The sequence below is a fragment of the Cetorhinus maximus genome, chromosome 15 (genome assembly GCF_964194155.1).
Source record: "Cetorhinus maximus chromosome 15, sCetMax3.hap1.1, whole genome shotgun sequence".
In the NCBI taxonomy this organism is placed as follows: Eukaryota; Metazoa; Chordata; class Chondrichthyes; order Lamniformes; family Cetorhinidae; genus Cetorhinus; species Cetorhinus maximus.
The window spans coordinates 53,219,088-53,291,176 of NC_135893.1; positions in this window are offsets into that span (position 1 = coordinate 53,219,088).

Sequence of the window (72,089 nt, forward strand, 5' to 3'; positions counted from 1 at the left end):
TGCCTGCCATTCGGAAAAAGACCCATTTATTCCTACTCTTTGTTTCCTGTCTGCCAACCAGTTTTCTATCCATCTCAATACATTACCCTCAATCCCATGTGCTTTAATTTTACACGCCAATCTCTTATGTGGGACTTTGTTGAAAACCTTCTGAAAGTCCAAATAAACCACATCCACTACAGCCCACTTGATTGGCACCCCATCCACCACCTTCAACATTCACTCCCTCCACCTCCGACACACCATGGCAGCAGTGTGTACCATCTACAAGATGCACTGCAGTAACTCACCAAGCCTACTTAGACAACACCTTCCAAACCCGTGACCTCTACCACCAAGAAGGACAAGGGTAGCAGATGCATGGGAACACCACCACCTGCGGTTCCCCTCCAAACTGCATACCATCCCGACATGGAAATATATCGCTGTTCCTTCACTGTCACTGGATCAAAATCCTGGAACTCCCTTCCTAACAGCACGGTGGCTGTACCTACACCACATGGACTGCAGTGGCTCAAGAAGGAAGCTCACCACCGCCTTCTCAAGGGCAGCTAGGGATGGGCAATAAATGCTGGCCTAGCCAGTGACGCCCACATCCTATGAAAGAATATGTTTTTTTTAAAAAAAGGGGAATATCAGCCAAATAGCCAATTTTATTAAAATTAGTTAATTAGCATGTGATCAAAGGGTAACTACATCAGATATTTACAGATTATGGCTGGGAATTTGCACAGAGCCACCCACTCTATCTTTACCAAAATTGTGGAGAAATCTTGTTTACACCCATAAATGGGGTTTCCACCATATCTCAGGTAAAATAAATAAGATGGAGTGAAGCAGCTCCACTGATGCTGTGTATATATAAAGAATAAAATATGTGAATGAGAGAAGAACGTTAGAAATTTACAGCATAGGAGGACATTTGACACATTGTGTCGTGCTGACTCTTTGCTAAATTAATGCCCTGTGGCAAAGTATTCCAGGCTATAACAACCCTCAATTTAAGACTTTTCTCCTAATTCCTGCTCTCAGTCTTGTCTATTATTTTAAATTGGCAACTCCTCTTCACCACATCAAAATAATTCATAATTTCAATAACTTCCATCCGCCTTCTCTACTCCAACGAAACAATACTTTCCCATCCCCAGTATTGTCCTTAAGAATTAACTCTTTCTCTGTGACTTTAATGTCCTTTTTATAGCGTAGTGGCCAAAACTGCATTCAATAGTTTAACTGAGGCCTAAGCAACGACTTGTATAAATTATCCTTTTTTAACTTTTTGACTCTATTCTACGATTTATAAAACCCAAAATTCTTTCTTTAGCTTTATCTGTTGTAATATGCCTTTAAAGGATAGCCGCATGACATCAATAGAAGGGAAGTGTGTCATGTGATCTAGTAGTGTGCCATGTGATCCAGTCTCAGTTTCACTTTGGCCGTGAGCAGAATACAGCACATACAGCTCTGCTGCTCATGATGTCAAGGTTTCTACCTTTGTATAAATGCTCTTATGTGCCGAGTCTAAATAAGTGAACCCATAACATGTTTACCCAATTCTTTATGAGTGGTTGGTGCTTTTATATCATTATAAAAACATGACATGCTGTTCAGCAGTGGTCAAACAGCGTGGCAGCAAGATTAAGTCCAGGTCCGACATGGTGAACAGGATTAGATCATGCTACATGGCATGAGACAACTCTTGACACTTTGGTCAGGCCTCAATGAGTTCCAGTGGCGGAGAGAGTTGAAATCACAGCATGGTGACTGCACAGAAAATCTTTGAAGACACAGGCTGGGATAATGCTCAAGTAAAGAACTGGTAAGCAGGCAGATCCCTTGTGCTGAGATTGCAGCGCATAGCCTGTCAGTTTTTAGTGAGTGGGACGGCGTATCAAGAGGAACAGCACCAGGTTAGCTCAGTCGGGATGGGTGAGTGACCAGGGTGCGGAGAGAATCGATAGCGAGTGAGGAAGAGTCCATCATAACAAAAAAAAACAGTCATAACAATCGGGCCAAAGAGGGTTGTGATTATAATAGGCCGAGTTTCAGAAAAGCGTGCAAAAGCAGCTACAGCAACACTTATCCCAGGCACTCGAAGAGAAGGAAAGTCAAAAGGGTATTGTCAAAATGTCCACAAAACTCCCCAGTTTGAATTAGGATGCAGCTGACCTACTATTCAAATTCAAAAGTTTTAAACAGCGTACAGAGCTATGGTTTCTTGATTCAGATGTATCTGAACCAGAGAAGCAAGCCATAAAATTTTGCCTAGCAATTGGGGATAAAGGTTGACACAGGCTGAACATGTAAGGATTAACAGCAGAAGAGCTAAACAATCCCCAAAAATCTTCTGGACTACTTTGGAAGACCAGTTCAGAATCAGGTTAAACTTTTATATTCATCGGCTAGAATTCATGTCATTTTGACAACAGCCTACAGAATCCAAAGACCACTTGATCAGCAGATGCAGAGAAAAGGGTACATACTGTGATATCAGATACAGAGCTAGCAGACAGAATTGCTGAGTTGGTGAGCATACCCCTCCCATGGAAGCTTTCCAGAAAGATCAGCTAGCTAAGCCCAAAATGTATAGCATCAAGGAGCTAAGCAAGGATGGACGTAAATATGAAGCAATCCTTGCAGGTCGATGAAGTTTACAGGCCTTAAGCACAACCTCAATTGTTGACGCGCTCATGAGAACACCCAATCCTAGCAAGACATGTGGAAGGTGTAGCCTTCTGCACGCACCAAGGAAATGCCCAGCTTTCCCTCAATTCTGCAAAGCATGGGGCAGTCATGACCATTGGCAGTGGCAGTGGCAGTGCACTAGAGCAAAGGCTGATGCAGCTACAAAGAACTGCGCATTGATACATACGAACATACAAACTAGGAGCAGGAGAAGGCCACTCGGCCCCTTGAGCCTGCTCTGCCATTCAATAAGACAATGGCTAATCTGATTGTAACTTCAACTATGCATTCCCACCTACCCCGATAACCTTTTCACCCCCTTGCTTATCAAGAATCTATCTAGCTCTGCCTTAGAAATATTCAAAGACTCTGCTTCCACCACCTTTCGAGAGAGTGCCAAAGACTTATGACCTCTGAGAGAAAAATATTCCCCTCATCTCTGTCTTAAATGGGCAACCCCTTGTTTTTAAACAATGACCCATTAGTTCTAGATTCCCCCACAAGAGGAAACATCTTTTCCACATCCATCCTGTCAAGACCCCTTAGGATCTTTTGGGCCTGAACATCCTCAGAGTGGCAATCAGATTGTCACTCCTTGCCCAATTACTTACATGAAATTTCTTTCACACCTATCTCGCCTGACCTTCCGACTCAGGCCAGGCGAGATCCAGGCAATGCAGTGCGTCCTCAAGGCCTAGCGTCAAAATTCCAGAGAGTCAAAGGGAAGGAGGCCACAGCCCCTTTTTTTACAGCACTAGCTGCCATAAACCTGGTAAGTTTAGAGGTCCATTGAAATTTAAAGGTCCTTGACAGGCCAGGGTGAAGGTAAGTGTCTGAGTTAAGTGGATTGGATTTGGGGGTTGCGGGGATCGGAGGTGGGGGAGGATCGGAGGCCGGGTGGGGTCTGGAGGTCAAGGAGGTTGGAGATTAGGGGTTCAGCAATTGGAGGTCGGAGGTTGGGGTCAGAGGTTGGGGAGCCGGAGGTTGAGGTTTGATGTTGTAGGTAGGGGTGACGGAGATCAGGGATGTCAGAGGTCAGGGTTAGGGCATCGAGCCTCGGGGGGGCTTTTTGGGCCTCAGGAGGGGGGTGTTTGGGCCTCAGGGGATGGGCCGAGCCTTGGGGTGGGGGTGGGGGTTGTCCCCTGGAGTGTTGGGGCAGTGTTCCATGGGGGCTCGGTTTGGGTCTGTACAATAGTTACCCAGAAGTTAGAAGTGATTTTAATTCTTCGAACATTTTCTGGGTAACTATTTGTGTAACCCAGTCAGAACCATCCAAAGTTTGCGATTTAAATCACATTTTCGGATGGTTCCAAGTGCAAGGCAATTGCCCAGAGAAAGTTTACACTTTGGAGCAACTGCTATGTAAACCTTATCTGTGAACCTCCGAAGCGGATTCCTGAGCGCATCTTTGGAGTACCCCCGCTCCCACCAACCCCAATATGATGCTGGGGAGTTCAGAAGTTACGGCCTATATGTTTCAATCAAGTCACCTCTTACTCTCCTAAATCTAGTGGATACAAGCCCAGCCTCATAAGGCAGCCCGCTCATTCCTGGTATTAGTCAAGTAAACCTTCTCTGAATTGCTTGCAATGCATTTACACCCTTCCTTAAATAAGGAGACTGATACTTTACACAGTACTCCAGATATGGTCTTACCAATGCCCTGTATATCTGAAGCATAACCTCTCTCCTTTTGTATTCAATTCCCCTCACAATAAATCATAACATTCTATTAGCTTTCCCAATTACTTGCTGTACCTGCATACTAACTTTTGTGTGATTTATGCACTAGAACACCCAGATCTCTCTGCATGTCAGAGCTCCACAATCTCTCACCATTTAGATAATAATCTTCTTTTATTCTTCTTGCCAAAATGGACAATTTCACATTTTCCCACATTATACTCCATTTGCCAGATCTGTTCCCACTCACTTAACCTATCTATAACCTTTTGTAGCCTCCTTTTGTCCTCTTCACAAATTACTTTCCTACCTTTGTATCATCAGCAAACTTAGCAACCATACCTTCAGTCCCTTCATTTAAGTCATTTATATAAATTATAAAAAGTTGAGGCCCCAGCACTGATCCCTGTGACACACCACAGATTACATCTTGCCAACTAGAAAATGACCCATTAATGCCTACTCTCTGTTTCCTGTTCACTAGTCAATCTTCTATCCATGCCAATATGTTACCCCTATACCATGAGCTTTTATTTTCTGCAATAACCTTTATTGTGGCAGCATATCAAATGCCTACTGGAAATCTAAATACAGTACATCCATCGGTTCCCCTTTATCCACAGCACATGTTACTTCTTCAAAGAACTCCAATAATTGGTTAAACATGATTTCCCTCTCACAAAACCATGTTGACCCTGCCTGATTACCTTCAATTTATCTAAGTGCCCCGTTATAATGTCTTTAATAATAGCTTCAAACATTTCCCTATGACAGATGTTAAGCTAACTGGCCTGTAGTTTCCTGCTTTCTGTCTCACTCCCTTTTTCAATAAAGGAGTTACATTAGCTGTTTTCCAATCTAATGGAACCATCCCCAAAACTAGGAAACTTTGGAAATTGAAACCAATGCATCGACTCTCTCCCTAGCCACTTCTTTTAAGACCCTAGGATGAAGTCCATCAAACCCGAGGATTTGTCACCCCACAGTTCCAACAATTTGCTCAGTACTACTTCCCTGTTGATTTTAATTTTCTTGAGCTCTTCCCTTCCTTCCACTTCCTGAGTTACAGCTATTTCTTGGATGTTACTTGTATCTTCAGGAGTGAAGACCAATGCAAAATACCTGTTCAGTTCATCCACCATCTGTAAACAGACCAGACACAACGGGTACCTACAAGTAATAAGAACGACCATCCGGTATCCAGTCAGAAACATATACATGAGATGATTGACAAACTAGAAAATAACGATGATGTGCACGATGAGACAAACATAGGTTTCACACCATCATCACATGGAAAATGTAGATGCTTACACACCATCTGCAGTGTTTGTTGAGATTCAAGTTGTCTGCCCTAAGAAAGTTGGTAATTACTTGTTATTGGCCAAGATTAACACAAGGGCAAGTGCCAACATACTACCCCTGTGAATTCTAAAAGACATGTATCCACAGACATGGAAGGCTGTGGCAAAAACTACTGCTGTGAAACTTTCAGAGTGCAGCAGTTCACGAATTTCATGCACAGGATCCATAGTCTTGGTGTGCAAGTACAATCAATCCTTCTGGGTGCCACAGATGTTCTACATTGTGGAGATTAAAGGCCCAATGATCTCAGGTCTACCGGCATGCCATGACCTCAGTCTAGTGACAATCCATGGAATCAGTCAGTCCACATCCTATCACCTCAGTTCATGACCCAACAATTAAATATCCAGAATGGTTTGACAAAGATGTGCGTTTCAAGGGAGCTGCAAAATTACACTTGCAGGAGAATGCAAGTCCATCAGTTGATCCACCATGTAAGTGCAGCATCCACTTACAAGATGCATTAAAGATTGAGCTAGACAAAATAGAGAAAGAAAGAATCATCAGAGGAGTGGAAGAGAACACAGATTGGTGAGGCTCAATTATGTGTGTTATAAAGAAGGACGGATCATTGAGCATATGCCTTGATCCACAAAATTTAAACGCAGCTTAGAAATGTTTTCCTTATAAAATACCCACATTAGAAGAGTTAAATCTGAGATTTGCAGATGCAAAATTCTTATTGAAGCTCAATGCCAAGCATGGTTATTGGACAGTGCATCTCACGGAGAAGTCCCAAGAGTTTACCAAGTTTCATACCCCATTCGGACGATACTGTTTTCAATGATTTACTTTCAAATTATCTGTTAGTCAGGATCTCTTTCAAGCTCCCATAGACAGTATTACATACACTGTGCCAGGATACATCTGTATCACTGATGGCATTGCTGCTGTGGAAAGAACAAAGTAAGATCGTGACCATAATCTGTATTTATTGATGCAAGCAGCGTCACAAGGTGCAACAGATGAATTTCTTCAGTTCTATTTATTCCAGTGCTGGCATATGTCCCAATCCAAGTAAAATAGAGGATATTAAAGCCATGCCAACTCCTCAAGGTAAGGACAATCTTGGACAATGTCTAGGTCTCTTAATTTCTAAATTCATATATTCCCAATTTTGCTCAAAATTCTTCATCACTAAGGAAATTGTTGAGAGAGATGTGCTTTTCCTGGAGCATGAAGACCGCCAATACCTCCTCAAAGCTCTGAAACAGTCATTATCAGAAGCATCGATATTGCAATTTTACAATCCTATGGAGACAACTATCCTGGATATAGATGCCTCACAGAATGGTCTGGGAGCATGCATACTACAAAATGGCAGACCGAATGCATTTGCTTCAAAATCTCTGTCTGTAATGCAATCCAACTACTCCCAACATTGAGCAGAAAACATTAGCTTTAGTGTTTGGAATCATGCGTATTCATACCTATTTATTTGGCAAAAGATTTGTGATAGAGACTCTGAGTGCTATTTTCAGTTTATTTGGTGTGCCTAGGGGGATCATTATGGATAACAGTTCACAATTTATTGGTAAACCATTTCAGGATACTTGTGAGAAATAGAATATCGATCACGCTACTTCTTCTCTCCATTACCCTAGATCTAATGACCTAGCTGAATGAATGATTCACACAATGAAATCCTTAATTCTCAAGTGTAGCCAGACCAAGCAAGATCTACACATTCCAAAGTTACATTTGAGAGCAACATCTTTAAGTGCAACTATTCCATCACTGGCAGAGCTCATGTTTGGCAGGCCAGTGTGTACCAATTTACCTACTCATATCCATTCTACACTCTCAGAAACTAGAGAGAAACTTTTAAAACTGCAAGAGAAGATGGCCAACGTGCACGATAAGAAACACAAACAGAAAATGCTGGAAAAACTCAGCAGGTCTAACAGCATCTGTGGAGAGAAAGACAGAGCTAATGTTTCAAGTCCATATGACTTTTCTTCAGAGTGAAGAATAGTCATATGGACTTGAAACATTAACTCTGTCTTTCTCTCCACAGATGCTGTTAGACCTGCTGAGTTTTTCCAGCATTTTCTGTTTTTGTTTCAGATTTCCAGCATCCGCAGTGTTTTGCTTTTATCTTAGTGCACGATCAGAATGCGAGTGCAGAATCTTTCAGGGATTATGTATTATGTATTTGAACTCCTAAATGTCTAGTTCATTCACTCTCTTCAGTGTCTTTCCATTACATTCTACCATTCCTTTTATTTTCTCCAAAAATATATTATCTCATATTATCCCACATTAAATTCCTTCTGCCACCTGCCTTTTCTTTCCGCTAACCTGTATTTTTACAATTCCCCTTCCTGTTTGCCAAAGCTCATACGTTTTTACAGCAAATTTCAAGATTCTGGTTCTGATAGTCAAGTCATCAAAATTGAATTTTTCAAGGTCACTAACAAGATGGAGAAAGGAATGCCTATGAATTTTGCCTATATGGAATTGCAGAAGGCATTTGATATGATTCTGCACTGGAGATTGTTACTAAAATATACAGAATTTAAGGCAATCTTGCGACATGGATTGTTAACTGGTTGGAATGAAAAGGACAGAGATATCAGGGTTTAAAGGGTTAAATTATGAGGATACACTGTATAAGGTTAGCTTTTATTCCCATCAGTTTAGAAGATTAAGCTAAACAAAGTATTTCAAATAGTTAAGGAATTTGATAGAGCCGATACAGAAATGTAGCTATTTCCTCCGGTGAAGGAATCCAGAACAAGAGAATGTAATCCTAAAATTAAAGCTCGGACCTATAGAAATGAAATCAGTAAACACTTATGCGTGTGATGGATATTGTGAATTTGGAAATCATGCCCCCATGAAAGCTGTGGATGTTAAATCAATTGAAATTTTCAAGATTGCGACCGATAGGTTTTTGTTAGGTGAAGGGTATCAGGGGAAATGGAGCAACATAAAAAGTGGCTGAACAAAGAAGTCAAGATGGCAGATGAGTGATTAAAATTAAGCTTTTATATCTGAGGCAAAATGTTCTTTTATGACTACTGAATGACATGTACAAAAATTACAGTTTTCTCCTCAGTGAAGTTGAATATAGTGGCTTGGGCTCTCGTTTGCACAGCCAGTCTGCAGACACCATTTTTAAATCCTTGCTAACAGATTGTGTTAACTGGGTTGTGTTGAATTAATGAGATCTCAATTAATAGGACTTGTATTTCCTGTAAAGAGTTGCTATGTGTATTCCACACACAAAGCATAATTTCAGGAACATGGTGGCATCAAAATTGCTTTGCCCAAATCTAAAACCCGACTTCAAAACTCCTCAGGGACTTGGGGGAGAATTTTCTCCCCATTGGGGGGGGGCTGAGCGGGAGTGGGCGCGGACAGGCGTGTAACCGATCGCCGCCCGTGATTGGCTGCATGCTGCCATTTTATGTGGGCGGACCAATTAAGGCCCGCCCAGCGTGACGCGCACCCAGAAGCGCTGAGCGCTCCCCAGTGCGGACGGAGGCAGGAGGCTAAGTCGGGGCCTGTGCTCTTTCGCACATGTGCGCAGAAATCTCCAAGAGGCATAGAGCTGCCTCAGGGAGATTAGTTTGATTGTCAAAAATTTTAATAAAGAGAGAAAAAAAATTTTAAGACATGTCCCCTCACGTGACAGCGTCACATTAGCTGGGACATGTCAATGAACTTTAATAAAAAGTTTTATTCAATTTATAAACACTTCATGAAACCTCATCCCGCCCGTGGATGAGGTTTCAGAATAAATGCGACGGCCGCCTGGGCTCTTCACCTGCCCGCCAACCTTAAGGTTGGACAGGCAGCTCAGTTAATTACTTTAATTAGTTTTTCAATGGCCTTAACAGGCCTTTGACAGCTCAGCGGGCACACAGCTGACTCGGGTGAAGACCTGAATGACGCGCGGTGATGTCGGGATGCACGCCCGACGTCACCACGCATCATTTTACGTGTCAGCAAGCGGGGCCCGCCCCCACATGCCGACCCGGAGATTCTGGCCTTGGGCCCAGATTTTTGTCCCTAGAGGAGATTTCCGTGCGTGGCAAGCCTGACCTTTAAAAATTTCCGCCGCAGGTCGAATTTTCGTTTGGGGGGTGCAGGCTGAAAAATGGGTCAGGGCAGGTGACCCCGGAATGAATGCGCAGGCCGTCGGTTGTCGTGTTAGGCTGGGCGCAAGGCCTGTCTCTGTGCACCAGGAGCATGTTAAAATAAAAAATTAGAATAAAACAAAAAACTTTCCACCATCCTCCACCCCTAACCCCCTCCCTCACCCTGCCACACACTCCCTATGTCAAACAATGCCATGCCATGCCCCCCACCCACTCCAATGACCCCATACCCTCTTTGCCAACCCATGCCTCTCTACACACCCCCATTGACCCCCATACTCTCAATTCTAATTTAGCATCTCTCTATCCCTATTGGCCCTTTTGCCACTATGCCAATTTAATGCCCCTCTACCCACTCCCCATTGCACCCATGCCAACATGGTGCCCCTATACCCCATTGCCCCATACCCACCATGCCAACTTAATGCCACTCTATCCACTCCTCATTGCCTCATACTCCCAATGCCAACTTGGTGGCTCTCTACCCACTCCTCAATGCCCCATACCCACTATGCCAACTTATTGTCCCTCTACATACTCCCATACCCCCTGTGCCAAACTAGTACCCCTCCACCTATCCCCATCACACCCATACCCCCTATGCAAACTTAGTGTCCCTCTCCTACCCCATTGCCCCATATCCCTATGCCAGGTTAGTGCCCCTCAACCCATCCTCCATTGCCTCATTAACCCTATGCCACTTAGTGCCCCTCTACCCACCTCTTTGGCCCCATTCCCTCTTCCAACCTAGTGCCAACTTATGCCAACCCACCTACCACCCTTTGCCCTTACCCCCTCCATGCCAACTCACCTAGGACTATTGGACAGTTCCTTGACAGCTTCAACACTTCCTGGACAGGTTTGACAGCTTTGAAAGCTGCACAGTTCTTTTACAGTTCCTTGACAGCTGGACAGTTCTTTGACAGATCAACAGTTTCAATGAGCTTATGCATAAAAAGTGCATAATAATTTTCACTTTTATCAATCCCAAAGGGTGTCTTACCAATCCAAAGGAAGTCCAAACTATCCCAACAAATCGACCAAGTTCAGACCTTATCTTTCCTGTTTTAATCTGCACACTCCAGATCCTACACTCCTCGCCTTCAAAAATTCTACTTTCGTAGAGGCAACTGGTGTTTTAAGTGGCCATGGCCTGACTCCAGTCCTGCCCCCGCGAAGATAGGAAATGCAAGGTTCGAGGGTGGGACTTAGAATTTTCGGCCATTTCTGGGATTTTGGCCATGATGACAAACCTCTCCATCGTGCCCAAAATCCGGGCCTTAAGAACTGATCACTGTGTCCCACTATAATTGTATTAAAATCAACTTAATGAAGCCTCCACTTCCAATCCAATTCACACATCACAAAACTTAGCCCTATCTCCTGATTACATTGCTATTTCGTGGGATAGGACAGTCATTTTTCTGCCACGCTGAACAGGTTATAACCTATAGGCAAACAATGACTATTTGAAAAAAATGAAAGATGTCCAGACTCAGAGTAGTGGTGATCTTCATTTCTAAAAGCAGGTGACCAATGTCTTAACTGCAGATCATCTCCCAGTGAGCTTCGGTATGTAATCACAAAAGTGGTTGCACATCACGTTTACTAAAACCAATTACCCATGGGATACAATCTGCTCAGGTTAATGGTTCTATCTGATGATATGCATAGAGCTATATAACCATGGGGTAGGGCAGTTCTGCAGTAATAAATTCACAACGCTTTGTTCCAACTTCAATGTTTTGAATACCTCAGCGCAGAAACATTGGTACAGATAGAATATACAATACATTCTGATAGGATGCGCTGCTATTAATTCTTTTTAAATAATATAATCATAACAAATGTCTTACAATTTCAGCACTTATAAATTATTAGATACTTGTTAACTGCTGTGGATAAATGTTAAGCCATATTACAACTATAGTATTCAAAAAGAGCTCTACTTTGTTCCAATTTATTTCATACTTGTGATTGAATCTGTAGTTTCAAAGCTTTTATTTTTGATTTGAGTCAGAGCCTAATTGAAAGGCAAACTAAAACCGAAATAATAACTTCAGGTTACTGGGGATACTGAAGCTGGTTGCAATCAGATAAAAAAACACAGAGCCATCTAAGCGCACACCTCAGTGGTGTAGTTGGAAAAAGTTGAAAATGAAGGCTGGATACAGGAGCAGAGATAAAGAAAAATAAAGTTAATGCTTCAGTTATTTTAAAGGAACTGAATGACCAACACTGGCTATTTGGTGCAAACAGTGGATCCCCGCCATAAAGACTGTGTTGAGCAGAGCTAAGGAGGTTCCGGAGGAGTGCGCCATTTTGGTGAAGACTGTGCCTGTGGAACTTGGGTTGATTGAGAGTTGCTGTTAGATGAGAATCGGTGGCTAAATCCTTGAAAAAAATGAATTAGAATTTTATCTGAGGAGGTCCTGTGCATAGAAGGACTTTATAGTTGAAATTGGTACCATATTTGTTGAGTGGACAGCCTAGTAAATTCATTAGATCTATCTTTGTTGTATTGGTTATTTGATGTGTAATTCATAGCTTAAATTGACCACAATTTACCTATTAACTCATGTTTCTTTAATCTTAGTTTGAATGTTCAAATAAAAGTTATAAAAAGTGAAATCTTGTCCATTGGTTTTCTCATTAAGGTCGGTTCTTTTGGTTTATTGGTCTCTACGGGAATTTTAACATACTTCCGAAGTAAAATCTCTATTGAAGGCACCACATCTACCATCTACATTAACAAAAATTACAGCCATTATTGAGCTATAACGCTTCAATCTCTCATGTGACAGGACCTCACTTTCAGTATCGTACATATGTTTCCACTTCTCTCTCTCATTCACAGGCCTCAGATTAATTTTTTGTCAGTTTTACAAATAGCATGTTTTGGTTTCGGAATATAATCTGATTAAATAATTGACCGATGCGGGACCAGCACTACACTAGAACGCAGTATCCTCTGGTCGTCTGGCAGCCATAATTGTGTCTGCGCTTCCTAACTGAGGATGAGAACCCGAGAGGGAGGGGGGACGGTGTTTGAGCTTTACTTGTCAGAGGATGGCCATATCTTTCAGTTCATTCTGTCAAACAGAGATGTTTGTATCTACTAAAAAGAACACTAGGTCAGGAGAGCAACAGGGCCCCTGGGATTTCACAAACAGGCCATTGTGAAACACTTTTGTGCATGAAACAGCTATGGATTTACTTTCAATAGAATCAAAACAATGAAAAGTTAAAATCTAATTTCTGGATATTTTTAAACAGTCTTGAAAGCAGGAGGAATGCAGTCCCGACCATGAAAAATAAACATTTCAATTACGCTACAGGAAAAGAAATGCTCAGGAATAACAGCGGAAAATCTATGTTGAGAATGCATCCAACATATTATATTACATCAAGAATCTTACATATGGGTGCCCTTCCAGCCTGTGCCAATTCCTATTGCCATGTTTTTATCACACTTCTTCTAATATAACTTGCAAAGTTAACGATAGGCATCTATGGGCAGAATCTTCCAGCCGGCATGAGGGGGTGAGCCCGACATGCCAACACATAAAATGATGCGCGATGATGTTGGGTGTACGCCCTAATGTCATCGCGCGCCATCGTGATATTTCGTTTGGCGGGCACGGGCAGGAGACAGCTGCGCGCTCGCCAAAATCTCAACAGCCTATTAAGGCCATTAAGAAGTTAATTAAAATATTTAAGGACACTGCCCGTCCAACCTTAAGGTTGTCGGGCAGGCGAAAAGCCCAAGCGGCCTTCGCGTTTTTCAGGAAACCTCATCCACAGGCAGGATGGGGTTTCCTTAAGCTTTTATAAAATAAATAAATACATTTTCCAACCTTTACAAACATGTCTGAGGGGACATGTTTAAATAAATTTTTACATCGCTTATTAAACTCTTATTATCTATTCAATCTCCCCGAGGCAGCTCCATGCCTCAGGCAGATTGCTGGGCGCGAAAGAGCGCAGGCCCTGACTCTCCATCCTCCCCCGGCCTGCACAGGTAGCACTGAGCGCTACCGGTTGCTCATTACGCTGGGCAGGCCTTAATTGGCCCACCCATGACCGACTGCGGGAGACGATCGTCTCCGCGCCCGCCCCCGCCTACTCCTGCACACCATAGGAAAAATCCAGGCCTATGTCACATTGTCATTCTTATTGTGCATTCTAACCACCAGGATCCTACAGTTCCCTCAGAATAATGTTCAATTTTTTCTTTCATCCGTTTTCTTTACTGAAATTTCCTAAATAAGCGTTTGTAATGTCTTCTGGTTCCCAGAAGTAATCACACTTTTAGACCCAAACATTGGAGCTTGATTGGATGTCTTTCCAGATCACACCATTTTCTATGAACTGATACATTATTGCTGACTGTAGTGCAGTAGTGAGTGATGTGACATTCTGGCTATATGTGGCTCTACATCATCCAGGACAAAGCAGCCCGCTTGATTGGCATCCCTTCCACAAACATTTATTTCTTCCACCACCGACAAACAGTAATGTGGCAGCAGTGTGTACCATCTACAAGATGCACTGCAGAATCAAGACTCCTTAGGCAGCACCTTCCAAACCCACGATCACTACCATCTAGAAGGACAAGGGCAGCAGATACATCTGAACACCACCACCTGGAAGTTCCCCTCCAAGCTACTCACCATCCTGACTTGGAAATATATCGCCGTTCCTTCACGGTTACTGGGTCAAAATCCTGGAACTCCCTCCCTAACAGCTAACATCCTAACAGCTACCCACACCACAGGGACTGCAGCAGTTCAAGAAGGCAGCTCACCACCACCTTCTCGAGGGCAATTAGGGATGGGCAATAAATGCTGACCCAGCCAGCGATGCCCCACATCCCATGAATGAATAAAAAAACAAATATAATAATGCCTCTATATATTGATATAACTGTTCTAATCATTAACCTTTTTATTTTATGTCTATACTAAAGATTAAAATTGACTTTTATAAATACTTTTTAACACCTTAAGAGTATTTTATAGTTTGCTTTGTTTTCTCAAAACTTAATTGACAGTATCGCTTAGATGGTAAATTGTTGTGCCTCTTTTGCTACATGGAAGCAGCACACTGCAGTTAACCTTTGACCTGGTGCAAAGGAGATTCACCAGGACGTTGCCTGGGATGAAACATTTAAGTTATGAAGAGAGGTTGGATAGACTTGGGTTGTTTTTGTTGGAGCAGAGAAGACTGAGGGGCGACCTGATCGAGGTGTACAAGATTATGAGGGGCATGGACAGGGTGGATAGGGAGCAGCTGTTCCCCTTAGTTGAAGGGTCAGTCACGAGGGGACACAAGTTCAAGGTGAGGGGCAGGAGGTTTAGGGGGGATGTGAGGAAAAACTTTTTTACCCAGAGGGTGGTGACGGTCTGGAATGCACTGCCTGGGAGGGTGGTGGAGGCGGGTTGCCTCACATCCTTTAAAAAGTACCTGGATGAGCGATTGGCACGTCATAACATTCAAGGCTATGGGCCAAGTGCTGGTAAATGGGATTAGGTAGGGAGGTCAGGTGTTTCTCACGGTGCAGACTCGATGGGCCAAAGGGCCTCTTCTGCACTGTGATTCTGGTAGCACTTCTCCTCAAGCTCTGTGTTATGATTCTGCAGCTTATGTTTCTCTTCCAAACACTCTCCGCTCCTGTCTCCCACCAGCTTCTTGCTGTGCCCACTCTACTTGGCTTTTTCCACTTCGCATTTCCTCATTTACAGGCTCTAGCATTTCTCACAGTTTGGTACGAGTCTCCAGTAAATGATTTTGTGACTGTGATAGTGTTAGATTGCATCTTCACTTCACTAATTTGCTGTCTGAACTCAGCACCGTCATTCTCTTCTTTTTCAAGTTTTACTACCTGAAGCGCGTGCCGTTGAAGTTTTGACCTGAAGTTCAGGATATCCCTCTTGGATACCTGATGCCTTGCCCACCCTACCCTCCTCACCCATCTGCCACCTCGCCCACCCTGCCCACCTCACCCACCCTACCCTCCTCACCCACCCTCCAAACCTTCGCCACCCTACCCACCTCACTCACCCGCCCTCCTCACCCACCCTCCCAACCTCACCCACCCTGCCCACCTCACCCACCCTAACCTCCTCACCCACCCTCCCAACCTCACCCACCCTACCCTCCTCCCCCACCCTACCCTCATCACCCACCCTCCCAACCTCACCCACCCTGCCCACTTCACCCACCCTACCCTCCTCACCCACCCTCCCAACCTCACCCACCCTACCCACCTCGCCCACCCTACCCTCCTCGCCCACCCTCCCCACCTCACCCACACTACCCACCTCGCCCACCCTACCCTCCTCGCCCACCCCACCCTCCTCGCCCACCTTACCCACCTCACCCACCCTACCCTCCTCGCCCACCCTACCCACCTCGCCTACTCTACCCACCTCACCCACCCTACCCACCTCACCCACCCTACCCACATTGCCTACCCTCCCCACCTCACCCACCCTACCCTCCTCGCCCACCCTACCCACCTCGCCTACCCTACCCTCCTCGCCCACCCTACCCACCTCGCCCACCCTACCCACATTGCCTACCCTACCCACTTCAACCACCCTACCCACATGGCCCACCCTACCCACATCGCCCACCCTACCCACCTCACCCACCCTACCCACATCACCCATCCTACCCACCTTGCCCACCTATCACTGGCGCAAGGGAAGAGAGAGCAGTGAGAAACCTTAAAAGACCATGAGGGGGGAGAGAGCACATTCTAAGTTGCAAGCCCACCACATGTTCAATACATTGTCCTGCATTGGGTGTTCTTTGTTCATGGCATGTGGGCAACACTGGAAAGCCAGTATTTCTTGTTCATCTTTTGCCCAGGGTCAACCAAATTGCGTGGGAATGAAATCACAGGTAGAGAGCTGGAGATAACAGTTTCTTCCCTGAAGGGTAATCGTTTTGCAATCCAGAAGCGTTTGTAGTTCTTCATCCAGTGCTAGCTCACAGGTTACTAGATTAATTGAACTCGGTTTTACAATATGCCATGGTGGATGCTAAATTCACAATCTCTATATGGTTGTTTTGCTAAAATTAGTATTACCAGGTGACCAAACCCATTGGCCCGGGCTGTATTGGCCCAATAGCAGTGAGCACCGACACGCTTGCTGCCATTCAAAGCCGCAATGGCACCGCAACTTCCGGGGAGCCCACTTATGCTCGAATCAGGAAGCTGTGGTTTGCCAGAAATGGCTCAGGGGGAGGCCACGCTCATGACCCAGCTGGGAACTGCCAGCTTGGAAACTTGGGCTGATTACTCTGTACTTATCGCAATATTTACACTGATTTATTTAGGACTGCTCCCAGCAGCTGTAGAGCCTGGTCAGGAATACAACCCTTAAACTCAGGAGGAAAGTCAAATCGCACCATCCACCCCAGCACCCCGAAAGCCCCCCTCCCTGGCAGCTGTGCGCCCCACCCCTGCATAAACCGCACCCCCCTCCCCCCACCAACCCCTGGCACCTGTCCCCTCATCAACCCAGGTCCTGCTCACCTTCTTCCCCCCACCAGCAACTCTAGTATTGCTAACCTCCCCCTTCCCCCTACCCTTGCAACACCAGCTCCTCAGTCCTGCTGCTCAGTCGGACAGGGGCTGGGGGTGCAGCAGGGTGTGGCTTGGGGGTGAGCGGGGCTCAGGGGTGCCTCGGGTGGGGAGGAGTTGGGTGGAGAGGGTGAGCAGAGCTAGGGGGTGCTGGAGGAGGTGGTGGGCGGTAGGCAGAGCCGGGAGAATTGGACAGGGGGTATCAGCAGAACAGAGGCGGGGTAAGGTGTCAAGCAGAACCGGGGGTGCCAGGATGATACCCGGAGTGCCAGGATGGGACTGGGGGTGCTGCGGCGGGTGAGGTGGTGGTGGGGTGGTGGGTGGTGGGGGTGGGGGAGTTGGGGGGGTGCTAAAATTAAATGTAAAATAAAGGAAATATTTAAAATGATTAAAAACACTGAAGTGTCACTGAGCTGAAGATTGACCTTAAGGCACGTGCGCCTCACCGCTCAGCCTTCCTGTATCACTTTGCCTATGGATCCTGCTCCAGCTTCAGAAAAAGGTAAGAATGTAATTTTAAATGCAGTCAGCAGCGTCCACCTCAACATCATCACTGACCACAAGATCGGGGCCATCATTCAGTCATTTGTCTCACTTATTACAACATGCCCTAAATAAAAATATGCTGCCCTAAGATTCCAAACACAGTCATTCCTAGTTGTTTGTATTCGGGTTGTTTGGTTATTATTACCATGATTAGTCACTGGTCATATTAATGACTTAAAAGAACTAGTTTGGCAGTTACCGCTATTCATTAAAAATCACGCTGTAGTGAAAAGGCATTGGGAAATTAGATTTAGTAGGCATGATTAATTTTAGAATATTCGCCAATAGCTGAATATACTTTTTGAAATAGGGAGACCAAACCTGCGCATAGTACTCCAGGCCTGGGGCATCATTTTCCATGCCCGCTGGGAGCGGGCATGATAGGTGGTGTGTGCAGACAATACAGCATGATCTGGTTAATGAAGGCGGGAAGGCAGGTCGCAATCATACGCTCAGTCCACTGATTGAGGGGGGGGCCACATTTCCAGCCAACAGTCGGCGGGGAGCTCATTGTACCACATCATCATCTCATTAAAAGGCCATCGCGCCAGGCTCTGGACCCCGACCGGCAGTCGGCGGGAAAGTACGTCGACGTGTTTCACAACAGCACACAGGCAACGTGGCCTTGGCAGCCTTCACTTTGGGGGAACTGAGGTGAGTGAACAGCAGCGTTCTCCACAGCTCAACAGTGTCGCCTGTTGCTTTGCAGGCTTCGGGGGCTCCGAGGGGCCTGAGTGTAGTGCCGCCCTGCCCAGGAGGTGACTGTTTTCGGGGGGGTTGGGGTCGAGAGGCAACTGCTGCCTGGCCCCGGAGGCGATTGTACTCAGGCTGGGGTGTCCAGGGGCAACTGCTGCCTGGCCCCGGCGGCGATTGTACTCAGGCTGGGGTGTCCAGAGGCAACTGCTGCCTGGCCCTGGAAGCAACTGTTTTCGGGGTTGTGGGGTGGGGGGGGCGCAGTGGCAGTGTCCGGGGGCATCTGCTGCCCTGCCATTGGATCCTGCACACAAGCGATCGAGGTGGGGAGTAGGGTAGGTGAGGGAAGTGCCCACGTAGTAGGGACACCTGTATAAACTGACCATCCCTCTGCAACTGAGACAGTTCAGGCGCAGCCACAGTGATATGATTGGGATCAAGGCCTAGCCTGCCCGCCCATGCAAGCAACGCGGAGGCACCAAAGGGTTCACCATGCCCTCCAAACCTTGACCCCCACCACCCCGGCACAGACTGCGAGTCTGAGACCACTTTACTGCACCGTGGAGCAGTTGAACTGCACACGTTGTACAATCTCCTCGCCAATGCTGGCCATGTAGTGGTCACTGCTGGAGGTGCTCACAGCCCTTTGCAATCTCAGCATCCCAGTTTGGACCAGTGTTCCCCATGTCACAGATTGACAGGGCAGCCATGCAGCGACCTCAGCTCTGGCCATCCGAGGGGTAACCAGCACTCTCTGGGAAGCATTAAGAGGCGGTCACATAGGGGCAGGAAGGGACGCTAAGTACACCCATGATAACCACGTCTCTCTCTCTTTCATGCTGCAGGAGGACCACGTCATGACCATGGATCCTGGTGACCTAGCTATATGCCTGATGGCCTACAGAGAGTGAAGAAGATGGAGGAGAGAGCGACCGAGGTTCCTGGCTGTGTAAAGGCAGGAGCAGCAACCTCAGGAAGAAGGGGCAGCAGGAGATCCCACACATGCTGCCCAGGAGCCACAGTGAGCCGTGGCTGGACAACACCTTGCAACACCCAGGGTCTACAGACACCGCCTGTCATTCCTGCGGATGACCGAGAACAAGTGTCATCCACGAATGCCCACACCTAGGGATCTGGTCGCTCATATCTGCCACTTACTACAGGACTTGGCACCAAGGGGACATGGAGGGCATCCACTGCCAGTGGCTGTAAAAGTGACCACGGCACTCAATTTCTATGCCAGTGGCTCCTTTCAGGGCTCCACAGATGACTCCTGTGGGATTTTACAATCCGCCACCCAGAAATACATCCATGAGGCTACAGATGCCATCTTCTCCATGGCACGCAACTTTGTGCATTTCACCCGGGACCGGGACAGCCAGGGTGAAATGGCCCTTGGTTTCACCCAGATCTTGGGATACCCACAGGCGCAGGGTGCGATTGACTGTGCCCATGTGGTCCTCAGGTCTCCATCGCTACACTCGGTGGACTTCATCAACCGCAAGGGCTTCCACTCACTGTACGTGCAGCTGGTATGCGACCACCAGGAACGCATCCTGCAGGTATGTGCACTGTTTCCAGGGAGTGTGCACAACGCCTACATCCTCAGTCACTTGCAGATTCCTGCCATCTTCCAGGGTCCACAAAGGCTGCAGGGTTGGCTCCTCAGGGACAAGGGCTACCCACAGAGGCCGTGGCTGATGACACCTGTGCGGCAGAGCGATGCTATAATGAGGCTCATGCTGCAGCTCGCAACATGGTGGAGCAGACCATCGAGACGCTGAAGATGCAAGTCCGGTGCCTGGACTGGTCTGGCAATGCCATACAATATAGTCCACAGAGGGTGTCACGCATCATCATTGTCTGCTGCACCCTTTACAATCTGGCACTCCAACGGGGAGACGAGCTGGCTGAGGAGGAGATGGAGGAGCTGGAGGTCTCCTCGGATGAGGAGGACGGCAGCAGGGATGAGTGTGAGGGGGGGGTCCTCAGTGGTGACAATGACGGGGATGAGGTTCTCGCACTGGCTAGATGAGGCAGGTGTGCTTGGGAGACCCTCATAGCTGCCAAATTTGTGGAGGATGATGACGACATGCGGTGAGGTGTCCCCATAGATCCTCACATCGCAGTTGTGAACATTTGACTCCAGTGTGGTTTATAGCAGCGCCAATACCCTCTGTGAGAATGCTCCTGTCATGGAGATGCAGCGGAGGCTCTAATAGTCACTCAATCACAGGAGGATGATGACAACATGCAGTGAGGACACTCCATGAATCTTCGCATAGCCTCTGAGAATGTCTGACTCCTGTCTAGCCCAAGGGCAGCTCGCTTGCATTCCATAATCAGGGCCATCTCAGAGACGCAGCCATGAAACCTAAGACAGATCTGATGCTGGGTCTGCCTTCACCACCTGAGCCCTTCAGATGCTGGTGCACAGCATCACTGGTCACAGATGTTGGTGCGATGGGGGCCAGCCCCACCTTAAAGGTGCTGAAAGCACACAGAGAGAATGCGAGAACTACGTGGCACCTGCCCGCTACATTCTGGCAGCAATGACCAGCACCACCAAGGTATCAGTAATGTTTCCAGGGAGTGTGAGGCTGGACCATCACTGTGGTCTGAAGGTTGCACAGAGCACAGGGAAGAGGCCCTGGCTGAGACACCTGCCTTTTATCTTGTACAGAAAGGTTTCACATCTGAGTGACATGAACACTGCTCATCAGAACAAGGAGCCATAGGCAGGAGGACATTCTTAGGAGTTTATTGACAATAGTGAACAGTATGTACAAGTGACCAACACCCCTACCCAGGCTGTGCATCTACTTTTCCTTAGCTGCCCTAACCCTACCAAACATCCCCGGACATCCACAGCGGAGGTGGAGGCAGCCTGCTGACTGCGCTGCCCTTTCCGTGATGACTTTGGCGGGCATCCTCTGGGGGCTCCGGCCTGCTCTCGGGGTCCTGCTGTGTGGCAGTGGCACCCTTCTCAGCCTGTGAAGCTGGAGCTGTTGAGGTCACAGGAAGAAGGGATTCGGGTGGGCCGAACACTCCCAGAGTCACCCGGGCAGATGACCCTGGAATGCGCACATGCTGATCCTCCTCCCTATGGGTGCCCGAGGGCCCCTGGCTGTCTCCATGAGGGAATGGGTAGCTGGAGTGAGATCGAGCTGCCTGGCACCCCTCTCACACACACACTGTTGGAGGCCAATTATGGCATCAACGATGGAGTTAAGCCCAAGCAGCAGTTCAAGGGTGATGCCCTGGACCAAGGTCTCCGTGGCAACCGCCATCCCACCAGTATTGACCTCAGTGCGTTGCAATGCCGGCGCTATCACCTCAGCCTGAAGATGGACAGACTCCTCCATCGTGCCTTGCAACCTAAGGAGTGCAGGGACATCCCTTCCTGATGTTCCCGAGCTTGTCTTTGCAGCTCCAGCAACTGAGGTATGACCGAGTCCAGAGGCTCATCATCTGACTCGGGCTCAGCAAATTTCTGACCTCCAGCAGCCCTCTGGATGCTGGGGACCTGGGAAGTCCCTGCCACCACCTGCTGTGGATCAGACTGTGCACTATGCTCACCAGTATGTGTTCCCGTGTCTATTCTAGAGCTAGGTCCCACCGAGGCGTGTGTCTCTGCACTGGTGGAGGGTGTGGTTGAGCGCTGTGACGGAATTTCGAGGAGGGTGCCTTCAGATTCCCCTTCGGAGGTTTCTTGGGGCTTGATTGGAGACCCTGGGTCATGGACTCTGTCGGCTGTTTGGCAGATGTGCCTGTGAAAGCAAAGGGAGATAACTAGTGCATAGCACTGGCCTGTGAAAGAGGACACATCACTCACAGCATGGTTGTCTGATGGATGTCGCACTGCTGGATCCTCACTTGGTAGAGCAGCGGTGATCTCATCGTCAGCACAGGAACAGTCCCGGTCATCACCGGCCAGCTGGATGGCTCTGTTTTCAAAGTCTGTGAGGGCCTTGATTTCGGGAATTCTGCCACCGATCTGTGACCTCCCTTGCTTATTCTGTGCCAGCTTATCCTACATGGATAGAGATGGAGAAAGTGCAAGCAGGACGCCTGCTGGGCCAGATGATGATAGATGCGCCAGGCCCATACAATTGGTGAGTGGTCCCATGGACAGGCTGAGGACAATGTGTACGAGAGAGTGAATGGTGACGTCCCTTGAACCGGCTGTGAGTGAGGGTCCTGTGGATGTGTGATGGGTTTGTGAGTGTGTGAGTGATAAAAAGAGTGACTTACCCTGATGGAACAGAGGAGATCATTCATCCTCTTCCGGCACTGGGTGGCTGTCCTCTTCTGAAGGGCACTGGTGCTGACCACCGTTGCCACTGCTTCCCAAGCCGGATTGGTCACGTTGCTGCTCATCCTGCGGCCAGCAGAGGTGCAAGACATCCCGGTGGGCCTCCACGGTATCCAGCAGTCGCTCGAGGGGCCCATCATTAAACCGGGGGTGGGTGGGGGGGCGGTGGGGGGGGGGGGGGGGGGGGGGGGGGGGGGGGGAGGGAAGTCTCTTGGACAGCGGTGGTGAGCTAGTAGCAATGAACGGTGTGCTGGCGGCTGCCTTTTAAACATGGCGGGCGGTGTGATTCAACGCCGGGGTGATGGCGGGAGGGCGAATGAGATCCCACCCGCCATGGAAGCAGCGAGTTTCCCGGGAACACAAAAATAATGAGACGGGTTAGGGACAATACGGCGTGAAAACCCTCCATCACGGCCGGCGGGTAAAACATCGTTTCGCCTGTCCGCCACAACACTTACTGCAAATGTGGGAAAATTCTGCCCCTGGTCTCACCAGGGCCAAATACAGTTTTAAAGTAAACTCTCTAGATTATACTATACCACTTGTTATGCATCCAGACATTTGTTTCAATAGGACTATGGTTGCACAGGTGAAAAATGGATGAGCTTCACTCTGAGAGTCTCTGAGTATCATAAATGAAGTTCTGCCATCCTCCTCTTCACACTGATGTGGGCAGGCAGTGAAAACATGGCTCTCACTCACTGCATTTTGAACATAGAGCCATTATGTGTTATCATTTGCATTATAATCGTGGCACTGATAGAATACAAAAGAAATGGCAGGGGCAACTTAATGTACATAGAGATGTGTTTTTTTTAATCTGCAGGAAAGAAGACAAAAGATTGCTCTCTCTCAAGTCTTCCACTGAATCTCCAGGAATTGATAGTTCTCTCAGCCTCTGCTCAAAGTGTACATCAATGGATGCCTTGTGTGAACAATTGGTCTTGGCTTCCTGCAGTTAGCCTACCAATGTCCTGTGCTTAACATTACACATGAAGAATGGCCATCTGGACAAGGCAACAAAGCAACATTGTCACCTGTGGATCCACAGCCCAGCCAAAACCACTACTTTCTTGATAGAATGGGTGAAATTAAAAGAAGGTACTGTTAACTTCTGTCACCTTCAGAAGATTAGGAATAAAGGGGGATAATCAGAAATATAAAGATTTGGATGGGATCAGAATAAAGTGTTTGGATTCAGATTTCCCTATGAACTCAATATTTCCAGGATGTTAAACAGGCAAACCGAATGTCTGGATGCATATCAAGGATAGCATAATCTAGAGAGTTCAGTTTAAAACTGTATTTGGCCCCGGTGAGACCAGATCGCAGGTGCTATGTGCAGGTTTGATCTCCCTATTTCAAAAAGTATATTCAGCTATTGGTGTGCCTAATAATTTTAATTTTTTTAATTTTGTAAAATTAACCACATCTACTGAATCTTATTTCCTAATGCCTTTTTAACTACAGAAGCTTGCTTTATAGCTTTGATGGTGCAGTGACTGGAAGCCATATCCATAACTGCTTACCATTTTCACCCACACGACGGAATGCTGTTGGGCCTCACTGCAGCCAATGCTTGGAGGGAACCTGGCCCCAAGGCAACCGAACTTCTCACCATGGCGATTGTGGTGGGTGTCCAGATTTGTGTGCAGATTTATTCAATGTCAGGACGAGCATTGTTGCTAAGTCACTGACCACAAAATCCAGACCAATATGTAAGCCTTGATAGTGAGCACACTAACACAGTTCTTTGCCCAACATCCAGGTGCGCCCTTCGTTTCCAGCAATGATTGCTGGACACCAAGCAGGAGTAGAAAGTTTGTCCATTTCACTCCCTAAGCTGTACATCCCTTACTACTTATTGTTTATTTTTCATGGCATTAGTCAATCAACAATATGGAAAACAAATCTGCTCATTATCACATTGCCGTTTGCAGGAGCTTGCTGTGTGCAAATTGGTTGCCAAGTTTCTTACATTACAATAGTTACTACACTTCAAAAGTACTTCATTGGTTGTAAAATTGCTTTAGGGCATCCTGAGGTAATGAGGCGCTATACGTGTGCAAAACTTTCTTTTTGAGGCCTTTCAGGTTCCACGGCTCGGATAGTCACTGGGTAAATTTGCCACCATTGGGTGAGTTCCACTTAATTATAATTTCAGTGAAATAACTTCAGGGAAGTCATAAAGCTATAAGGTAACTTCATGCACTATTTTTTAGTAGTTGAACAGTTTAAAAATTAGTAAAATTGGGAAAACGTAACATCCTGATGATTAAACACACACAAAGCATATCAAATTCAATTAAAATTTGAACAAAGCTACATTAAAAAAAATCAAGGCAGAACACAAGGGAACTTAACAACTTCAAACATCTCTGCTGCAGCCACAACGTAATGCCATAATGAGATTTTTATTTTTAATTAAAACTTTAATGGGTTTTTAGAAAGAATTAAAGTTCATTCATTGTACAGCTGATTTAGAGCTGCAGTTTTCACATAATCTGAAGTAGAAGTTTCTTAAAATGTTAAACAGTGAAGTACAAATGCTCAAAGTTATGAGGAATGCATTGCCTGATGCTGCAGACAGGAGGAAAGCAACTTTCAAAAGAGAATAGGATAAATTTTTGAAGGAGAAAAATGTTGCAGGGATATGGGGAAAGAGCGGGGGGAATGGGACAAACTGGATTGCTCTGTGAAAGAGCAGACATACCGAGCTGAATGGCCTCCTTCTGTTTTGCACTGTTCTATGATTCTATAAAATAGAAAGGAAGTTTGTCTTGTTTCATTTGGACAAGACAGAACTTAATCAAAATTTTCAAGATAATGAAAGAAATTGGCAAAACTAATCCAGGTAAATTGTTCACTGCAGCAAAAGTATAACTGGGTCCAAGGGAGAGCTTAGCGAGGTTTTCTTTCTTGAAAGAAGAGATTAACAAATGTAAGAGGCAATTCCATGAGTCTACACTGCCAGTATGGAGCTGCATTTCTTGATGATAACACCTCAATTTTCCAATCCACATTCTTTCCGAGTGTGGCACCCCAACAAAAAGTGTGGGACAAGGTAGGTAGACAGGTGTTCACGCATCTCAAAGAATAGGTCAAATGGCTTTTCCTAAAAATGTTTAGGTTCATATTATCCTGAATGACGTGCTATCCTCAACTGATTTGCTCAGTTAGGTTAACTGGCTGCAAGTAATTATATCCAAAAAGACGAGGGGAATAAAAGACCTTGAAAAAAGGTATTAATTGACTGGATGATTTTGGCTGTGCACAATAAATGTCCTCCATTGATATAATTACAGTGAGAACAACTGTCACTAAAATTCATCAATGTTACTAGGACTACTTGAGGCAATTTTTTCTTTTGATTATTATGGGTCTATAAGTATTCAGCATTTAATTTGTATTTGTTGCTTGTTCACAGATCACCAATATATACCTGCTATGTCATGATGCTAAATAGAATCATTAATTCTGAATTATGTTTTAAAACTTGCTAATATATTGACTTAATTGATTCTTAATTAATATGTTAAAGAATATGCTCACAATTAGAACAGAATGCATTCATAATTTTCCCTTTATTAAATTCCTTTATAAATAATACCTCATTAAAAAAGTGTAGTTCTATTTTACATTTTTTCATTTTTTGCAGTTCTCTCGCTATTCAGCATCAGTTTTCTAGATTATTTTTGAAAATATTTACACAATTGGCTTGTAGAAACATTATTAATCTTTCAAATATTACACTGCTACAAATAAGTAATGCAATTTACAGTGGGGTGTGTGGATCTAGAGATCTTTTTGAGTTAGAAAATGATTCTGCACACTTTTACAAGTTGAGCTCCTGAAAAGTACATTGATATATATATGGGTTAAGTCAATGTCATTTAGAGGTTGAAGCCTTTTTATAGTGACAGGTTTTATATTAGCAAGTTAAGATAAACAACCTGGAGAGGTTGTAGGTCTCTGCTTTCACACTGCATCCTCTGTGCAACAATGACAATATAAAACTCACTCTAAACAGTTTTCTGAAAGTGCTTCCGATGAACCTTAAAGAAGCACTTGCAGAAAATATATCATCATGCACTAAAGTTGTTATCTCAAGCACATTGGCTGTGATAGTGCCGTGATAGTAGAACAAACCACTGACACCTCAACGTCCAAGATAAAATTAGAAGAGAGGTCCAGAAAGATGGCTATCCTTGTAGCCAGACCCAGCACCGGTTGTCACTCAAAGGAGATGTATGGGGAGAAATCAGAGCAGCAACAAAAAAAAAAGCAAAAATATTTTACCTTTACTGTGGTGACTGTTGTCCTGAACAGAAATCACAAAGCACATCATCAGATCTGCCAGAGGAGTGCTGCAGAAAGAACAATACAGTTGGATGAGCTGCTGACATTGAACTCACTGAGCATAGATGGTGTGTCAGCCACTACAACACTTTATTTGTTGTCGGTGCAGTGGAGCGGGTCAGGAATAGCTTTGCAAAATGGCAAAATTATGAATTATCCATGAATTACAAGTGTTCAGCGTAGACTTTTATTCAGTCTTCTCCACAGTTCTGATAAAATGGAGCATCATACGATATTTACTGCACTATAAGGAAGAATGGAAAAGCATCACTATTAACCAGCTGCTGTTTGTGTCTAGCATCAGTTAAAATAATTTGCATGACAGGTAAACAATGAAGTAAAATTATACTCTAGTGGGGCAAATCAAGAATAAAATATTTGTTTGATTTTTCTTTTTAGAAAATCAAGCAATTAGAACTACAGAGGAACAGACAAATAAAGCAAACAGCAATCCAACATTTGGTGGCATTTCAACATCTTTGGAAGTTATGGCTTGAAAGTGTCTGTACATAACAATGCAGATAGCAGTGAGATAAATGATTGCATTCCCCTCAAGCTATAACGGAGATCACAGGAGTAAGCACATGTGGTATTATGTAACAATCTTAGTACATAAATAGGCATAACTACAAGAACTTGAAAAGTTATTTGACAACATGGGAGTGACAAAAGGTAACTTGAGAAACTGCACAGCTGAAGTTTTCCTCAAGCTCGCTCAAGAAATTATTTCTACTATGAATGATTAATCTGTAGATTTTCTGAATATGGCAATGATTGGAGAAACAGAATGACCAAAATTTGCTTTCAAAATAATGGTGAGGCTAAGGATGTTTTCTGTTATACATGTGCAAATGCCACAGCAACTTCAGGCAAGGGCAGATGCGCAATTAAACTCAGAAATTGAAAAGATGCTGTCGAAGATGTGCCATTTTGCTGTTATCTTCATGAAAACGGCATCTCACTCTCTGGTTCCCCTGTCCATGGACCAGTCCGAAGTCCTGGTATTTGCACAATAAATACGAACTAAACCCACCATAGAAAGTAAATTTTAACCATGTCAAGTCCAAGTAGCCTTTTAATGGCGTGGCAAGTTTTACCAACTGCCTAACCTCTCTCTGGCTGGTCTTCCATTGGAACTGGAGGATGAGGAAGAGGAAGAGCAACAAGTCAGCGTGGAAATCTGCAGCCACTGGCAGAACTTCTCCTGATCATCATCTTCACTTTACAGCAATGACTGAGAGCTATGATGCAAAACAGTGAAAGTGCACACCCCCTTTAAGTGCCATAAAGTGCCTTTAAAAGGTGTCACTACTACCTGATTTTTTTTCTCCCTGCACAATTGGTGAGCTGCCAATAAACAGCGTGAGTAGAGCTGACAGCTTGACAACCATAACCCAGTTAGGCACAAGCACCAATTTAGCCCAAGCCTCTCGCCCACATCATCAGGCCTTGTGTGAGCCGTGTTGTCCATCCTATAAACCTTTTAAGTGCAAGATGAATTTGTCCTCCTATTTCTCAATACCATGGTTCGGTTGGTAGCACACCTGCCTCTGAATCACAAGGTTCCAAGTTCCAAGTCCCACTTCAGGGCTTACGCACAAAAATCAAAGCTGGCACTCCAGTGAAGTACTGAGATAGAGCACTGCACTGTTGGAGATGCTATCTTTTGGATGAGATATTAAACTGAGGCCCCATCTGCCTGTGCTGGGGCAGATGTAAAAGATCCCACAGCATTACTTTGAAGAAGAGTAGGGATTTATCCCTGGTGTCCGGCCAACATTTATCCCTCAATCAACATCACTAAAAACAGATTATCTGGTCATTAGCACATTGCTGTTTGTGGGGATTTGCTGAGCACAAATTAGCTGCTGTGTTTCCAGCATTAGTGACTACTCTTCAAAAAAGTGCTTCATTGGCTGTAAAGTGCTTTGAGATATCTGGGTGGTTGTGAAAAGTGCTACATAAATGCAAGTCTTTTTTGATAAGCAGCAGCACAATGAGGATTTTCTGTAGGTATATTATAAACATTCATTTTGTAAACTACATTAAAAACTGTCTTTTCCTCCTCATTATGTTTATGTTATATTAACGTTATCAGAAACGGCAATTGTTTTTCATGTACAAATAAGCAAATATTTTCTAAATAATATGGATAGCCAATATAAAGTGATAAGTATTGCAAATTCTCATATACCATAAAAATCCATGCGTACACTACGTTTAAAATTTGGTCCCACAGTTGTGCAACACTGGTAAAACCACATTATTGTGCATCCACAATTGCCCAGAGCGGAGATGGTTGTCCTGGTTCTGCTCTGTGTCTGATTATGATGTTGCCCTACAATAGTGTTAAATAGAGAATTCTAGCCTCTGGAATGATGAAGGAATGTACATATCCAAGTCAGAATGGATGTGAATCATAGGAACAAGAACCATTCAACCTCTCAAAATTGTTCTGCCATTCAGTTAGATAATGGCTGATTTGTTCCTCAATTCTAATATTTCACCTTTGCTCTATATCCTTTTATACCCTTTTCTAACAAAAATCTATTGATCCCGGTCTTAGCTAACTATGCATCCACTGGATGGGGGCAGTGGGGAGAAGGGGTTGGGGTCAAAGTTCCAGATATCCACTGTCCTTTGTGTGAAAAGGTGTTTAATTTCCCTGTTAAATTAGCAGGTTCTGATTTCAAAGATTATGCTCCCTTATTAAGTCTCCACCAGAGGAAATTGTTTCTCTGCATCTACTCTAAATAAATCCTTTTATCATTTTAAAGGCCTCAATGAGATCACCTCTTAATTGTCTAAACCAATACAAGCCAAGCTCATATAACCTCTCCTCACAATATTTTTAGATATCATTTTTAATATATCCCTGTTTATGTGACTGTGTCATATGTGAGGACATGTTTCTCTCCTTTTTAAAATCTTTATTTCTGTCGCCACAAATCTTCAGCTCCCTGCCTCCAAGGAGCTTTCAGTGTGCGTTCCCCCACACATGCGCAGGTTCCTGCGCTTGCACTCCTCCCGCCCCCAGCCCGGCAGTGCTGAGGTCCTCAGCACGGGTTTCATGCTGGCTGGTCGGTAATTGGATAGCCAGTGTGAAATTGCAGTCGGGGGGGGTGGGGCCAATCGCGGGCGGCGGACTGTTCCCCTGCCGCTCTCGGGCTCGCCCACCATGCACCCCTGACGACCAAAGAATCCTGCCCATAGTCGAGACTAGCGTCTGAGACTTATTGGGAACCGTTTGTTGTGGAGTCAGGTGTTTGAAGAGAAGAGGAAGTTTGTGTTAATTTTTGTCCTTATTGTACCAACATTCTGTTCCCCTTATCAACATTTGGTTCCCCTTATCACCAGTGGAGAAGGGTTATGCAAAAATAAGATTTATTGGATAAATGTGCTTACTTTCCTGCCGCCTTATCAATGCTGCACAACTGCTCACATAAGCAGTTCAGATTGACCTACAAACATTAAAATCTTCAAGTCATCTGAGATGTTTACAATGCAAATCATCATTCATTTTTAAATGATAAAATCATTTTTAACCACTCCAACCAATTATGGCATTGGTCACACTGTGTTAAACCAGTAAATCTTTGGCAAAGCTAAATATGTAAATTTTGCCTAATGCTCAACAGAATTAGCTGGTTCCTTCTCAATGTATTTATAGCTGAACTCAATAATGCTATCTCTGCTACCATTTTTTGAAGTGGAAGTTTCACAACAGTAATGTGACACTTGTGAAATAAGAACTCTCATCAATAAAAAGATAACTCAGAGGCTTTTAGGAATATAATGGGAATGTGCTGGCTGCAGCAAATCTCCAAAGAGGGCATTTGAGTCTGATACTTAATATTCATATCAAATTGCGTGCTGCACTCAAAGGATAAACCACAGTAATAACATGGGATCACTGCTGAGCAGCTATTGAATACAAAACTATAGTCTAGTGTTAATTTTCTACTATTCAGCATCACAGGAATGAGGCTTTGTTTTTTTTTTCTGTATTTTATATACACTCTGGCAGAAATTGAACACTGAAGAGATTGCTGTAACTCTTGAAACGTAATCCCCTGATCCTGTATTAGTGCAATGTTGTAAGCTTTGGCCATTAATATTCGTCAGCATGGCTGCTCCTGCACTGCGGACTACTGCAGTCAATGTAGCCTCGACCAATTTTGTCAGCTTGTCGCTCAACACAAGCACTGAGGTCATATAGATTGAAGCCTTCATGCATGCATGCATCCACATGAAGATCAGGGAGTGCAGACCACCACTTGTATATAAAGTATAGAGAGTCAAGGGATCAAGTAGGACAGCTGGAGCTGTTGCGTTCTCACCAGTGAATTATCTGATTGCTGAACAATGTTTGTTAATGTTAGACACTCGGTCCCAGCAGCTACAGTTCATTAAAGAACTTAACTCTTCCACAATATATTGTGCAAAGGTATCACACAACAGCAAAAATTCACCAAAGGAAATATTGATGTTGTTTTGATTTCTAAAGAGTGAACAAGTTTGATGTGGTTGAGTGCATAAAGGCCTAATTTTCAGTAAACCACAGGAGTCTACACGGACATCTAAATGTGTGGACTCTGAAATTCAGCTGGAGACTGGCAGAACCCCCAGAGATATGGTACAAACAGCTGAAAACAGCAGCAAATCATTAGAACTCTCCAATGTATTCGCAGGTCATTATGTCAAAGTCATCCTGAATTCATTATTCTGGAATGACATGTGTAGCAATTAATGTATTGGAATTATTTATCATATATTAAAAATGGGGGTACATCACAGTATTTTATTACAAAATTAATTGAAAATTCCTATGCCAACCTGGTCCTATGGGTAAACTCAATATAAAAGTATTACCTGCAATACTTGTTATGACTCTAGGTGATATTGTGATGGGGTTTACAATATTAAGCTTTGAAAATGTTAATAACATCAGAACATCTTATCTGTGGGGCAAATTTGAAGAAATTGGTTCCTGTTCAGGAATGAAGAAATCTTGTCAGTCCATGAGCCTATACATAAATCCTTTGAGAGAATATTTCAGGGCTCCTTTAGCTGTTAAAGAGTGATCAAGATGGGATCTTGTATTGAAACACTGGTTTAGCCCACATTCAGTGCAAGCTGTCATGTTGGTGAAGGACTTTAAGTGCATGTTAGGAACGTCAAGTGGCTGACTGAGATTTAAGTTGCTTGCTAGTGCTTATTACGAGACCACACAAGATTTTGGTGGATAACGCTTGACTAAAAGCCCTCTCCCATCAGCGACCAGCTAAATAGGAGTATGTCAGGTGAATTCTTCAGGTGAAAGCCACGTCAAATACGATAGGCTGAGAGAGGAGGTGAAGAGAAAAATAAGACTGGCAAAGAGAGTATGAAAATAGAATGGCAGTCAACATATAAATGAATCAAAAAAACTTCTACCAGCATGTAAATAGTAAGCAGGTAGGAAGAGGTGGAGTGGGCCCTATTAGAGACAAAGAGGGTGTTATATGCTAAGAGGCACAAGACAAAGCTAGAATTCTTAATGAGTTCTTTGTATTGTTGTTTACTAAGGAAGGGGAATTTGACAAAATACTGGTAGAAGTGGAGATACGGGAGGCAATGGACAGTGTGAAAATTGAATGGGAGGAGCTCCTCGAAAGGCTGGCTATGCCTCGGGTAGATAAGTCACCTGTTCCAGAAGGCCAGGTTGCTAAAGGAAGTGGGGGTGGCGATAGCGGAAGGGCTTGCCTTAATCTTTCAATCTTTCCTTGATATGGGGGGAGGTGCCAGAGGAATGGAGAGTGGCAAATATGGCACCCTTGTTCAAGAAAGAGTGTAAGGACAATACTAGCAATTACAGGCCAGTTAGTTTAACATCAGTGTTGGATGAGGCTTTGGAATCCATAATCGGGGAAAAAAAACAACAGACACTTGGTTTGAGTTAATTAAGGAGAGCCAACAGGGATTTGTAAGAGGCAGATTGTGCTTGATGAATCTAATTGATTGTTTTGATGAAGTAACAGAGAGGCTGATGAAGGGAATGCATTGGATGTTGTCTACATGAATTTTAAGAAAGCATTTGGCAAAGTACTACACAAAAGGCTGATTTAAAAAATTGAGGCTCATGGAACAGGAGGATCAGTATCCAATTGGATTTAAAAATTGGCTTAAGCACACTGTGGTAATCTGGGGTGTAATACACCTTTAAGAGACTGTGAGCAGATTGACCACAGATTAAGGCTCAATAGCTGTGTAGCACAGGCTACCATGTTATTATTAGTCTAGAGTAGGGTCTGGTTGAAGAAGCACACATCATGTTAGTGCTCTGTTGTTTGTGTAAATAAATAGCATGTGCTTCATTTCATATTGGTCTCTGCATCTGCAGTATATTGTAATCGATTCACCTGCTGACAGATAAGCGTGCAACCGATTCGTGAGCAAAGCGACCCCATAGTAAAACATAACACACACAAAGCAATGAGTCATAGTAGATGGTTGTTTTTCAGACTGGAGAGTGGTAGACAGTGGTCTTCCCTGGGGGTCAGTGCTCGGACCACTGCTTTTTTTGCTATATATAAATGACTTGAATTTGGAATACAGAGTAAAAATTCAAAATTTTTCAATGATACCAAACTTGGAGGATGGCAAACATGAGGGGGATACAAATCACCTGCAACAGGACATAGGCTAGCAGAATGGGCAGACAAGTGGTAGATGGAATGTAATACAGAGGAATGTGAGGTGGTGCATTTTGGCAGAAGGAATAGGGAGGGGCACAATTCTAAAAAGTGTGCAGGAACAGAGGGACCTGGGGGTGCATGTGCATTGACCTTTAATGATGGCAGGATATATTGTGGGAGTAATTAGCAAAACAAATGTGATCCTGTGTTTCATAAATAGCAGCATTGAGTAGAAAAGCTGGGAAGTTGTGCTGAACCTTTATAAAGCTCTGGTTAGGCCACAATGAGAATATTGTATCCACTTCTGATCACCACATTTTAGGAAAGATATGAGGGTGCTTGAGAGGATGCAGAAGAGATTTACCAGAATGGTTCCAGGGATGGGGGATTTTACGAACATACTAACAAGGAGCAGGAGGTGGTGATTCAGCCCCTCAAACCGGCTCCACCATTTAATAAGATCGTTGCTGATCTGATAGTAACCTGAAATCTGCATCCCACCTATCCCTGATAACCTATCACCCCCTTGCTTACCAAGAATCAAAAATTATTTTAAAATTCCCCAATGTATTATTTTATACAAGAAGCTGTTTAAAGTGCAAGACATACTTTTGGAAGAAAAATTTTATTCCTTCCAAACCTGTGACCTCTACCACCTAAAGGGACAAGGATAACAAAAGCATGGGAACACCAGCACCTGGAAGCTCCCTTCCAAGTCACTCACCATCTGACTTGGAAATATATCACCCTTCCTTCACTGTCGCTGGGTCAAAATCCTGGAACTCCCTCCCTAACAGCACTGCGGGTGTACCTACACCACATGGACTGCAGCGATTCAAGGCAGTGGCTCACCATCACCTTCTCAAGGGGTGGGCAACCAAAGGTGGCCTTGCCAGTGACACCCACATCCCATGAAAGAATAAAATAAACCAGAATGGAACAAAATAAACTGGAACAGCTCTGCTACGTGCTGCTTGGAAATTAGTATTGTTGGCAATTGCTTATTTCTGGTAAGGGTCCAGGAAGATATTTTTGAACCATAGTTCCTTGAGCAAGTCGAGAAAAAACTGTGTCGACTTGGCGTAATGTAGTGTGTTAGGTGTCCTATTCAGTAAATGTTTAGAATGCGGAGTTCAGGTGAAGTGTGCAAGATGAAGTGATATGAAAGAGCAACCATGTCAGATCTGGGTCAATAATATACAGCCTGTAATGCAGTCAGTGTTTTCAATTTTGTGTTGCAACAAACCAGCAAATTCTATCATTGATTGAAGGGCAGCAGCATAAACTATAGGTGCTGTAGGAATAAAAAAAAACAGAAAAAATATCCATCTATCACAGTTGTGATAGTAAATCCCAATGGGATTCCTGAGGATATTCATCCTTGTGAGCCAAGATTGAGAAAGGAATTGAACAGCACGATTATTGAACACTGAAAATTTCATACCAAGTTATACGTTTATAAATCATTTAAATTTTTCCAATACAGTCCCCCATTTCAAACTATTCATTTTAGCTATGACATAACAGTTAATCACTTGTTAGTTTGGATTTGAATGCAATACAATACCTCTGACCAAACATGAAACTTAACAAACTTGGTGACTGATGGAGCTAGTTTTTGAAACTATGCCAATGCAACTAAGTGAAAAGAGATGGCCTTTTCCAAAGGTCAAAAGTAAAGGGTGCACCATGATTAGTGTAAAGATCAATAATAATGTGCTCTCTTGAGAAGCCGATCATCACTTCTACCTCTCTTGGCATTTTCTCCCTTTTGGTTACTTCAGTGGTTGGGTTGCTTACTTTGGCAGTCAAACGATTAGCCATCCTAGTAGGGAGCATTTGGAATAAACAGACTCATCTGCCAACAGTTGTTACATGAATTTAAAATATTTTAAATGAAAATTTTGTCGGAAAATGTTCAAAAATGGCACAAAGTGTATATCCAGATTCCCGGAGTGTGAGATTGCACATAAGCTCTCCTGCAGAAGATACAGATGAACACTTTGACAGGAAGGCTACAGCAGAAGGTTGATGAGTGTGCACAACAACATACTTGGTGTATTTGTAGGCCTGCCAGAAAGCCTACGTCAATGTCAAGGAGCAGGGAGGTATCTGGTGCCTTCACGTAGGACAGAGCAGAGCTTGGAGCTCATCAATTCCAGTGTGAAATTGGAAGCCAACTTTATTCGCAAACTTGCGGACCCAACCATGACACAGCCTGATGTCTGATGGCTTAATCTCTCCACACAATGGACTGGCTTTTCATCCTCAGGGCAGGAAGCGGGAGTCCAAAAATTCCTGACTCAGCCCACCCGCACTGGGAGGAGGTGCCCGCAATGAAGGGATTTTCATTCCCAGGAGGCGGGTGTGGGCTGCAGTCGGGCCAGCTGACCCGGGAAAAAGCTCAGAGGCAGCCACAGGGGCTGCTGGGTGTGGAGGTGGCCCATTTAAAAGGCCTGCCCCAGTGCTGTGGGACTTCATCCCAGTTATAATAAAAGCAGAAAGGCCTTCCAGCCCTTACCCCTCACTCTCCCACACACACTCCACTTGCCCCATCCATGCCACCTCATGCCTCTCACTCAACCCAATGGCCCTTCATGCCCACTAGGCCAATGGATGCCCCCACTCACCTATCATGGCCCCTCATGCCTCCCATGCCAAGGTATGCACCCCAACCAACCCTTATGGCCTCCAAGCCTCATTATACATCCTTGGCTGAGAGCCCAAACATCCATTATAGCACAGAAACATCTGAGCCCCATGGAAAACATTGCTTGAGTGACCGCTCTAGCTCTCTGATCTATGCTTTCAATTGCACAATGCTTATTTACACAAGGCAGTGAGGTTTCAAGTGCTTGCAGTTTCTGGTATTGATACCTTAAAGGATCTGGATGATTGACAGTTTTATTTGGGCTGCAGTAAAAATGAGTTTTGTTGCAGAAAGTGGAAAGTTATGAATGAATGACTTTTTTAAAGCTTTTGTTACACATCCTATTGTTGCTACAGGGTTCATTGGTTCTCTAGAGAGTATAGTGGGTGAATGGGCATGGAAGTGCCTGTTATAGCATGGCATGGGATCTTTGAGGGGCCATAGGGGTTGATTTGGGGGGCATACCTTGGCATGGAGGGCATGAGGAGAACCTTTTGAACTTATATTTCAAAACGTTCCCTCATGCAGACTATGATGCCTCTGAGTTGCAATGAACCACAACTCTTTGAAAAGCTGGCCCGACTCCATGAAAATTGTGAAGAGCCAGGACATGCCAATCTCCACAATGGAGCTGGCCAGATCGGGGAATACAGGGTGCGGGCTCACAACCTGAACCAGCCCGCACCCTGAAAAGGCACAGTTAAAAATCGGAAACACTGGGAATGGTGTTGAGAATTCCAGAATCCAGACTTGGCCACCATTCTTAAAGGCCTGTGGAGCCCCCTGATTACACGAAAATCCAACCCAATGTCTGGGTGCTGCAGTGGAAGTTCGACTGAAGTCACGCCAACTCAGATGGCTGCCATCAAAAGTACAGATACTAGCATTCAGAGGGGCTTGCAGGGTAACACTACAGTTCAGCAATCTGTCCTCCAGCAGGTTACTGGGATTGCTGAGGCACTGTCCCCAGGAGTGGGAACAGCACCGAGCAGCACCAGCCTGCTGCTCTCTCTCAGGATAACAGCATTTATACTCCCGCCACTGGAGGAATAGTTTAAAAATAAGGCATTTCCCATTTAAGACTGGGTTGAGGAGAAATTTCTTCTCTCAAAGGGTTATTCATCTTTGGAAGGCATCATGACTACAGCCAGGATATTGGCCATTGATTCGCTTGCCCATGGTCACACAGAATCTGGACAGATTTTTGATCTGCAAGGGAGTCAAGGGTTATGAGGTGCAGGCAGGGAAGCGGAGTTAAGGCCACGATCAGATCAACCGTGATAATATTGAATGGAAGAGCAGGCTCAGGGGGCCAGATGGTCTTCCCCTGCTCCTACTGCTCATGATCCTATGACATTATGATTAAACATTTCTAACTCAGCTTTGAATATATTCAGTGACCCAACCTCCACTGATCTCTGTGGAAGAGAATTCCAAATGAGAGACTCCTTTATGAACTGTGTCCCCTTGTTCTAGATTCCTCCATGAGTGGAATCATCCTTTCAACATCTACCTGGTCAAGCCCCTCAGAATGCTACATTGTATGTTTCAATAAGATCATTCTAAACCCCAATGAGTACAGGCCCAACTTGCTGAACTGTTCCTTATAGGAACCGTTCTAGGAATCAGCCTAGTGAACTTCCTTTGAACTGCCTCCAATTCAAGTATATTCCTCCTTAAGTAAGAAGACCAAAACTGTACACAGTACTCTAGATGTAGTCTCACCAATGCCCTGTGCAATTGTCACAAGGCTTCCTGAATTTTTTACACCATCCCCCCTGCAATAAAGGTCAAACCAAGTGCTTGTCTGCCTGCTCCAGTTCAGGTGGAATTAAAGATCAACTGCCATTATTCAGTGAGGATGTTTCATAAACTGTTCCTCACTGAGCTTCAGGTAGGAAAATTGTTTCCTGCACACCTTCAGTGGTTAAAAGCTCCTGCTGAAAGCCTTTCTCCCTCACCACCTCCTCCCTCTTCCAACAGCTTGCTTTGCTCTGTGTCACCTCTCCCATTCTCCTTGTCATGCTGCATTCCATGAGAAATGCTGACTACTGCACTCATGTCTGGGAGCAACTGGCTTGTGCAAAAGCCCTGAAGTCAGAACTATGTTCTTCTGCACCTGCCACACCACTCCCTGTAGACTTTATCAACTTAAAAGAACTTAGAAAGTGCCAAACGCTTGTATAATTGTAGCCACAGCCAATAGAAGTCATTCAGTAACTAACCTGAAAGTAATCGATAATCCCTCTAAATAGCGTTGTAGGGGGATCTCCTGCTGCTCAGCACACATTCAGTTGTGTAAACTTAAGAGAGGTTGTTAGCTGGAGTGTTGAACTCCAAATGGCAGTACTGGCATCAAATCAGTGCTATACACTGTTGTCATGATCTGCCTATTCTGCATCCTACTGACAGACACACAGTCAGGGAGTGTGGGCATGCTAACACTCTCACGAATGTGGCATCATGAATGACTTACACAAGAAGTCTGCATGCACTCTATGGACTCTATATTGGACCACAAAGGAGACTCATTGCACCAAAAAAGGGAGCCACAGATCTGAATTTTTCATACAGTGGGCTGAATTTTGTCAGGGCAGCAGCCACTGTCCTGGTGATGAGCCAGAAATCGGAGGCAACCCACTTTGATCCTTTGGGGGACCCTCCCAGCCGCATTTTAGGCCCACCATGCAGCTGGTGGGGCTTCTGTTGCTTTAAGAGATGAGAGCCCACCTTCGAGAGCTGCTGGCCAATTGGAGGGTGGCAGCTCTTCAGTCCCACCAAAGGCACTTGGAATGGTGGCTGCTGCACCTAACTCAGGAGCCCAACAATGGACGCCACCTTTGGAGCAAGGTGAAGGGGGGGTCAGGGGTCGCTGGGGCCAACCAGGCAGGTCCAGGCAAGGGAAGGTGGGAGGTTGTTGGTGAGAACAGAGAGGTGGTGTCACGGGCGTGGCCATTGCCACAGGGGAGCCCCTCCATAGGGCGTGTACCTGGTTAGGATTCACCAGGCGATCTCCCCAGCCGGCAGAGGACCCACCTCTGGTAAAATGCCAGTTGCAGCAGGGACAAGCCTTTAACTGGCCACTTAAGTGGCACAGTTGACCTCTGGGCAGCAGGATAGTCCTCCACCCTCCCCACCACAGTCAGAATGCCATGACAGCAGGAAGGTGACAGGCACTCACAGAATCACAGAATCACACAGTGCAGAAGAGGCCCTTCGGCCCATCGAGTCTTCACCGACACGTGAGAAACACCTGACCTACCTACCTAACCCCATTTACCAGCACTTGGCCCATAGCCTTGAATGTTATGACGTGCGAAGTGCTCATCCAGATACTTTTTAAAGGATGTGAGGCAACCCACGTCCACCACCCTCCCAGGCAGTGCATTCCAGATCGTCACCAACCTCTGGGTAAAAAAGTTTTCCTCACATCCCCCCTAAACCTCCTGCCCCTCACCTTGAACTTATGTCCCCTCGTGACTGACCCTTCAAATAAGGGGAACAGCTGCTCCCTATCCACCCTGTCCATGCCCCTCATAATCTTGTACACCTCAATCACCCCACCCCTCCACCCGCGCCCCCCCTCCCCCCACATCTTCCCTCACCATTTCACAGGCCCCACTGCCTCCCAACCCATCCCAGAAGGCTGGTAACACCCAGCCCAACATGTTTAAATTAAGCAAATATGGAAAGATGATCTTTGGGGAAGGTAATATTTTAGCTTGATGAAAGGGGATTTTTTTTTAAATCTCAAACCTTGCTAAAAGGTTTGAGAGAAATGTCATCAGGGGTGGTGATCTGAGATCAGGTTTTGGATTTGGGCCCAGAAAAAAGTTTGGAATTGTTACTCATTGCTATTGGAAGTATCGTTCTCACCGATATTCATGTGTAAATGCACTGAAACTTCATCAAAAGAAGTTGTAGAAATTGAGAAGCTGATGTTAGAGATGGAGCAATGCGCTGTTTACTTCACAAAAACAGTGGCTGGAATTTTCTGCCCCCATTGGCTTTGGACGTCGTGGCAGGTGTGAGAGGACAATATGGCAAGAAGGCCAAAAATCAGTTTTATGCCATTGTGAAGCCAGATTGTAATCGTCCACTCTGCCCATCAATGGTGGGCCACGTTTCCCACCACTGGACGTCAGGAACATCATTTTAATACATTTGCGTCTAATTATAAGCCCTGCTCACCGGAATTAGCCCCCCCATGCTGGACCAAATCACACCAATGTGTTTCACAACTGTACATAAGTGACGTGCACCTGGCGAGCTGCACTTCGCTCAGGACTTCGAGGTTTGTTTGCCTGCCTTCTTCAGGCAGCACTTGCAGTCATAAGCACCAGGATTTGCAGGCAGCACCGCATCACTTTAACGAGGGCTCACGGGCAGGTCTCTACCCGCCTGACCAGCCATAAGGCAGAGGCAGCTTTTCAATGGCTGCTGGGCGAGGGCTGTACTGGGGAAGGAGGGTGTCCCAGGGTGTGTGGGAGAGCACATGTTGATCTGTGCAAGTGGCCTCAAGATGGTGAGGGCTGAGGAGACAGTGTCTCCAGAGAAGATGAAGCCAGATGGAGGTGTGAGGGTGTGTGTGAGAGAGTGAGTGGTGATGCCCCTTGAGCTGGCAGTGAGTGAGATGCCGGTGAATGTGTGATGGGCTTGAGTGTGTGAGTTTAGAGTGATAAGATGGTTGACTTGGTGTGGCATGGATGAGGTCATTCATTCATTTCCTATAATGAATGGCCAACCTCTTGTGTGCAGCGTTGGCACCAACCACTGCTGCCACTGCCTCCCAAGCCGGAGTGGTGACACTGATGGACCTCCTGTGGCCAAGGCGGAGGTAGAGGACATTACGGTGGGCCTCCATGGTGTCCAGAAGGTGGCCCTGGAATGCGTCACTGAATCAGGGGGCTGCACTCTTCTTGGCTTTTGGGGCCATGTCTTCACCGGAGCAGTCCTGGGCTACGAGCATTGAGGAGCGTGCGCGCAGCTGCACTCTGCATGAGGAAGCGACAAGGTAACGGCGTGGCAGACAAATCGGAGGCTGCCTGCAAACCAGGGGGCATGTTTCCTGTGGCTGCACAATTAATGAGTTGGGATTGGGACGATACAGTGCAAAAAGCCACCACTGCGGCCAGCAAGTAAAACATCCTTTTCCCGCCAGCTACCACACTTAGTGCAAATCTGGGACAATTCCACCCAGTACATCCCTGTCCAGTTCCATATTCAAACGCATTGAGTGGCGTCAAGTTCCTGTACTTACACAGTAGATATGAAGTAAACTCAACACAGAATCTTAGGGCATTTCCATTTCAATCTAAGCAGCCTTTTAACTGCATGATGAGTGTTAATTGCTGTCAGTCAGCCTCTCTGGCACTGAAAGTTAACTATGACAAGCGTGGAGCTTCATTCCTTCAGGTTTCAATTGTTGCTGGAAATTTTTTAATGTTTAATTAATTCTTTTTAAACTTTTCCCTTGTCTCTTTTCCGCTCTCTCCAACAACAACTTTTATTTATATAGTACCTTTAATGTAATAAAACATTCCAAAGCATATCAGAGGCATTACAAAATAAAAATATCAAATTGAACCACATAAGGAGATATTAGGATAGATAGCTGAAAGCTTGGTCAATGAGTTAAGTTTTAAGGAGCATCTGAAGGGTGGAAAGCAAGGTAGAGAGGCAGAGAGTTTCAGGAAAGGAATTCTAGCTTTTAGGGCCTAGGCAGCTAAAGACATGGCTGCCGGTGCTGGAACAATTAAAATCATGTTTACGCGTCCAGAATTAGAGGAATGCAGGTAACTTTTAATTTTTTTCTCACTCCGCTGTTTGTTTTAGAATCCCTCATACTAATTGGTTAAGGAGTTACACAGTTGCTCTCCCCATTCTCTCAGATCCCATATGCCCCATAGAGGGTGACACATCATTTCAACCTTGCACTTCCAGCAACTGTTCGCACAAAATATCCAGTCAAATCTCCCGGGGAGTGGCAATCACTGTTAAATTGCCACTCGGCGCCTATTTTTTTTACCCTAAGGTGGAGCTCCGCATTTCTGGCCCAGACTTCCGAACTGGGACTGTTCAGAAACATGGAGCATACCTAACCTGGGAGTCCTCCTTCGGAGAGCAGGATCATGGGAGGCCAAGCCACACCTCCTTTTTACAGCACGAGTGCCATATTCTGGTAAGGAAATAGTTTAAAGTTCCCAAAGACACTTTGAGAAGCTACAGGGAGAATGTGTGTAAGATAAGTGGATGAGGAGGTATGGTGGCAGTAAGTGGGTGAGGAGGTAAGGTGGCAGGAGGGTGAGTAAGGGGGTCGGGTGGCAATAAGTGGGTGAGGGGATAAGCTGGCAGATAAGTGGGTGAGGAGGTAGGGTGGGTTTGGGTGGTCGTGGATCGGGTTGGTGGGGGAGTTGGGCAGCCGGGGGAATGGTCAGATCAGGGGGGTCATTGGGGGTTGGGAGAGCAGTCGGGGTAGTCAAGGGCACCAGGAGGTTGGGAGGGTGGCTCGGGGGCGTATCAGGGGGTTGAAGGGCAGTTCGGGGTAGTCAAGGGCATCAGGAGGTTGGGAGGGTAGTTCAGGGGGTGGGGGTCAGGAGGGTAATCAGGTGGTCAGGGATGGTAGTCAGGTGGTGAGGGGGAGCAGCTGGGTGGTCGGGGGGCGGTAGTCGGATCAGAGGGGTAGTCGGGACAGTATCAGTAATATAGGTACCCAGGAGTTAGAACTGGCTTTAACCCCACCCTTCGTGGAAAACTTCTGGTAAATGAGTTAGAACCATCCGAAGTCTCCAACTTTAACTCAGTTTCGGAGGGTTCCAGAGTCAGAGGAATTGTCCATCAGATGTCCAAATTTCTCAGACAATTCCCATATAGTCAGTGCACTGGGACTTCTGAGGGGCCCCCCAGCACATCTCGGGGTGTACCTCCGGGGTACGGCCATCTGGAGATCGGATGTCCTGGGCCACCATTGCCATTGAATGGGCAAGAACAAGAGTAAGAAAGAGCGGGCGCTGGTCATTGCCCCACCAAAGGAAAGTTTGGGCCATTGATTCAGGTTTTTTTTTAATATTTAATTGTAGGATAGTTTACAAAATTACATACCATTGTCTTTAATAATAAGGATGATACCTAAGAGATGGTGAGGCCATTAGCATTCGTAAATAAACTAGAAGGTTTAAAGATATGGAATGTGGAATTTCCTGCAATCAGCTAATTATTATTTCAGACAACAGCAGTAATTATATCACAAAGAAATGATGTGCCCTTCTCTGACACTGCAGTAAAAATTTGCATAGCTCATGGAAATAGTAAGTCTGCAACTTCCACAAGAACTATAAACATTTCCAATTATATCTCCGTTCATTATAATAATTGATAGCATAGACAAAACTGAAAGCTATAACTTAATCTCTGAAGGATTGGGTGATGTGTAAAAACTCCTCCAAACTTGTCTGCACATTGTTCATGTAAAAACATCAATTTGATTCTGGTTTCTCACTCAGATCCACTATTCTGCATACAATTATGAAATATTTCTCATATTTATTAAAATAGTAATTAATATAGGGCATGTCAATTAAATGCCATTCTGTGCCACACATCAAATCAGTGTAATACATACTAGATACCAGAAATATTATAAACACAGAGAGGTTCAAGGGACACTGGAAACTGCAGGAGAGAAGCTGAGCTATTTATCAATGCCATCTGAACCTTGAGATGAATTACTGTCTTGACATACACTTCCACTTATTTTCTAATCATTATAACAGAAGACATTTAGAAGTGTAGGAGGCAACTAGCAGAGCAGTAGTAAAATATAACTGAAACTGAAGTAATATGATGCCATTTGGCTTGTGATATTCAGCATTCGACTTCCAAGAGAAATATTTCACCCATTTGAACAAATAGTTCGGGATTGTGTGTGATGTTTGATGCTGCATTCTTAAAGTTGTGTGTGTCTCCTGCCCTGGTTGCTGATTATGATGTATTGTTGGGTCACTCTGTGTTATTTTTAACCTTCTTTCCCTATTTTTCACTGGTGGCATTCATTCAAAAATTTTAAAGGGAACTTAGAAAAAGACCTGCACGAATGTCTCCCTTACCACCTCATTTGACAAAGCTATGATCCATTTCATGAAATTAATGCTTCATCCCCCGTTGCAGTATTGAGGGAGTGCTACATTGTCAGGGAATAAGATGTCAAACAAACCCCTGTTTGTTCTAGTTCAGGTGGAATTAAAGATCAGATGCCATTATTCAGATAGGAAGGAGAGCTTTCCATGTATCCTGGCCAACATCTCTCCATCATCCAGCACCATGCAATTAAAGATTGAATGGCAATTCACCTCATTACTGTTCATGGGATATTGCTGGTGCAGAACTACTGCTACATTAGTCTACACAGCAGGCTTAAGGCAAGTCAAATGCAACATTTGGGTCTTTTACTCAGCGAGCTATTGTGTTCTGGAGTGGTGGAAGTAGATTCAACAGTAACATTCAAAAGAGAATTAGTTGGATAAACACATCTATTAAACATTTTACAGAGTTATGGGGTGAAAGTTGGATAGCTCTTTCCAAACGCTGGCACTGGCATGATGGGGTGAATAGGCTTTGTCTGTCTGGACTGTATCACTCTAATTCTATGATTCATTGGTCTTGCCTCAGAGTCAGTAGATTGTAGGTTCAAGGACCACTCCAAAGACATAATCCAGGCTCACATTTCAATGCCATATTGAGGGTGTGCTGCACTGTTGGAGATGCCATCTTTTGGGCAGGGCATTATAGAATTACCTAGAAATTACAGAGTTACGTACAGTTTACAGCACAGAAACGGATAATTCAATCAAACTGATCTATGCTGCTGGTTATGCCCCACGGGCTTCCTTTCACCCGATTTATCTAACTGCATCATCATATCCTCTATTCCATTCTTACCATATGCTATCTAGATTTGTCAATAAATGCAGCTATGCTGTTTGCCTCAACTACCCCCTGTGGTAGTGAGTTCCACATTCTCACCATTCTTTTGGTGAATAAAGAGAGATGAATTGTGGGGCAACCGTGATGTTGGAAGAGATCTCAGAGGAACCCTTGCCTGCGTATCCACTTGTAAACAGTCCATCTTGAGTGAAGGGGTCCTGGATGCTTCCTCGCCTCCTCTTCCCCCACCTCCCAAAATGGCCTCCGATGGGTGGTGGCAAGGGTTGCATCCTCATGAGAGCAAGATTGCAGAGGATGCAGCAGACTTCCACATTCATGGGGACACTGTCCTCCGAGCAGTCCAGGCAGTGGAATCATTGTTTTTGGACGCCACCGATTGTTGGCTCCACAACGTTCTTTGTTGCTGCATGGCTGTCATTAAAGGGATGCTGTCCTCACAAAATTGGGTGGGGGAGGGATTGGTGGGGGGGAAGTGGGGTGGGGGTCAGGAGGAGTGCTACGAGCCGCTTGTAGAGTGGATATTCCTTGTCGCTAGCAGCCAGCCTTCCTGGTAGTCTTAAAATGGTGAGTATGGCTGACTACAGAAACATGAAGACTTTGGGCTGCTTCCAGGATAGTGTGCATTCACCAAGAGGATCCTTTGGGTATGGTCATCAACAAATGTACAGTAATAAAATGGTAACCCTTGTGGTTACAGTACATCCTTCTGTTAGCATGCAGTCAATGGTTCCCTGCATGATTGGGAATCTCACTGGCCTGGCAAAGCAACATTCTTACTCCTCCTGCTTCTCTCAGGTCAGTGAGAAGATGATGAATTCCTCTCTCCTTCTATCCAGGGCCTCTGTAACCTCCCTGAAACTGGAAGGATCCACTGGCATAGAAATTGAGGATGATGGTGATCTTGACAGCCACGGTGCAGCTGCACTTTACGATGTAGGAGGTGGCACAATCAGTGACCACTTCCCTGGTGAAGTGCGAGTGCCTCAGTCATTGCTCCTGGCTATGGTGGAGGTAGGAGAAGTTGTCCCTAAAGACCCTTAGTGGGTGGGCCTTCTACTGAGGGCCCTCCATTTCCTTCTCTTACTCTGCTAAGCTTCCCCTTTCTGTTATCTATTGTAGTAATTGTAGCTTTAAGAAATGTAGTGACTGTAGCTTTAAGACTATTGTGTTGTATAGTACCACGTGACAGTGTAAACAAATCAGCTCTAAGCGCAGGGAACCTTAGGGTGGGAGTTCTTCTTCCAGTTGTGGAGCTTGATGGAAGAATGTACCTGCTGCTGCAGCCTGGAAATAAAGCTTGATGTTTCTAATGAGAAACCTATCTGGAAAATCAAGTCCTTAACAAGCTGGCGATGAGGATGGGATTGGGTCTAGCATTATCCCTCACTCATTAACTGTGAGTGTCTTGTTTAAGCAGAAGAAAAGGAAAATATACTCACCTGGTATGCTGCAGAGTTCAAACAGAAGAAATAGAAGCGCTGTCATTTTAAGATAAAGAAAAAAAAATGGGCCCTGATCCAAATGGCAGAGGAATCTCCTGGAGCACTCCCAACATTTAAAAAAAAAGGCCTGCAGAGAAAAGAAACCTACAAAATTGCCCAGAAAAGGGAGAAGAAATCATTGCTGTATTTTTTTTTCCAAACAGGAACGAAGATTTACAAAGTTTAAAAAAAAGAAGCCGCATTTGCCTGTGAGCCCGCCAAAACAAGTAAAGCCCAGGAAACTCAAAAACAACACAAAAAAGCCGACAGTTGCAGAGGCAGCCCAATTAAAAAAAAGGTGACTGCTCTTAAAAGCAGCAATACATTTAAAGTGGTAGATACAAGAAAAATAGCTGTGGGCAGAAAACTAGAAGAGACCCCAGAGAGAGGGCAACTCTCAATATAGGTCCATTGGCAACAAGAGACCCCAGAGAGGGGGCAACTCTGCAGAAGGCAACAAGAGACCCCAGAGAAAGGGCAAGTCCTCCAAGGGCAACAGGAGGTCCCAGAGGCAACAAGAAAATAAATAGTTGAAAGAACAATTGATTGTCCTTCAAGATCAAATGCAAAAGGAATGTGCAACCATTCAGCAACAGAAGAAATGAAGACTGTCTTAAACAGTAGAATGGAGGCACAGCAGAATAAACTTGAAAAGCACTCAGATGAAGTCCTGGTAATTGGAGAGGGCTCACAGGAAGCCCTGGGACTTGTATATAGCTAGATACACCCAGGAGACAGGAGTTTGGTGAAACTCCAAGGCAGTGCCAGCTCAATGCAGCTAGCTGCCTAGCAAAGAGCTGAAGAATTAGCTGAATGATGCTAAAGAGGTATTGAAAGGAAAAGTCATATAACTTTCCAATATGCGAGTGGTTACCTGGTGTAATAGTTTCTGTGATTGGACCCTTGTTATACCATGTAGAACGAGAGGGCCAGATCACCAACAAACACGTGGATCATTTGTGAAGAAAGGAGATACCCCCAAAAAAATGACTTGTAACCATTGTAGAACCCGTGGTCCCTGTTGAAATTGTTCAACCAAGGATAGATATACCAGATGTCTCTGTCGGAGTAGATAACACTGAACTTCCTGTGCCTGTAGAGGTACCTGATGTTGCTGCGCATCCAGAAAATGTGGATCTTGTAAGAGATTCAAAGTTGTGGAGCTACGACATTCCACCTGGATCAGGAAGCCACCTGAAAGACTGAACTTATAACTCCATGATCCACATATATTTTTGTAATGTCATGAAAGTAAATGTTCTAGATGTTCTTGTAAATACAAACTGTACAAAACACTTAAAGGGGGAGGGATGTAGTAATTGTAGCTTTAAGGAATGTAGTGACTGTAGCTTTAAGACTTATTGTGTTGTATAGTATCACGTGACAGTCAGAACGAATCAGCTGTAAGCGTGGGGTACCTTAGAGTGGGAATTCTTCTTCTAGTTGTGGAGCTTGATGGAAGCATGCAACTGCTGCTGCAGCCTGTAAATAAAGTTCATTGTTTCTAATGAGAAACCTGTCTGGAAAATCAAGTCCATAACACTTATGCTTCATTTCAAAGTCATTATACAGCCCAAGAAGGACTGGAACTATAGCCCCATTACTGATGCAGGCTTTCTCCTGACAGGCCTCCCAACTCATCCGGCCTCCTTGACAAAATGCAGCACTACTCTCTTTCATAAAAACATAAGAACAAAAGAAATTGGAGAAGGAGTAGGCTATTCAGCCCCTAGAGCCTGCCCCACCGTTCAAAAGCTTCGATGTGTCTCTTTTTTCAGGAATAAACCAATAGTCAAAGCCCTTGGGCTTATATCAACAGGCAGAGTGAAATAGCAAGCAATCTTTTTTTTTTAAACACCCAGGCATTTTGTTCAAAGATTTAAAGGACAGGACTTTTAAATGCCTTGACAGCTTGACAGCTCCCTTTGATAGGTGCTTTTGACAGTTCCTCTTGATATTTTTGACAGCTCCCTTTGATAGGTGCTTTTGACAGTACTTCTTGATACTTTTGACAGGTCCCTTTGATATGTGCTTCTGATATGCTTGAGAATTGATTTTGACAGGTTTGTTGAAAGTTTCAATGAGCTTTACCACAGTAGTTTATGTACTTTTTAAGCACATTTATGCCCACTTTTAACAACTCCAAAGGGCATCTTGCCTCCACCAAGGGTGTCCCAGGACCAGATCCAAAAAGGTACCTTGCCTCTCAAAGGGGTGCCCTGGCTATCCAGATGAATCCACCAAGTTCATACCAACTCTTATCATGTCTTATCTGCACAGCTATTGAGTGGATTTCAACAAAACCTGGCACATAATTAGAGTATGACTGAAAAAAGAACTGAATAGATTTTGCCAAAGGCTTGGATCTGGATCTAGATCCTGGAACTTTTTAAAGGATCTGTTAACATTGGGAGTTAGGGTAAATTGACTTTATTTTAAGAATGTTGTGGGTTGTTTCATTTAGAATGTTGTTGACTGTTTTAGAATGTTGTAGATTGTCTCAGCTGCCGTGGAGCAATTTGCCACAGCTGTCAAAATGCGAGCAGAGTTTTCAGAGCAGCTTGTTGGATGTGGGTTGGCCTTAAGCTTCTTCAGTGAGATGGAAGCTCTTAGTAAAAAGATTTCTTTTTTCAGCTTGTTACAAAACTCAAAACACTCACCGAAATCGGCAGATGCAGTTTGGGACCTACAGTTCCCAGCAGGTCTTGGGCCTCCTGCTCCAGCACTGGCCAGGAGATGACCACACATGTGCAGTTTGTTGATTTCGCTGTCATTACGCCAGGAACTGACCCCGTGCACATGTGTGGAAGAAAAGAAGCAAGGAAATGAAATGGCGTGAAAATGCAGGTGACCTGGAACAAGAGTGCCATTAGAGCAAAGGTATCTTAGGGAGCAAGACACAGGGAGGGGACAGGGAGAATGTCCCAAACCAGGGAGTGGGACAGAAAGAGGTCCCAGAAGAAGGGTGAGGCAGGACAAAGACAGGGGTCAGAGAAAGACCTCACTGAATCAAGATAAATGACCGGAACAGAGGTAAAGGCTCCAAGTTAAAGAAAGAGCTGTGGGGAGCAGACTTGAAGCAAAATGGTCTCAAGGGAAGCCCAAAAGATCCGAGAGGGCAGCCAAAGGTTGGTGATTCTATAATGTGGGCCTTTTGGAGCAGTGGTGTTTTGTTGGGCACAGCTGAAGATCTGAAAGTGTGTTTGGAAGCTGAAGCATGAGTGTACTTGGAAATCCAGGCGAAAGGAATCTCAGACGAAAGATTGAAACCCTGGAGGTGGATTCTTGCTGAAGCCATCAAGTGGGAGTGACATTTAGAGAGAATTCTGAGGCAAATTCTTCAAATGTGGAGATTGGAAACCCTCATGAGAAAGACAGAATTTCAGTGAGACTGGATGACGAGTGTCTGGGTGGGTTGTTGAGAAATCCATAATATCTGCTTTGGTCACATCTGTCATTTATTTTGGAATGTGGCGTGTCTGTCTACTGTTTGCCTGTTAGTTTACATGTATCACATACTTATCCTGAATATTAAAGTATCAGATAGATATGGTAAGTTGTTTTATCTTTCCTAATTTGTATCTGTCTGTAAAGAGATAGCTGGGGTAAAGGAAGAGTGAATATTTGAATCATTTTCTTGCGTTTGCATTCAGATCTTTCCAACCTTTTTGTCTGGTGTAATATAGTTCATTTTGCTTGTTTAATAAATGTTTTATTCTTTGTGTTAAAAGTTCATCAGCAGACTCCTGTGAATTTGTTCAGTAACTTTCCTCCATGGTTTCTAAAAGATATTAGGATCTATCAAGTCAAGTTTGCCTCTGGAATCTGACTTGTCCAGTAGTAACATCAGCTGGGATTGTAACAAGCTATGTAGTCACAGAGCATCAACAAGGAAGGGAAATGCCCCAAGGGGTAGTTGTGTAATTGTAACAACGTTGAGTTAGCATAGCGTGGCGAAGGTATACAGTCTACTGAGTGCCCTATTCAATTGTTCTGAAACTGTGCCCCTTAGTTCTAGACTCCCCCACAAGGGGAAACATCCTCTCAGCATCTAACCTGTAAAGCCTCCTCAAAATTTCAATAAGAAATTTCATTCTTCTAAACTCCATCGAGTGTAGGCCCAACCTGCTCAACTTTTCCTCTTAAAATAATCCCTTCATCCCACTGATTCCTGCGGCATTCCACTAATCACAGTTTGCCATCCTGAAAATAACCCACTTATCCCTCCTATTAGTAAGCTAATCTTCTATCCATGCTAATATATCACCCCCAACACCGTCAATTCATCATTCCAAGAAAGAGCTTTAATTTTGTCTTTTTACCATTTTTCCCTACTCTGACCCTATTAGCTGGTTCGCTTTTATGTTTGCACATTATGTCCCTTCCTGTCACACTCTAGTTATCATTACCCATATCACTACCCTGTCCTTTCTCTTTAACTTTCTAAATTTCCCCTCACCTGAACCTTCCCTCCCTCTACTATTTAGTTTTAGCCCTTTCTAAAGCAAATGGTTATTTGATTTGCCGGGCCCCTTGTCGCAGCGCAGTCAAGGTGAAGACCGCCCCAATGGTGCAGATCCCTCTTTCCCCAAAACTGGAGCCAGTGCCCCATGAATTGAAACCTATTTCCCCTGCATGAATCTTTGAGCCAAGCATTCCACTCTCTGATCTTATTTACCCTATGCCGATTTACTAGCGGCTCAGGTAGTAATCTTTGTGTTTCTGCTTTTTAATTCACACCCCAGCTGCGCATATTCCCTCAAGAGAACCACTTTCTTAGTCCTACCTATGTTGTTGGTACATACTTGGACACAACTGGATCCTTTCCCTCCTGCAGCCCTGAAAAGATGTCCTTAATGTTGGTCCTGGGCAGGCAACAGGACCCACACTCTCAGCTACAGAGAACAGTATCTATCCCACTAGCTATACTGTCCCCTACTTCATTCCTTTTTACTCCCCCAACTTGAATGGCCCCTGTAACATGGTGCTGCGTTCAGTTTGTTCATTCCTCCAGCAGATCCTGCTCTCATCCACACAGGCTGCAAGAATCTCAAACCTGTCAGACAAGTGGAGTAGCTGAGGCTCCTCCAAAGCTACCTTTTGGATCCCCAAACCTGCCTCCCTCGCTTTCACACCCTGCTGTACCTGACCACAGACCAAATCTGAAGTATTTAATCTAAGCGTGTGACTGCACCCCCCAGAACAATTGGTCCAGGTAACTTTCCCCTTCCCTGATGCAGTGCAGTGTCTGAAGCTCAGACTCCAGCTCATCAACTCTGAGCCTAAGTTCCTCAAGCTGCAGACATTTACTGCAGATGTGGTTGCTGTGGATCACACTAGTTCCCACATATTTATCAGTGACTTAGATGAAGGTAGACACAACCATATATCCAAGTTTCCTGTTGACATGAGGTGGGACAGTAAATAATGCACTAGGGTGCAGAAAGTTGGAAAGGGAAATTGGTAGATTAAATGCATGGGGAAAAAACTGTGGCAGATGGCATTCAATTTGGAAAAGTTGTCATCACTTTAGCCCTAAGAAAGACAGATCAGAGTATTTTCTAGAAGCTAGAAATTGTGGAGGAGCAAATAGATTGCAGAAGCATTAGATGTAATCTTTCAAAGCTCTCTTGATTTGAGAATTGAGCTGTAGACTGGAAAATTGCTAACGTCAGTCCATTATTTAAAAAGTGAAAGAGAGAAACCAGGTACCTACAAGCCTGTCAGTATACCATCAAAAAAAGCTACTAGAATTTGTCATCAAGGATAGAGTGACTGAGGATTTGAGAAAATATAAGCTGTTCAGGGAGAGGCAGCATGACTTCATTGGAGAAAAGTCATATCTGATTAATCTAGTTGAATTTTTTGATGAGGTCATTAATAAGATAGACCAAGAAATATTTAAGGATGTCATCTATTTGGACTTCCAGAAAGCATTCAATAAGGCAACCATGCAAAAGATTATTGGCAAAAATGAGACCACATGGAATTGTGGGCAGTCTTTTGACTTGGGTTGGAAATTGGTTGGAAAGTAAGAGAGTAAGGATGAATAGTATGTGCTCATACTGGCAGGTTACAATAAGCAGTGTTCCCAAGGGCTCTGTTCTGGGGATCCAGCTTCAACTTATATACTAATGGCTTGGATGAAGTAATGGAGAATTCTATATTCAAGTTTTCAGAAGGCATTATAATAGAAGGAACAGCAAGTCGTGCAGATAGTGCAGAAAGTTGCAAAAACGACATAAACAGAATAAGGGAGTGGGGAACAAGTGTGGCAGATGGAGTTCAATGTGAAGAAGTGTGAGGTTATTCACTTTGGACATAAGGAAGATAGATCAGCGTATTATTAAATAGTGAGAAGCTATGAATTATGAAGAGCAGAGACATTAAGTGGTGTGTGTATGGGGATCTCTAAAGGCTATGGGCAGGTACAAAAACTAATTACAAAGGCTAATAATAAAGTTGGTCTTTATCTAAAGGCTCTGGAATACAAAGGGGTGGATGTTATGCTGCTGTTGTATAAGTTCTGGGTTGGCTCCATCTGGAGCATTCTGTTTAGTTTTGGCTACCACACTTTAGGAACGGGACATTCGCTTGCAGGAGCTGCAGTACAGATTCACCAGAATGATACCAATGAGAGGAATTCCCAGTATTTTTTTTAATCCCATATTGGCCTGTGCTTTTATCTTTTTTGTGCCTCTCACAGGACATCGGGTGGGCTGGGTTTTGGGTGGGGAGTGTATTGATGTGTATACAAGGCACTGCAATTATGTGGGACAAGCTGAATGGACCAGAGGGTGTTTACCTATTCTCCATTGTTCAGTATGTAAAAAAAAGACTTGAGGTCTTCCATGACCACCCTCAAAGTGCTCTACAATCAATGAAATACTTTCAATGTGTAGTCACTGTAATGTAGGAAACAGAGCAGCCAATTTGCACACACCAAGCTGTGCACAAACAGCAATGTGATAGGGACTAGACAATCTGTTCTTTCATCATGTCGATTGAGGGATAAATATTGGCCTGGACACTGGGATATCCCCTAGCTCTTCTTCAAAATAGTGCCATGGGATCACTTGCATCCACCCGATCAGGCAGGCAAGGGCTCGCTTTAATGCCTCATCTGAACGATGGCACCTCCGACAGTGCAACACTGCCTCAGTTCTGCATTGAAGTGTCAGCTTTGATTTTTGTGCTCAAGCCCTGGAGTGAACCCGGAACCTTGTGACTCAGATGCGAGAGCACTACCAACTGAGGCATAGCTGTCATAAGTATGTCAGGATGCACTTCTTCACACCAAGGATAGTAGAAAGTTGGACATCTAACCCCCATCATCCCAACCATCACAAAAACTGTTAAAGAGAGATCAATCGAAAATACAGAACTGATTTATCTACTTTTGATAGGCAAGCTTATTAAGCATCAACCAATGTGGTAAATAGAAATAAGATATAAGATCAGTCATGATCTAATTGAATGGCAAAATAGGCTTGAGAGGTTGACTGGCTCCCAATCTTCTTCTCCTACATTGCTAAATTCAGGTCAAGTACTTACCTTTATTGTTGCAGACAATCCCTAGAGCTGGTTTCTCTGAATACAACCCACCATGGATCTGGCCGCTTCAAGACCCACCATTTTGGACAGAGGACCTCAAACAGTTGTTAGGTCCCTTATTTGCATATGCAAAGAACTTAAAGTTTGCTTCAGTGGTAGGTTTGTCCTTACCCAATCAGACGATCAATGATTCTTGCCTGCCATCTTGGGGCCTTAGTAGACCCCTAAGCACCTGAAAAATGGGTGTTACATGCCCAATTTCTAGGTCACAATCTCTACAATGAGGGAATGGAAGCCTTTTATATGGAGATAGTTGAGGGTCTTTTTTTGTCACAGATTGCATATCAACATCGAATCACAGAATCTTTACAGTGCAGAAGGAGGCCATTCAGCCCATTGAGTTTTCACTGGCTCCCTGAAAGAGCATTCCCACTCCCATATCTTATCCCCTAACCCTGCACATTCTCTCTCTTCAGATAGCAATCCAATTCCCTTTTGAATACTTCAATCGAACCTGCCTCCATTACCTTCTCAGGAAGTTTGTTCCAGACTCCAACCACCCTCTGGGTGAAGAGCTTTTTCCTAACATAACTTATACTTCTTTTGCCAATTATTTTTAATCTGTGCCTTCCAGTTCCTGATGCTTTCTTGGATGGGAACAGTTTCTCACCATTTACCCTGTTCATACCCCTCAGGATCTTGAATACCTCTAAGTCTCCTCTCAGCCTTCTTTTTTCCAAGGAAAACAGCCTCAACCTCTCTAATCTACCTTCATAGCTACAGTTCTTTATCCATGGAATCATTCTTGTGAATCTTCTCTGTACTCTCTCCAATGCCTTCACATCCTTCCTCAAGTATAGTGCCCAGAACTGGACACAGTACTCCAAATGAGGCCTAACTCATGTTCAACATGTCTTCCTTACTCTTGTACTTAAGGCTCTTATTAATAAAGCCTAAGATTCTATCTGCTTTGTTAACTGCTCTCTCAATATGCCCTGCCATCTTCATTGACTTATGTACATATACACCGAGGTCCCCCTGTTTCTGCACCTCCTTTAAAATTTCTCCCTTTATTTTGTACTGTCTCTCCATATTCTTCCTGCCAACATGGGTGTCATCTATTACACCCTTGATCTTGGGAAAGTCACCAGCCATGTAAAACTGGATGGCCCTATCTTGTTACTGCCTTGCTGTGATGTCAAGATGGTCAATTTGAGGAGGGTACTTTTCTGGTGAAAACCCGGCAGAAATAGTTTCAGACCCATTTTCCTGCCAGAAAACTAGCCACATTTATTCACTGGAAATACACAAAAAAATGTTGCAGTAGTTCACCTCGATGTCTCTTTCTGCACCTGTGGGCAGCAACTGTCTGGTTGCCTTTATGGTGAAGTGCACACCTTTTCACTAACACTCTCATATTACCTGTGCTGCCTGTGCATTCTGTAGCGGATGTAAATATCTGTTGGGGTGCATACTCTTTAAATTACCTTTGTATCCTTCCCTCCATCCAGTGTTCCCGATAGCTATGTCAAGGGGCAAAGGAATTTTTCCTGCAGTGGCTCCTAATTTAACATATTGCTTGAAGGGTGTGCCTAGCGTTCTGCACTATTTAGCTCATTGACATTTCCATATCTATACAATACGACTGTTAAATGCCTTGTCAAGGTGACAGAAGCTCCAGTTCAATGCATTGCTTAATCAGAACTGATCTATTGCTAGTACTCGCTGTCTGGAAACCAGAATAAAGAATTCTTTTAAAAAGAAATTGCAGAAGCAATTTAAAGTGTCAAAGGTTTCTTTATGAAAAGATAAAATTAAAATCATGCACTTTGGATTAAAATAATGCATAGCAATGTTACCATGTGAAGAAATAAACATGCATAAAAATGAAAAAAAATAAATTAATGGCCCATAGGCCATCTGTTTGCACAAAAAGATTTAGGCAAAAACCTAGAGCTATAATTGAAACCAAGAAGAAAAAAATAGAGCTTTTCCTATATCTGGATGAGTCATCTGTAGTAAATTACCAACTAAACTATACATTTTGAATTGGTTTTCTATTTTATTACATTTGATATAGTTCTGATATAGTTCTTTATTTTCATTCAAGGCTTTACATTTTCCTTCGGGCACCTAGATGTCTCGGTTATTCTTTGGCCCATTCTTAAGTGCTGCCAAAATACAAACCAAGGCATGCAAATTTCATCTCCCTTGCCTGTGCTCAGTGATGCACTTCAACCAATTTAATGTTAGAAAATTATAAAATGGGGGAAACCAAGGATGAACAGTATCCAAGTTTAGGATTGAATCTGGACGAGTGTCTGTGTGTGGTGGCATTAGCTAACACTGTTGAAATGGAGCTCCATCCTACACTAAATTTAAATAACCCAAGAAACTGTGACTAAGAGCTTTGCAACAGAAAGTTATCTGCCAATACATTCTTGAAATAAGGACCACATTTCCCCTCCCTTTATCAAAAAAGCATGCTACCTTGAAGATCATTTACAGTAAGTGCTTACTCATTCCTGATGTATACCCACTTCAGAATTATGGTGAGTGCCAGAAGAGTTTGTCAGTCTAAAGCATGGCACAAGTACACATGTAATATGAATATTACATGAGGAAGGTGGCACAGTTGAAAAAGTATAGCTCACAAATCTTCTTAAATTGCTCCCATAAGAATGAAGCAGATGTAACATATGTACAGATATGGCATTGCAACCGGGAAAAGCTGCTCTCTAATAAATAGCAACCTGTGTGCCCTCAGCCATGGAACATCTGCTCATTGTTTCCCTCCTATCATCTTAGAACACTTTTTCAAAATTAAGTTCAACTGTTGCTACACTTTTACAAATTTCTACAAATAGATGCTCCAGGTAATAATGTCTTCAACGAGGAACAGATTTATATAGAATTACATATCATTTTAAAGCGCCAAAACAAGCTTCATAATGCACTGTGTGATTCATTGGCCCCAATCTTTACGAGGAGGCTGGGAGAGTGAGAGGCACCCAGCAAGGCTGGGGATGTGAAGATCCCGCTGAATCTAATGGCAGGACCACATTATAATTATTTTCTTCCATTTCCTGCCTGTCAACCAGCCAAATAGACAGGCTGACTGGCTGCCGGACAAGAAAAACCAATGGCAAGAGGCCACAGACTGAAATATAACAAAAAAAGAACATAAAATATTAGCAAAATAATCAGGATGCAAATGAGAAAGATTTTAACTCTGAGTTAAGATCTGAAATGCATTGCCTTAGAGGAAAATTCAATCATTACATTCAAAAGAGAATTGAATAAATACTTTTAACATTTGTAGGGCTGTGGAGAAAGAGCAGAGGGAGTGAAACTTAAAAGAATGACTTGCATTTATATAGTGCCTTTCACAACCTCAGGATGCCCCAAAGTGCTCTCCAGTCAATGAAATAAATTTTGAAGTGTGGTCACTACTGTAATACAGGAAATGTGGCTGCAAGCTCCCACAAATAGCAAAATGATGATGACCAGATAACCTGTTTCTTAGTGATGTTGATTGAGGGTCAGGACGCCTGGGAGAATTCCCCTGCCGTTCTTTGAAATGGTGCCATAGGGTCTTTTGCATCTGCCGGAGAGAGCAGACAGAGCCTTGGTGTCAGATCACATCTAGAAGATGGCATCGCCAACAGAGCAGGGCTCCTCCAGTACCACACTTAAATTTTAGCCCAAATTGTGCACTCAAGTCTTTGAATGGGACTCAAGCCTTGAAACATCTGACTCAGGTGAGAAATCGGCCTGACACATTAATTACATGGCCCTTTCAAAGAATTGGCACTTGGTTGAATGGCCTCCTTCTGTGCTACATGATTCTATAATTCTATGATTGACTGTCCCATCAAATGGGAGGGGATCATGGGCTGCAGATCAGAGCCTTGGGGAATCTTTTATGTTTTGGGTTATCAGGTTTGCTGCATCCTGCGAGCGTGGGCTGTGCCCTTGATATCTACATCTTGATATCTTCTGTAGTCAGCTGTTCCCACCTCCATTGCACTGCTCGATTTCCTGAGCCTTGTGAAACCCAGCTGGCAGCTGTTAAATTTAAATCAGGCTCCTAATTGTATGGGGGGGAGCCTGATTTAAATATGTTAATGAAATGTCCCACCTCTCCAAGACACTCGCAGCACATGCTGCTCATTGTGAGGGTGAATATTCAGGCTATCAAGCATAAAAAATATACCATTCACAACTGGCACATCACAAATCCTTTTCAGAAACAAAACACTACCCATCTAGTGTTTTATGACATTGCACTGTAGATGTAAAATTTTTGTTATAATGATTACCATTATTACGAAGTCAAGATGGAGGCCCAAGGCTCCAAAAATTCAGAGTCCCATCTTTTTTGTTCATTTATGGGATGTAAGTGGTAAGACCAGCATTTAGTGCCCATCCCTAATTTTCTGTCCAAAAGGATGAAAATAAAGAAGTGAAATAAACCGATAGTGGCTACATGATTTCAAGATTGGTTTTGAAGTCTGTGGATTATAGAAGAAGGCAAACAGATGAATGCAAGAAGACCTGGTTTTAAATATTAGAAAAGGGCGGATTAGAGTAGAAGATGTGTGATGAATCTTGATTTTAATAGTAGGATTGTAAAGAGGAGGAAAGTTATGTTGAGACATTGTACTTGGAGCCAGGCTGATCAAAAAGTTAATTCAGAGGGCTAATGATGATAATGGGGAGATGGTGGCAGAGTGGTAATGTTGCTGGGCTAGTAATCCAGAGAGCCCAGGCTAATGGTCTGGTCTGCCACTTTGGCAGTTGATGGAATTTAAATTAATTTAATAAATCTGGAACATAAAGCCAGTCTCAATGTTGGTAGCCATGAAACTATCATTGATTGTCATAAAAAAAAACCATCTGGTTCACTAGTGTCCTTTAGGGAAAGAAACCTGCCATCCTTGTGATTCCAGACCCATGGCAATGTTGTTGACTACCCTGTGAAATGGTCCCGCAATCCATTCAGGAATGGACAACAAATGCTGGTTTTGCCAGCGATGCCCACATTCCATGGAAGAATAAAGAAAAAAAAATTACTGGTAAAATAGTGGGAGACAAGAACGTTTGTGATGAAGAGATTTTGGAAGTTAAAAAAAAACAAACATTTTCTTATATTCCACCAGTTATTGCAGAGCCTCCCCAGAAATTTGAACATGAACTGTGCATGCCAATGTAGGGCTAGCCATCTCAAATTCAAATTTCAGTTGCACATCTTTCTCTTGTCAAGCACGTGGAGCGTTGCGTGTGCATGCTTACTGTTGTCCAAAAGCTAGCTAAACCCCAATTACATTTTAAAGCTAGCGATGAACCAATTGGATAACCCTGAGTATGTTTAGAAATACGGCCTGATGCTGAGGCTATATAACATTCTCTGCTTTCAGAGTTTCAGTTATTAAAAACTGGTTGGTTTCCATATTCAAAGAGTTGATGGCCGCAATCTTTTCAGTGGTGTTTAAAGAATGTCATATTCATAATGGGCATCCTACATGAAGCTCTCATTTTTAAAAAACTACAGCATTTGCACAATTCCGTATCATTCTGAATAGCACTGAGCAAACACTATTGCTATTGGCAATGACTTTGGCCTTGTAAATTGTTATTGAAATGGTTATCCTCCCCATCAGTATGATAATGCATCTTATTTTTAAATGACAGCCAAGAGGTATATTCTTTAAACAAATAGGGGTTTTTAAATCAGCAAATTTAATTTATATATTGGATATTCCCTATCTGCTACAAATATTTAACAACATAAATGGGTAGCAGGAAAAGAATAACATTCTTAAGTCACACAAAGCACAATCTAGCTCATGCCACTGACATTGAAACCTAATCTCATTTATGATTTAAATCAAGTTTAACATGCAACCACCAGGTCTGTATATAGCAGTCACATTTTCAGTGTTCCAGCTTTGTTGGAAATCCATGGAATGCACGGTGAAACTTTGAAAATATATCATTATAAGATAATGTAGAATTTTCACTGGAATATTCCTTCAAAGAGACAGTCATAGGGCTGTTGCAATTTCTAGATTCAGATAATGTCACATCTGATAGTTTGGGATCTTAGGGAACTTTTGGAATTAGTCAGAAACATTAGATTACAAAAGTTATTATTTGTAAAAATGTCCTGCACATGCAGAAAGCAGAAGCAATTACTTTTAATTGTAAATCTATTTCTAAGAAATAATTGTTAGTTGGAATAGAAGGCAGCTGATTGCTTTGGCTCAGCCCAGCTATGCAGATTTGTTTTTTTAATATGGTGCCACTTAAAGGTGCTCAGTAACTAAGGTTAAGATTACCAGGCCATTAAGTGGAGTGTATGCTACGAAAACTGATTGCTGCTGTAGGTAATATTAGTGGCCCCACTGGCCGACTTTATTTGATTGCCTGGAAATCGACCAACAATTTCTGTGAACATAGTTCACAGTAGCATTATAAAGTGATTCTTTGTTGCACTGCAAGCTGCAGACTCAGGAAGTATATGACAGAAAGCAGGGGAGCAATTTAGATCATCAGCAAATGTACAGATATTTCACTTACAGGGCTAAGCTTACTAGGAACAAGATAGGAGAATTTTGCAGTTAGGTCCAAAAAAGTCTACATCAATTTACTTATCAACCGTCCCAAGGTACGTTGCATGATAACGCAGAATAAGCTACATAAAAAGAATGTACTAGAATATTTAAAGCAGCGTTGTTAAAATGTCTTTAAGAATTTGAGTACTCTGTAAATTCTGTTAATTCAATAATCAAAATAAGAATTGAGACTTATTGTAGCTAACATTCATCCTCACCATGAAAAACAGTCAATGGTGAGACAAACTTTGTCAAAAGGAACGATTAAATTCTTTGGTACGTTACAGAGTCTTTGCATGGAGTGCAATACATTTTAAATATGGGATTGGTGTATTAATACTGCACAGAATCATCTATGAAGACAACTGAACAATTGAGATGTCAGGTTAATGTAAGTAATCGTCTCTGTACTAAATGGTCTTTCAAAGAGCTACCTCAGTATTGTAACAATAACAAAGAATTAAAAGTTCAATTTGTGGCAAGAAAGTTCCGGTACATAAATTGTCAAAAATATTGTACATTTATTCTAAATAGCTAGGTTACAGAATACATAGTGAATCAATCGAGATCAAAGCGAGTGGGTGGATCTTTCTTCCATCATGCCATTCACATTTGCAATGTTTTGGTTTTGTTGGAATTTCATTCTAGGTCTGATGCCCTCTTTTATGCTCACTGCATAAATCATCTTCCTATCTACAGAGAGATCATGGCCCGTAACATCCAAGCTCCAGGCCATTGTATCTGCAAATATGCGCTGGGCAAACCCCCCTAGGATATTACCAGGTAAGGATTGCACGGCAATTGCCCAGGAAGTTCAAACTTCCGATGGGCAATTGCCCTGCAATGGGAACCATTCGAAAATGTGATTGAAATTGCATCACTTCAGATGGTCCCAACTGTGTTAATTCAATAGTTACCCAGAAACAGTTAGAAGAGTGAAAAACACTTCTAGCACCTGGGTAACTGACCTCCCCCAACCCACCACAGGGCGCCTGACTACCCCACACTAAACACCACCCACTGAACCCACCATGGGGCACCCTCAACCCGCACGAGACCTTCCCCTAACCCTGCATGGGTCCCTGATTACCCTACCCTCCCTGGCTAACCACCCCTCCAGCCCCTTGTAAACCCCCATGACCCGCACGGGACCTCCTGACTACTCCCTCATCCTGGCTACCCAGGCCCCCCCTCATTTAATAAAGAAAGAACTTGCATTTACATTGTATATTAGTCTTTTGAGAGTGTTCCAAATCACTTCACAACCATTAGATTACACTACACTAAATTTAAATAACCCAAGAAACTATGACTAAGAGCTTTGCAACAGCCATTAGATTCCTTTTGATGGACAGTCACTATTGCAATACAGACAAACAATGTGGACAATTTGTGCTGAGCAAGTTTCCGTGAGGAAAGAGTGAACGAATGGTAGGAAAGGAACAGGAGGAGGCCATTCAGCCTTTTGAGTCGGTTTCAATCATTTGGATCATGGTTGATCCATATCAGAACTCCATTTGCCCACCTTTGTTCCATATCCCTTACTACCCTCATCCCAAAAAACATTTAACTCAGTCTTGAAGGTGCAATTTGACACAGTTTTCCATTTTTCCATTATTCTGTCCAAGTCAGTGGCCATTTTTCCTACAATTCCACCTTTGAACCTCTTCAATCAGGTTTCTGCCTCTGCCATAGCACCTAGTAAAAATTACAAATGGCATCCTATGTGTCATGTCCCAGTATTTTTCTGAACTTCAAACTAATTTTTATATATTAATTGGACTGCAAACGACTGCAGAAATGTGGCTGGAGGATCACCTGAACTTTCTTGTAGATTGAAATAATCCCCTGTCTCAAGAGGGTACAAAAGGAACCTTCCAAACTAATGTTGACTCAATGGGCGGAATCGTCCCAGATTTGCACTAAGAGCGGTAGCGGGCGGGTAAAACGACATTTTACCCGTCGGCCGCAATGGCTGCTTTTCACACCCTATCATCCCAAACCTGCCGCATTAATTATGTGTTCCTGGGAAACACGCCATTTCCATGGTGGGTGGGCTCTCATTCGCCTGCCACGCCATTACCTCGCCACTTCATCACGCTGTGTGCTACCCTTAAAATCCAGCCGCGTGCACTCATCTCAGTGCTTCCAGTCCACGACTGCTGCAAAGAAGACATGGCCCTGAAAGGCAAAAAGCCTGCAGCCCCCAGGTTCAATGGTGTGTCCCTCGAGCACTGTCATGAAAATATAATAATTTTCATAACATTATTGTAATTTATTGTAAAGGTAGGTTAATAGTGGGGTTTGGGTTAGTTTCTCTGTGCGTAGGTGTGTGTGTGTGGGTTTTAATTGAATTACAGACAGCTGGCCTGTGTGCTTTGATGTATCAGTAGGGAAACTAGGCTTGAAATGCTAAATATGTAAGCATGACTGAAGTTTTAGAATGTGAGGTGTGAAGAACATTTGCATTTTTAGATAAACCAGAGTCGTGAATTTCAAAGAGCTGGTAAGCTGTTACACCCAGCCAACAGAGGCTAAGCCAAACAGTGTGTTTATTTCTCCCAAAGATTACTGATAAAATGAGTACTATGGAAGATTTATATTATGGAAAAAGTAAAGTTGCAAAGTCATATTGGAACAATGGGATTTACGTTAAAAAGGGAGAAACATGTATAAAGGAGATGAAGTTATGTGTAAGGAAGAACTTCTAAGACCCAACAAGTGTGAAAAGCCTCCAGCCTCTATGTGCCAAACTGCTATCTCCAGGAACCGAAGCTAAGAGAATTCATTTTAAATATCACTGTCCAGGGTAATGTATGCTTTGCCTGGGTATATTGAAACCTATCTTGTTTTACTGTTACCTTAACAGGGGTATAACTGGGAGTTAGATTAATTAGGGGAGCTAAGAGCTATCATAATAGTAATTTTTAAACCTATGTTTGATGTGTTTGAAACATGTGTTTGAATTATTTTTTATTAATAAATGTTTAATTTAATTTTGTAAAAAACCTCTAAGGCTTGGTAGACTTATTTCTACTGAATTCAAGGCACGCATCTCGAAATAAAAATACAAATTGCAAAACAGTTGTGACAGCTGTTTCAAGTTTCCCTCTGGGATTTGAGCAGCTCAGCATTTACCATCCACTGTGCCATAACAAGTACTTTTTGGGTGCAGCGGAGGCTCACCGTGATGTCCTCTATGCCTGCTCTGTCCGCAGGCAGCTACCTCACTAATCTAGCTTGGGTGGCAGAGCCAATGACCTGCAAAAAAGTACAGCCACCCAGTGCCACTACAGGATGAATGGTCTCATCCATTTTGCCAAGGTAATTCACTCTTCTCATCACACTCAACACACACACACACACAATCAGGGCTCTCACACCTCAAGGGACAACGCCACTATCTCTCACACACACCCACACATCTCCACCAGGCTCATACCCTCTCGAGCTCGTATCCTCATCCTGTCCATTGCTCCACTCACCAGACAAACATTCCATGCAGTGCTATGTGTCCTGCTCACACACTTTCCATCTGTTTTTATGCAGGAGAAGCCTGCTCACATCAGCAGCAAGAGATCCCAGACCAGGGGTGGAGTGGCCCACATTAGGCCTCTCACTCACTTTGAGGAGTGTGCCATTACACTGACTGTGAGGACATGAGCCATGACTACAGAAGGCATCTTACTGAGGATCCTCTATTTTACAAGACTTTCACTTCAACTAAAGCATTAATTTCATCTAAGGAACTACAGGCCTGCCATGAAAGAGCCTAAGACAATCATAAATTGTAATTGCTTTGTTTCAGTTTCAACTGTATCTAACCTTTGTGTGTGTGGTAGTGTGTGTGAGACAAGTGAGTGAGACATTGCATTTTTTTAAACATCCGGGGCAAGTGTGTGATAATAGCCTATTTTCTTTTGGAAAAACTCAAAAAGCTTGCTCTTGGGGTCATTTAAATTAGGGCAATGACTCTGAAGGTAAGAAAACACACACCTTTTACACACAAACATATTATTCACAGGCAATAAAAAGGAAAACACAAATTTTGTCCGTGTCATACATGATTGCGATCTATCCCACTTCATCCTTTCTAACCTATCTGCAGCTTCTGATACCATTGGCCTCCTCCTCTAGCCTCTCACTGTCCAGCTGAGTGGGACTGTTATCATTCAGTTCCTCCCTTTTCTATTCAGTCTTAGCCAATGAATCTCTGACAATGGCTTCTAATCCCACTCCCATACCATTGCCTCTGGAGTACCCCACCTCTCTCAGCCTCCCCATCTCCTCCGTGTTTTCAAATGCAGTACTTAAAAGCATAGGAAGACAGCAGTAAGTCATATAGCCTCTCAAGCCATGTCTGCCATTCAATAAGATTATAGCTGATCTTCTACCTCAACTCCACTTTGCCGCCCTACTCCGATATCATCTATTGTCCAAAAAACTATCAATCTGAGTCTTGATTATACTCAATGACTATGCATTCACAACCCTACAGTTTAGAGAATTTCAAACAATCACAACCCTCTCAATGAAGAAATTTCTCCTCTCAGTTCTAAATAGTCAGCTATTTATCATGAGGGATCTACCCTGTTAGTTATACCTTCAAAAAAAATTTGTTCAAACCCAATTTCCCTTTCATAAAACCATGTTGATTTTGGCTAATCTTGTTATGATTTAAATGCCCTATTATAATATCTCTAATAATGCTTATCTAACATACAATTTCTTCTAGTTATACAATTTCTCCCAGTTATACATCAGAAAGACTGAAGCCATTGAACCTTTCCACAATCTCTTATGGAGTTTCAGATGAAATACTGTGCTTTTTCAGGGAAATTTGAGGTAGAGCCGGCACTTTTCAGATCCCAAAGTGGCAGCCTTTGACCCATTTGCAAGGTTTCAAAAATTTGAACAGGCTAAGGAAGCTGTTTCATGCTGCTACTATGCAGTAGCTAAACAAGTGCTATTTTCCACTAACCAGATGTTGCTGTCAGTCCAAAAAGATGTTCTGCCTACCACACAATTGAGCAACATAGTGTATGAATTTCAGTGCCAGTGTGATGCCAGGTGTGTAGGCTGTATGGCCTCATGATTGGCTGATCGAATCAAGCATCACATTCCTTCAGCTGTTCATAATAGGCAGAGTAGAGACCATGCTCAACCAGTCCACGCTTGCAAAACCCAAAACAAAATGTCTACTAATAGATGTAATTCTGCGACTGGGCAGCATTTGCTGAACAATCCTGATTGCGCTAATAGCTACACTAACAACCAATTTAATCTAATCAGTCAAGCTCATAATGTGCCTCATTTATGTTGCTAGAAGCAACATATATTCACAAACAGGGACCTCTGCTCTGCAAACAAAGGGAGTATGTTCAAGCCTTGCAATTTTATTGAATTACCAGAGAGCTCGGGGAGCCTATATCTCCCCATTGCTTTCTCCATGTCAATGCCTCAGCTAATAAGTATTGATTTGCCAACCAATCAGCATCCTTTCCTTCTTGAATATAAATTGTTGTTATCATTTAAAATTTGGCATTCTTGCTTTTGTCCTGATGAGTGCAAGATGAAAAGCTTTGGCAACATGTCTCTCTTTTCAGCAATATTCAAGTTCTGTACTACTAAATGACTGAATCCCTTTATCCATACTCTTTGTCTCCTATCTTCCAACTAATTTTCAACCCATGTCACAAGGTTACCTTCAATTCTTCAGGCTTTTATTTTTGCCAATGTTCTTTTGTGTGGAACATTACTGAATGCTCCTTGCAAATTCACCTAGGAATCATCCATAGACACTACTTCATCTACCTTATTAAAGACCTCAACAAAAATATTCAACTAGGTTAGTCAGATATAACTTATCTTTAATAAAACCATGCTGGCTCTCTCTGATCTGCTCATATTTGCCCAAGTGCTCAATCATCCTATCCTTAACGACAACTAACAGTAAACTGACAGGCCGGTGGTTACCTAGGTTTATCTCTCTCGCATTTTTTAAATAATGGACTGACATTGACAATTTTCCAATCTAACGGCACAAAAATTATAGCTAATGCTTCTGCAATTTCCTCACCAATCAGTGCATAACCAATAGTAGGTAGACAGCAGCTGTCCCAAGCAGGAAGTATGAGGCTCACACACGATTCCATGATTCGTTTCAATAGTTTGGGCAGGCTCTGCTGCACCTCCAGAGGTTAACTGCTCATTTCATGAGGGTGAACATCAGGTCACTAAATTAGCCATTAATTAGTCCTGGATAGTGGCAACAGGAGGGTCTCAATCACAGAATGGCAACTACCCTCAGGAACCCATGGGCAATCGTGTTTCCCCTGGCTCCAAATCTAATTTCAAATAAAAAAGTACTCACTTTTTTTGGTGACCATCGTTGAACCACAGCTGAAGAACTCTGACTGGAGCACCCCTGGCACCTGCTGCAGTCAACACAATCAATGTAGCAAGGGGATCCTAACACAAGTCATATATGTCTCATTTACACGTGTAGGGGGAGTAATGCCTGCTTTCAGCATCTGTCAGGAATATCTGAAAAATTATCCAATCAATATGGGATCAGGGTCCCTTCAGGGATCTTTGGTGTGACATTATTCCCAAAACTTGTTTTTCTTTTTTTTTGTGAGAGTATTCTGCTGGAAATAAGCCACCAGGGCCAATTTCTCTCCCTATGATTCCAAACTGAGTCAAAATAGTGACTGCAGTTGAATATCCAGATGTTTCCTGGGAAGTTGTGATAAGAGATGAAATAGAATAAAGGAGAAAGTTATTTACAGTTTTTAAGGAGATCATAAAACACAACTGGAAAAATAGATGTCTTTTACTGCATTTGTACTGTGGTGTAGTCTTATTGGACCAACTTGGTTTATTCATCCAAACACAAACCATTTAAATTCAAGGCTCATGTTAAATAGCTGATAAGCAGCTTCTAGCTGAAATTAATGCCAAGTGAACTTCGCTTCCCAACCAACAGGAAAGAAGCTCCAAACTGTTCATACCAACAGCTTATATTTTTATGATGCCTTTAATGAAATAAAACATTCCACAGTGCTTCACGGGAGCTTTATAAAGCAAAATATGACACTGAGTAACATAAGGAGATACTAGGCCAGATGACCAAAAGTTTGGTCAAGAGGTAGGTTTTATGGAGCATCTTAAAGGAGCAAAGTGAGGTAGAGAAAAGGTACAGGGAGGGGATTCCAGAGCTTGGGGTTTAGATAAATGAAGGTGAAGCCACTATTGGTGGAGTGATTGAAATCAGGACACTCAAGAACCCAGAATTAGAGGAGCGCAAATATCTTAGCGGGTTGTAGGACTGGAGATTAGAAACATGATTGGGAAAGGCCTTAGAGGGATTTGAAAACAAGAATTTTAACATCAAGAGATTGCTTAAGGGGGAATCAATGTAGGTCAGTGAGCTTAGGGGTAATAGGTGAATAAGATTTGGTGCAATTTAAGGCAAGGGCAACAGGGATTTGGATGATCTCAGCTTTACAGAGGTAGAATGTATGAAGGTAGACCAGTTATGAATATATTAGAATAGTCATGTATAGAGATACCAATGGCATGAATGAGCATTTTCACCAGTAGATGAGCTGAAATGAGACAAAGTTACGGAAATGGAAATAGGCAGTCTTAGTGATAGCGCAAATATGGGGGTCAGGAGCTCATTTCGGGTTCAAATAGGACACCAAGTTTGCGAATATACTGATATAAAAACAAAAAACTACTGCGGATGCTGGAAATCCAAAACAAAAACAGAATTACCTGGAAAAACTCAGCAGGTCTGGCAGCATCGGCGGAGAAGAAAAGAGTTGACGTTTCGAGTCCTCATGACCCTTCAGCAGAACTGAGTGAATTTAGGAGAGGGGTGAAATATATATATATATTTATATATATATTTATATATATATATATTTCACCCCTCTCCTAACTTCACTCAGTTCTGCTGAAGGGTCATGAGGACTCGAAACGTCAACTCTTTTCTTCTCCGCCGATGCTGCCAGACCTGCTGAGTTTTTCCAGGTAATTCTGTTTTTGTTGCGAATATACTGGTTGGACCTCAGACTGTTGCCAGGGGGAAGGAGACATAGTGTCAGTAGCTAGGGAACAGAGCTTGGAGCTGGGTCCAAAGACTGTAATTAATTTCTAGGCATTGCGCATGGTAATTAGACCACATTTGAGTTTGTTAACCTAATTGAATACACATGTTTGATTGTTTTAAGGTTAAATAGGATAAGATTAAATGAAAAACCTCCTAATGAGGGTGTGAATATCATCTACCCAAACAAGCGCAAAGCAAATGTATAATTTTTCATCCTCATCCTGTATGTCACAGATGTCTGGGATGAAGAGAGGCCACTCTTGCATGATCACATAAAGTAGCAGGTGTGACACAAAAAGAGTTTTTTTAAGTTGCTGCATGTGTTTTCCAAGAAAACAGTAGGGATTAGGTAAGGGGTCAAATATTTTGTTTTTCGAGGGCGTTTTTTGAGATTTCCTTGAGGGCTACTTTTTGGTTTTCACAGGCTCATTTTTCATTCTCACTAATTCCATTATTAGGTAATGCAGTCATGTAGTAACATTGCCTTCAGTACTGGTGTTGAATTTTTTTAAGGGACTCCTTTTTAGATAGATAAGATAGCATATTAATAAATCTTTTAAATTGGAATCTATAAATAAGATGGTTTTGTTTATTCATGATGATAAATATCCAATACTTTGTTTCCAAAATAAAAATCTTAACTACTTGGCACAAGGTAACTTATTGGGAACCAACCTCACATCTACAGCCCCTCTTAAAAATTAATTGCAAGCAATTAGCACTCTCCAGCATTCTTTGGTTTTGTTCTGCTAATTTCTTTAAACAGAAATGTTGAGAGGAAAGTGAGTACTCATGAACACGTCAGGATACTGACTTCCAAAGGTCCAACTGTGCAACAAAGGGAGTACACATAAATTAATTCTGAAGCTAACAATAACCGTGGTTTAATTCACATATATATTACATTTCAGTGAGTTTTCCAAGTGAATGCAACTCCTTTTATTTTATTCATTCATGAGATATGGGTTTCACTGGCTGGGCCAGCATTTATTACCCATTCCTAGTTGCCCTTGAGAAGGTGGTGGTGAGCTGCTTTCTTGAACCACTGCAGTCCATGTGGTGTAGGTACATTCACAGTGCTGTTAGGGAGGGAGCTCCAGGATTTTGAACCAACGACATGAAGTGACGGCGATATATTTCCAAGTCAGGATGGTGAGTGGCTTGGAGGGGAGATTCCAGGTGGTGGTGTTCCCATCTATCTGCTGCCCTTATCCTTTTAGATGATAGTAGTTGTGGGTTGGGAAGGTACTGTCTAAGGAGTATTGGTGAATTCCTGCAGTGCATCTTGTAGATGGTACACACTGCTGCTACTGTGTGTAGGTGGCAGAGGGAATGAATGTTTGTGGATGGAGTGCCAATTAAGCAAGCTGCTTTGTCCTGGATGTTGTCAAGCTTTTTGAGTATTGTGGGAGCTGCACTCATCCAGGCAAGTGGGAAGTATCCCATCACACTCCTGACTTGTGCCTTGTAGATGGTGGACAGGCTTTGGGGAGTCAGGAGGTGGGTTACTCGTCGCAGGATTCCTGGCCTCGGACCTGCTCTTATAGCCACAGTATTTATATGGCTATTCCAGTTCAGTGATCCTTACATGATCATCTGTGCTGTTAGGCTTCACCTCATTGACACATCTGTGTAATTGCTATCAAATTGTACTGTATGTAAGTTTAGTAATGAAAAGCCTTAACTTGTATGTATCATTGGAATGTTGTTAAGAAATCCTTAAGTTGGCATCTCTTTAAAGACCAAAATACTGCACTGTAGCTCTTAGAAAGAACATGTAGAGTTATAGCGAGGACACGTTTGGGCTGCAGTGAGTCTAGCATTAGCAATAAACAGAAGCCAAGAGTGTGATGTTGATTGGCTAGAAGGATGGCCTGAGGGCCAGAATTGGAAGTAAAAGGTACAAGTTACACCTAGGTTATTGTAGGAAAGCCAGAAGCACTCTTCCCATTGGTCAAGAATATTTGGTTAGAAGTTATTAGTTGTGTTGACACAGGTGCACAGATTTGGGCTGAATGTTGCAAAAAGCTGCCAGCAAAAAAGATATAAAAATAAGGGAGCATCACTCGAGTCTTTGCACTTGCAAAGGGCTAGCACTTGTCAGAGGACACGCTGGGGCATCTATCAGGAGAAAAGAATTAGGAGTAGAGCACTTGCTAGAAAGTTAGCATTTGCATAGGATATTGCCAGCTGATGAGTAATTGTCATGGGTTGGGGGTGGGGGGGTTCTATCAGAATACAGTATAGAATCAGTTTTAGAATCCAATATTAGGGCTAAACATCATTGCCTTAAGGGAAAGTATTTGTTAGGAAACTGTTTTGAAAGAGAGACAGACAGAAAGAAACACTCAGCAAGCAGCTGTGAAATGTGCAGTTTCAGCAGTTAAGGTGGTGTGGGAAAATAGAGTTGAAGTCTTGAAGCTCCAAAGGGGCTTTTATGTATGTTAGAGTTAAGTTGACTAAGCTGAAATCTGGAAGGATATCATGAGACAAGAGACTATTTCAAGGGACCAAGAAGAAGAGAAGACCCCAAAAGTCTCAGGATCCACAGAAAGGCAGACCAACAAGTGTCATGTATTGTGCCATGCCTTGACTAGTGCAATGTTAAGTATTGATCTTTGTTCAATAAACCTTGTTAGTTTCCATTCTAAATTAATGATTATCCTTTTTGCCAATAAAGTTATTCCTCGACAAGAATTTTT